The sequence below is a fragment of the Oncorhynchus kisutch genome, linkage group LG4, assembly GCF_002021735.2.
Source record: "Oncorhynchus kisutch isolate 150728-3 linkage group LG4, Okis_V2, whole genome shotgun sequence".
NCBI classification, from domain to species: domain Eukaryota; kingdom Metazoa; phylum Chordata; class Actinopteri; order Salmoniformes; family Salmonidae; genus Oncorhynchus; species Oncorhynchus kisutch.
Genome location: NC_034177.2, coordinates 31698422 through 31769440, shown reverse-complemented (window position 1 = coordinate 31769440; position 71019 = coordinate 31698422). Strand labels below are relative to the sequence as shown.

At 42.7% G+C, this 71019-nt stretch overlaps 4 protein-coding genes and 1 long non-coding RNA gene across 13 annotated transcripts; 4 read left to right on the top strand and 1 right to left on the bottom strand.

Annotated features, from left to right (window-relative positions):
• Nucleotides 1–5860: 5860 nt before the first annotated feature.
• On the top strand, nucleotides 5861–11480 carry LOC109889386 (protein TsetseEP). Of its 2 annotated transcripts, none has more exons than XM_020480793.2 (2): nucleotides 5861–6059; nucleotides 9859–11480. In XM_020480793.2, the coding sequence occupies exon 2, from the start codon at nucleotides 9866–9868 to the stop codon at nucleotides 10736–10738; it is 873 nt and encodes a 290-aa protein (XP_020336382.2). In that variant the 5' UTR covers nucleotides 5861–6059; nucleotides 9859–9865; the 3' UTR covers nucleotides 10739–11480. The 2 variants fall into 2 exon arrangements, with proteins under 2 accessions (XP_020336382.2, XP_020336384.2); XM_020480795.2 differs by lacking the exon at nucleotides 5861–6059 and adding an exon at nucleotides 6222–6359.
• A 4857-nt stretch (nucleotides 11481–16337) lies between these two features.
• On the bottom strand, nucleotides 16338–25959 carry terb1 (telomere repeat binding bouquet formation protein 1). 7 transcript variants are annotated; one of them, XM_031822796.1, is made up of 22 exons: nucleotides 24705–25959; nucleotides 24487–24597; nucleotides 24266–24394; nucleotides 24045–24176; nucleotides 23708–23768; nucleotides 23424–23542; nucleotides 23100–23228; nucleotides 22461–22613; nucleotides 21865–21996; nucleotides 21629–21754; nucleotides 21367–21509; nucleotides 20812–21159; nucleotides 19979–20463; nucleotides 19768–19838; nucleotides 19525–19620; nucleotides 19234–19440; nucleotides 19089–19172; nucleotides 18861–18983; nucleotides 18686–18727; nucleotides 17420–17499; nucleotides 16937–17139; nucleotides 16338–16801 (listed from the first exon to the last, which is right to left on the bottom strand). In XM_031822796.1, exons 1-21 carry the CDS (start codon nucleotides 24739–24741, stop codon nucleotides 16966–16968), a joined length of 2982 nt encoding a protein of 993 aa, XP_031678656.1. In that variant the 5' UTR covers nucleotides 24742–25959; the 3' UTR covers nucleotides 16338–16801; nucleotides 16937–16965. The 7 variants fall into 7 exon arrangements, 6 of the variants coding, with proteins under 6 accessions (XP_031678656.1, XP_031678659.1, XP_031678657.1 ...); XM_031822799.1 differs by having other exon boundaries at nucleotides 16937–17079; XM_031822797.1 differs by having other exon boundaries at nucleotides 19089–19145.
• Nucleotides 25960–36294: 10335 nt separating this feature from the next.
• On the top strand, nucleotides 36295–39911 carry LOC109889393 (uncharacterized). Its single transcript, XR_002255279.2, has 2 exons — nucleotides 36295–36405; nucleotides 39313–39911. It is a non-coding gene; the product is annotated as an uncharacterized LOC109889393 (long non-coding RNA).
• Nucleotides 39912–41227: 1316 nt separating this feature from the next.
• Nucleotides 41228–50033, top strand: pdp2 (putative pyruvate dehydrogenase phosphatase isoenzyme 2). Of its 2 annotated transcripts, none has more exons than XM_020480787.2 (10): nucleotides 41228–41348; nucleotides 41907–42018; nucleotides 42291–42455; nucleotides 42880–42999; nucleotides 43125–43411; nucleotides 43564–43669; nucleotides 43832–43901; nucleotides 48770–48936; nucleotides 49122–49421; nucleotides 49536–50033. In XM_020480787.2, exons 2-10 carry the CDS (start codon nucleotides 41947–41949, stop codon nucleotides 49806–49808), a joined length of 1560 nt encoding a protein of 519 aa, XP_020336376.1. In that variant the 5' UTR covers nucleotides 41228–41348; nucleotides 41907–41946; the 3' UTR covers nucleotides 49809–50033. The 2 variants fall into 2 exon arrangements, with proteins under 2 accessions (XP_020336376.1, XP_020336377.1); XM_020480788.2 differs by having other exon boundaries at nucleotides 41283–41562.
• A 5334-nt stretch (nucleotides 50034–55367) lies between these two features.
• On the top strand, nucleotides 55368–63719 carry LOC109889383 (tripartite motif-containing protein 16). The gene is made up of 6 exons (XM_020480784.2): nucleotides 55368–56009; nucleotides 56261–56347; nucleotides 58173–58406; nucleotides 58927–59086; nucleotides 61986–62045; nucleotides 62153–63719. Exons 1-6 carry the CDS (start codon nucleotides 55401–55403, stop codon nucleotides 62728–62730), a joined length of 1728 nt encoding a protein of 575 aa, XP_020336373.1. The 5' UTR covers nucleotides 55368–55400; the 3' UTR covers nucleotides 62731–63719.
• Nucleotides 63720–71019: the final 7300 nt, after the last annotated feature.

The following is a 71019-nucleotide window of genomic DNA, read 5'->3' as shown; positions in this document are numbered from 1 at the left end:
GAGATGAACGTACTGTGGTGCGAAAAGTGCAAATCAATCCCAGAACAACAGCAAAGGACCTTGTGAAGATTCTGGAGGAAACAGGTACAAAAGTATCTATATCCATAGTAAAACGAGTCCTATATCGACAAAACCTGAAAGGCCGCTCAGCGAGGATGAAGCCACTGCTCCAAAACCGCCATAAAAAAAGCCCGACAACGGTTTGCAACTGCACATGGGAACAAAGATTGTACTTTTTGGAAAAATGTCCTTTGGTCTGATGAAACAAAAAAAGAACTGTTTGACCATAATGACCATTGTTATGTTTGGAGGAAAAATGGGGAGGCTTGCAAGCCGAAGAACACCATACCAATCGTGAAGCACGGGGGTGGCAGCATCATGTTGTGGGGGTGCTTTGCTACAGCAGGGACTGGTGCACTTCACAAAATAGATGGCTTCATAAGGGAGGAAAATTATGTGGATATATTGAAGCAACAACTGAAGACAGTCAGAAAGTTAAACTTGGTTGCAAATGGGTCTTCCAAATGGACAATGAACCCAAGCATACTTCCAAAGTTGTGGCAAAATGGCTTAAGGACAACCAAGTCAAGGTAGTGGAGTGGCCATCACAAAGCCCTGACCTCATCCTATATAAAATGTGTGGGCAGAACTGAAAAAGCGTGTGTGAGTAAAGAGGCCTACACCCCTGACTCAGTTACACCAGCTCTGTCAGGAGGAATGGGCCAAGATTCACCCAACTTGTTGTGGGAAGCTTGTGGAAGTCTACCTGAAACGTTTGACCAAAGTTAAACAATTTGAAGGCAATGCTACCAAATACTAATTGAGTGTATGTAATCTTCTGACCCACTGGGAATGTGATGAAAGAAATCAAGCTGAAATAAATCATTCTCTCTACTATTATTCTGACATTTCACATTCTTAAAATAAAGTGGTGATCCTAACTGACCTAAAACAGGGAATGTTTACTAGGATTAAATGTCAGGAATTGTGAAAACTGAGTTTAAATGTATTTGGCTCAGGTGTATGTCAACTCCCGACTTCCACTGTATGTATATAAATACTCTCAAATGAAATGTGACATTCAGTACTGTCACCTCATATTAACATTTGATCTCAAATCCAATTTACTGGAGTATAGAGCTAAAATTAGAATTTTATGTGAGCTCCTGGAGTTGTTTTTCCTCTGCACTTTCACATACCTTTTCTTCTCCCATTCAGTCTCCTGTTTCATGCATGTTTAATCCACACTCACACACCCAAAGTCCTGGATTGCATAAAATTGTATCAAACTAATATCTATACCGAACAAAAATATAAACGCAACATGTAAATTGTTGGTCCCATGAAATAAAAGTTCTGCCATCCAAACGCACAAAAACAATATTTCTCTCACATGTTGTGCACCACTTTGTTTTCATCCCTCTTATTGAGCATTTCTCCTTTGCTAAGATAATCCATCCACCTGACAGGTGTGGCATATCAAGAAGCTGATTAAACAGCATGATCATTACACAGGTGCAACTTGTGCTGAGGTCAATAAAAGGCCACTCTAAAATGTGCAGTTTTGTCACACAACACAATGCCACAGATGTCTCACGTTTTGAGGGAGCATGCAATTGGCATGCTGACTGCAGGAATGTCCATGAGAACTGTTGCCAGAGAATGTAATGTTCCTTTCTCTACCATAAGCCGCCTCCAACATCGTTTTAGAGAATTTGGCAGTACTTGCAACCGGCATCACAAACGCAGACCACGTATGACCACACCAGGCCAGGACCTGTGGTATCGTCTGAGACCAGCAACCCGGACAGCTGATGAAACTGAGGAGTATTTCTGTCTGTAGTAAAGACCTTTTGTGGGGATTGGCTGGGCCAGCTCCCCAGTGGGTGGGCCTGGCTTCAAAGTCCTTCCAGGCCCAGCCCAGTCATGTGAAATCCATAGAGTGTGGCCTAATGGATTTATTTCAATTGACTGATTTCCTTATATGAACTGTAACTCAGTAAAATCATTTGAATTGGTGCATGTTGCGTTTATATTTTTGTTCAGTATACATATGGTGAGGACTGTAAGTCATGGATACTGAGTAAAAGGTGTGAGGATGAGAGCTGATGATTAACCTTACTGCAGTAACCACATTATTGCACAAGGAAATAGAAATTGCTACCAGTTTCCATGTTTTCATTCAGACATGATAACAGATCTGTATATAATAAGGTGCTCATAATAAAATGAAAAATAAACTTTTTTTTTGTCACATACACCGGATAGGTGCAGTGAAATGTATTGCTTTACTGGGTCAGCCATAGTAATATGGTAGCCCTGGAGTCTCTGCCCTAACAATGGGAGTCGTTGTCTCGGCAGGCAGCAAGCGTCGGTCTGCTTAAGCCCATAGAAACACATTGCCTTATTTTGGCAAGAGATAACCCTCTCACTTCACCTCATCCTCTCTGATAACAAGTTAACCATCTTCTAGAACCAGGAAATAGATACCAGGACAAACAGGAAGTGAGATTGTGATTGAGCGTACTTTGTATCAGGAAGGCAGGCCTCAGGGGTTCAGGGCAATCTTCTGGTACGCTCACTTAGAGGCACAGCATTAACATGGAAGTTAAAAACTTGAATCACTGGTGTCTAACATAGTGTATGTAACAAAAGTGTTTCGGTGATCCACGTCGTATGATGAGTAACCTTGTTTCAGACCTGAAGACTTGTGTTAGTGCCCCCAAGGTAATGGCGGCTTAGCTCAGTGAGCTACACAGTGTTGTGGTGCTCAGATGACCTGGATTTAAACCTGTTGGTCACATTATGCAAATGTCTCTGATAGTTAGGGCCAACCACACTGGGCCAAACTATAGTAAATACAGCACTGAAGCATTAGTGTTGTCAACTCTGTTTTGGAACAAAGCCTCCTTCACTCACGCCGCAAAACTTACCCTAGTAAAACTGACTATCCTACCGATCCTCGACTTTGGCGATGTCATCTACAAAACAGCTTCCAATACTCTACTCAGCAAACTGGATGCAGTTTATCATAGTGCCATCCGTTTTGTTACTAAAGCACCTTATACCACCCACCACTGCGACCTGTATGCTCTAGTCAGCTGGCTCTCACTACATGTTCATCGCCAGACCCACTGGCTCCAGGTCATCTACAAAGTCTATGCTACGTAAAGCTCCGCCTTATCTCAGTTCACTGGTCACGATGGCAACACCAACCCATAGCACGCGCTCCAGCAGGTGTATCTCACTGATCATCCCTAAAGCCAAAACCTCATTTGGCCGCCTTTCCTTCCAGTTGTCTGCTGCCTGCGACTGGAACGAATTGTAAAAATCTCTGAAGTTGGAGACTTTTATCTCCCTCACCAACTTTAAACATCTGCTATCTGAGCAGCTAACCGATCGCTGCAGCTGTACATCGTCCATCGGTAAATAGCCCACCCAATTTACCTACCTCATTCCCATACTGTTTTTATTTTATTTACTTTTCTGCTCTTTTGCACACCAGTATCTCTACCTGCACATGTTCATCTGATCATTTATCACTCCAGTGTTAATCTGCTAAATTGTAATTATTCACTCATTTGGCCTATTTATTGCCTACCTCATGCCTTTTGCACACAATGTATATAGATTTTATTTTTTTCTACTATGTTATTGACTTGTTTATTGTTTATTGTTTACTCCATGTGTAACTCTGTGTTGTTGTCTGTTCACACTGCTATGCTTTATCTTGGCCAGGTCGCAGTTGCAAATGAGAACTTGTTCTCAACTAGCCTACCTGGTTAAATAAAGGTGAAAAAATAAATAATAAATAAATCTCAGACCAATCATTCCAGGGTATTACAAGTCAGTCCAAATGTTAGTTTCATTCATTCCATTCGGCGTTAGAAAAATCTCCTGCAATAGCTTCACTGCTCGCCAGGAGACAGGCCAAACCAATTTATGAAACCCATGTCCTAAATGTGTGAGGAGGCTAGAGACAGAGAGCGAGAGGAGCGAGAGAGAGAGGGGCGAGCGAGAGAGAGACCTACACATAGAGGACCCACGTCGAGAGAACCTACATCCAGACCACAGCATCACCAACCACATCCACACCTCCACCCCAACCAATCAATACCCCGCAAACAAACCGTGCCCACACCTCATATAGGCACCTCATATCAGACCTATGCCCCTCCTGCCCACCACTCCCACACTTAGGCCGTGAACAGGTAAACAGGCCCAACCCCCACTCTTACACTAGCCCAAGCCAATGGCATGTTCCAGATGCTAAGCAGGCTCTGCTCACACTTACTGGTCTGAGGCCAAACCACACAACATTGGACACTTTAAGGAACACAAAGCCTTCCCTATCTCATCCTGGAATATCTAAGGTCTGAGGTCATCTGCCTTTTGCCTGAAGAGCAGGAACCTGGACTTCACCAAATAAATCAGAAATACAGACATTGTCATCCAACAAGAAACATGGTATAGAGGAGAGGGACCCACTGATTGCCCTCTAGGTTACAGAGAGCTGGTAGTCCAATTCCTTAAACTACCAGGTGTGAAACAGGGAAGGGACTCAGGGGGTATGCTAATTTGGACAAGAACCTGACACCTTCAGCACACAGGGGGAAAAACATCTACCTGGAGGGGACAGCATTTCCCTCCCCCATATGCCCCCATAGGCACAACATAACCAACAAAAATGGGTGACAATTCCTGCAGCTCTATCGCATGCTGGGTATGTACATAGTCAATGGTAGGCTTCGAGGGGACTGCTACAGTAGGTACACCTAAAGCTCATCTCTTGGCAGTAGTACTGTAGACTACTTTATCCCTGACCTCAAACCAGTCTCACGCAATGTTCAGTCAACCCTATCAGATCATAGTCTGCGCAATACTCAATCATGAGGCATCAAAGCCAAAGGAACTGAATAATATTAAGAAATGCTATAGATAGCAGGAAAGTAGTGTGGAAACCTACCAAAAAATCTATTTATAACAAATTTGTCACAGCTGTTGAAAGGAGAGGACCACGGTGCAGCGTGGTGAGTGTACATTTTATTTGAATCAAAATGACACCGCTCGACTGCTATGTGCCCTAAACATAGTCAACTTCCCACAAAGAAAGGTGGGAAAGAGCTACCTAAGTATGGTTCCCAATCAGAGACAACGATAGACAGCTGTCCCTGATTGAGAACCATAGCAGGCCAAAAACATAGAAACACCAAATCATAGAAAACTAAACATAGAATGTCCACCCCAAATCACACCCTGACCAAACCAAATAGAGACATTAAAAGGCTCTCTACTGTCAGGGCGTGACAAAATTAAATCCCTTTAGACAACTTCCTGGACAAAACGTTTCACTTTAATAGTGAAGGTGTAAACTTTGTAGTAGAAAACCTAAACAGTATATTTGACCTCTCAGCTTCCCTTTAAAATCTAAACATTTCAAGCAGACAGCCTAAGAAAATGAACAACAATGACACATTTTTTCTTGTTTATTTCACTTTTGTGTATTATCTATTTCACTTGCTATGGCAATGTAAACATATGTTTCCCATGCCAATAAAGCCCCTTAAATTGAAAAATTGAGAGAGACAAACATCCCAGTAATAGTGCCCACTCCATCACATTCATTAGGAGGAGGTTGTCTATTTGAGAGAAAAAACATATGTAGTTGTTACAATACTTTCATAATGCATCCTTCCAACAGCTCCCTGAAGAAATCACTGATCTCAAATGATTGGCCAGGTGAAAGGAAAGATTCCACTTTATAGCTTTCATACATCCAGACCAGTGGACCATTCAAGAAGGAGAGGAAGGTAGGGATGAAATAAGGAAGGAAGGAAGGAAGGATACATTTATCTGTTGGAACATGGTCACAGTCTCCGGGCGTAGGAGCGACAGTGGGCGCGCGCACAAATACACACATCCCAGACAACACGCACTAAACCTCTGTCCAAACTTTCCTCCCCTTCAGTCTGTGCGTGACTCGCCAAGTCGTGAGAGCGCAAGAAGAACTTTCCGCTCTCTAGCACGGCTTAAATTCGCGTTTTAATTCCGCTACCAAGGTTAGTAAATATCTTCTCTACACTGCACTCTATAATGACGAAAAGTCATTGTATTTATTTTGTTATTTTTAGATTAGCCTGCTGTTTTATGTGAGTGTGCTTTTCACTCGAGGCTGTTCCAGCTTGTTCAGCAATCGGCGACCCCGCCTACCTCATCAGCTCTCTTTTGTTCTTTCTCCGTTCAATTTCATCTCCCGAACACAAGGTCCGCTCATTCCCCGTTTATTAATGCTAATTTGTTGTATGATTATGCGCAGCTGTGGAGGTCTTCGTGCGGTGTTCGGGTTACTTTGGTGATGGGTGAGTTTAGAGGGCTGTCTGTGTGTAAACGATGTCGGACTGGGACCCATTTTTGTGCTGCCTAGTAAACAGCAGCTGGAGGAATGTGTGGTTTGGGTGGTAATTAGCTTAATGAGATTACCCTAATCAAAGTTATTGATTACCAATGTTTCTTAACTTAAGTGGCTTTTGTGCATGTTCAGTTTGACGAATATTTAACGATTTAAACCCCAAATCTTACTGCGCGCATTACTTGAGAATCAATTTCACTGTTTGCGCATTTGTCGTGTACTTTATTTGGAGCGTAACACAAGTGTGTGTGAATCGATTGTTTCTTCGTAGTGCATAGTTTGACTCCAACGCGTCTTCGAGGATTGTTTTAAATCGTCGCATGCACCGGCGGTGCCCATGGACATGTAGCCTACATACCACGCACGTGCGCTTGTAGCTCGGGGGACGGGGACTGGGGACGGACTGGACACTATAAGCTCCATAGAGCGGACACGTGATCCTGCACGGGATGGAACATAATGTTCCAATGCATCGAGGTCAATAGTGCCTCTTAACCTGTGTAGCACAACTTGGTTGGTGAAATTCCCCTAAGTATGATCCCAATATTTAACCATAGTAGTTGACCATTTTTGTCTCTGCAGAATTGCACCAACCATTTGTAGAATAGTGAAGTTGTTTGAGGTAAATGCACGTGGGTAATTTGTGAAGGGATTTAATAGGTTAAAGCTAGAATCCTTAATTGAAATAATAATAATGGTCACCCCACCTGTGTTTTGGTACAAACCTTAGGGATGGGCCTGGAGAAATGAAACTCACTCAAATTCACAGAATGGGCTGGGGATGTAAGGACTGATGACCATCCATGATATCAAAAGGAGAGTTTTAACCATGTTTTTAGGCTATACAGTGTTTGTTTACAAACATTGAAGTAAAACAAGCTTGTGTTTTGGGTTCTGATGGTGTATGACAGTTGAACTAACCTCACAAGGCATTTATAAGTTGTTATTTAAGAATCAGTGGGTGTGTGTGTGTATATATCTCATTCATTTTACAAGTCCAAAAATGCATGTAGAAACAGGATTCCACTACTCAGAAGTTCAGTGACATGGACAGCTCACACTAATTATACCACATACAATAGAATGATAATGCAACTGCCAGTGGTGTAAATAATTCTGATGTGGTTGTCACATTACTGGTTCATCAGGGACAAGTCTCACCATGGTTCGATGATTATAAGCCAGCTCGAAATCCACAGTTCATTGTTGGTGACAGAGCAGATAAACCACTTTGAGAAGTAGACTAAATGCTGTATCTCCTCCCACCCCTGACAGCATAAGACAAGTTGATTCAGATATTACACTCTACACCGTCCCCTCACTGGTGTAGCTTGTGGCGATGAGAGCGGTGCTCAGTTGGTAACCAAACACTTATTTCCACTAGGGATGCACAATATATCGGTGAACATTTCGGAATCGGCCAATATTAGCTAAAAGTGCCGAAGTGAAAACCTGATGTCAAAGCTGACGTGCATACCTAATATAATGTAGGTACATGCCGTAATGACATTTTGCGCTACACGTGCAAGACCACATTCTTAACCTAGCCCACAATGTCTGCTGTGGGGATCGAGCCGTCAACAAGTTGAGCAGTCATTTGAAAGGGTAAGAACATTTTCAGCGAGACAACTCAAAAGGCGAAATCCATTAAAGCCAAGATAATGGGATTCAATGCCCTTGACAATCAACTGTTCTCTGTCGTGGGTTCGCGGACTGGTCGAGCACCGGTACACACTACCAAGTGTGTTATTTTTCAGATGTTGCCCTACCAGAGTTGCATAGTAATAGCGCCACTGCTATTAGCTTCAAGACATGCATACTATGGAACACAGTTTGGGTCTTTGCATTTCAAAAAAGATACTGTAGCACTGTCAAAAGCTTTTTTTTAATGTCTGAAAACACCAGCCACAAACGATGTGTTTGCAATACCGCTTTGGTAATAAAGCATCTTTTGTTCGACTGCAACTTCCACTAGAAACTGTAGTCATTTTCATTATTCGTAGCAATGCTTTAAGAATCCTTGTGAGTAAGTATTAGCTAGGTTGCCACTTGTTGTTCGCCTATTGAATTTGAACTTCAGTTAATTACAAATAACTATCCAGCTACTTAACCCTGTTGCCCAAAGCTAACGTTATAAGCAGCCAGCTAGCTTCATCTGGCCAGTGAGGCTCGACCGGACTTGGTTGTGTTGTGAAGCTAGCCACAATAAGGATTAGGCACAATAGTGGAATTTGCGGTTTGCATTCAACATAAAAGTATGAAATTGACAGTGATGCAAATTAAAACAAATACTTTTATTTTGAAGGCTAACCGCAATGTCCACTGTTGTGGCTAGCTTCACATAGATGGGTCTGACCAACATGAATCAAATAAAAACTCTTATAAATTAAGGTTATTTTAGATAACACCTAGCGAGCTAACTATATAGCTACTGAAACAGATTGTCGTTTTGGTATGTTTTTGCGGAAGAACATTGTTTGCATCCATGGGCTAGCTAGATATTTTTTTTTTTTTTAGGACCAGTACTGTAGGTGCACGAGACAACTACCAGCATCATCGCATACATATCGTTGTGACATGAAATAAAAGTGATGGTGTAATCAATGTAATAACTACGTTAAATTATGAACGCGTTAAATTGTGACGTGCAGTCATATTCATGTCCAGACACGTCAATGTTTTCAACTTGTCTTTTTGGACACGCAAAGACCCAAACGGCATTCCGTAGCAAAGAAATGGCACAGCAAGGAAGTGAAAGAAATGGCTTGTGATTATGCTTTACTGGTAATGGGGACATGTGTTGTAAATGCCAACAAAATAACTTTTTGGTGACGCCTGATATGCAGTGCCTTAGACTGCTGCGTCCATGTGTGTTAATTAACTGTACTAGAATGCTTAAGACTTACAATTTTAAATATCGGTATCAGTTTTTTATTTATTTTTATTTTTAAAGGAAAATATTGGTATTGACAAAATGTAATATCGGTGCATCACTAATTTCCACAGTTTACTTGCTCTCACTGATGCCTATGATTTATGGCGTACTAAGTCAATAAGCACATCCAAACTGGGCACTGGTGCTGGGAAAATCAAACAAGGCACAAGGTCAGGGAAAAGTCCAGCACACACAACCTAATAGCTGTGAATGAAAGGTGAATATTTTATCCATTGTTGAGTTCATTAGCTCATGTGCAAGTCCGTGTCCAAGACGACAAACTAAATATGATTCTTTAGATAACTGATTCACCAGACCTGTTAAACCTGTAACATGCATGTAAATGGACAGGTGATGATACAGCCACCCTTAAGAAGCAGGACTTTGTCCCAGTTTATCTCGGTGCAAAGTTTGGGTGTGCAAATGGCCTTTTCCCCCTCTCCTGATCTGCTCGCTGTCGGGCCCTCTCATGGTTGAGGTGTCTCTCTCACTCTGCCGGTCTCATTGTCTCCAGGTGCACCATGGGAAACAAGATCAGCAGAAGACGGGACACTGCACCAGCCGAGCAGAAGGCTGCAGAGGAGGCAATCGACACGCAGGAAGCTGTGGTGGAGGCAGTAGCTGATGCGCCAGTGGTGGTTGCAGAGGCGACTGAACCAGTAGTAGAATCAGTGCCAGCACCGGTACAGGAGGCTGAGCCAGAGCCCCCCAAGCAGCCAGAGACGGCGCCCTCATTGGAGGAGCCGGTGAGCGTCCCACTAGTAGCCCCAGCACCGCCTGAACCCGAGCCCCTGGTGTCAGTCAGCAAACAAGTGCCAGTCGTCCCGGAGCCAAAGCCAGTCGTCCCGGAGCCAAAGCCAGTCGTCCCGGAGCCAAAGCCAGTCGTCCCGGAGCCAAAGCCAGTCGCCCCGGAGCCAAAGCCAGTCGCCCCGGAGCCAAAGCCAGTCGCCCCGGAGCCAAAGCCAGTCGCCCCGGAGCCAAAGCCAGTCGCCCCGGAGCCAAAGCCAGTCGCCCCGGAGCCAAAGCCAGTCGCCCCGGAGCCAAAGCCAGTCGTCATAGAACAGAAGGCTGTCCCAGAGCCAAACCTCTCCCAGGAGTTCCTCCTACAGCCAGTCATTCCAGAGCCCTTCCCCGCCCCTCTTCTGGACCTGGGTGTCCCTGAGCTGATCCCTGAGCCCCTCGATGCTCCCCCCTCCCACAGATCTGCCCCAGACCAGCCCACAGACCTGGGGGGTGCAGAATGCTATGACGACAACGTAAAGGGTGCCTGGAATTCTGTCTCCGTCCCAGAAGAGTCCAAAGAAACCCCGGAGAAGCCAGCAACTATGGCGGAGAAGCTTCTGTGTGATGTCATGGGCAGCGAGCTGAGCAAAGCGGATTCTTCAACCACTTAGACCTGACGACCGATGACATCATGGTCAATGATGTCATAGCAGACGACATTCCGGAAGGTGACGTGTCCACTGAGCTGATATGGGAGAAAAAAATAAAAACTAAAGAAAAAAATGGACAATGACGTTCTAAAAAAGACAGACGCAGCAGAAAAAAAATGTATAAAAAAATAACACAACTTTGATCTGAGAAGGCTAAAGGGAAAACTAAGACCGTGAAGTAGCACTCAGATAATCTGAGACCTGGGATGTATTCCCTAGGAACCAAACAGAACCAAGTGTACGCAAACGGAATTAAACTGGGTGGGACCTACGTGAATTTGTCCAATAGAAATTCTAGTTTCTGTTGCAAAACATTTTGGAATAATGATTAGACCCCAGGTAATAGACGTGCCTTTTCTTTCTTTCTGAGTGTAGGTTGACTAAAGGGATTTGGTGATGGGTGGCCAGGGCAGAAGTGTACCCATCATCGCCCTCTGAGCCATATAGACATAACACTGCATAGCAGAACACTTACAGTAACTATATGTGGTAACTATGTATGACAAGACGTTTGCCTTGGTGTGTACATCTGATGAATTGTAACAACGTTTGAAATCGGCCTACATACTATGATGTACATTCATGCTTGGACTCTCCTTCCTCTTTAACTCAAACGGAGGTGACCTTATTATATTTTCTTGGAGGAATGTATTAAAGGTGATGGTCTGGTTGTGAAAATAAAATAAGATTGTTCCACCTTGAAGATGATTCTTTGTTTTCGTTCTTTTCTAATGTGGTTTTTAGTCTTTAAAGAGGCTGAGGCCTGCAAGTGCATTGTTTCTAAGACTGATGTTTTATATTAGGGCTGTTTTCAGAGGTTTATGTGCTGCCACTAATGCTGCAGAGATATGGCTCAGCATAACCAAGAAGATCAGCAAATAAAGATTACCTTAGTGAGTCAATTTCAATCCCTAAACATCAATACAGAGATCAGGAAATCAATAGGTGACAGAACATCAGTTGTGGGCTACATTACATTTTTAACTGAACACTTGCATTTAGATGAATGAGCACTTGAGCAGCGCATCAAGTTCCTTCTATGCTCCAGTACACCCTTTCACTATGCAAAAAAAAAAAAAGATTTCTGCCCCAGAAACAACTAGATAGTGGTTTTGCTTGAATAGAGCCCTTGGTTGTTCATAACCATTTCCTTATGGCTCATGTCCCTGTAGGTATGTAGGAGGGGACTACTGCAAGCATAGAACTAGAATTGTTGGAACAAACATGTTTAGTAAAGCAACGCTAGGACAGTCTGGGAGTGGTTTGAGTGGGGAGGGAAAATGTGCTGTTGGCAAACTAATTCACTGCTTGGATATGTCACCATGGAAGGCCAAAACTCACTCCCACTTAAAACAGGCTGAAATTTCAGGTGGACTTTACAAATAGCTCTTACACTAAAAGGGCATTGTCACAATTTCACAGTATTATTCTAACTTCCATAGTGTGGAAATATATGAAACACAGGAAAATCACTTTACTGCCCTGGGCCTTTAAGATCCATGGCCAATATAGCATGTGGGAAGCATGAATGTGTTTCTGCGCTCATAGAACCCCTCTTGCCCCTCCTGATCACTGCTCAGGGAGTTCCCACTCTCCCTCAACACACACTGTCATTCCAACCCACATACACACATACATGCTGCGGAAGCACGTTCACATACATGCGCGTACACATACAGTGCAGAACATGTGTGCACATAGAGGAAGACAGAGCGCTCTCACAGAGTGAATTGGCGGTTGAATGTGGGAGTGGAGAGGGAAGGAGCGTGGAAAGGGGTGATAAAGGAAGACACAGGGAATGGAGAGGGAAGGAGTGAGGAAAGGGGTGGAAAGGGGGGTGGGAGAGAAAGGAAGACACGGAATGGAGGGAAGGGAAGGACAAAGGTTGAGAGAAGAGGGAGTGAGGGGGAGGAAGGGGGTTTCAGGGGTCTAAGTCAGTGGTCTCCAGTGTGACTGTGCTAGAGTGCAGCATGGGAAATCTGCTCATAAACTCATAGAACTTTCCTACACCCTCCCACCCCCCCACTCTGAGAAACAACTCTTCCACCATGGATGTATTCAGTGGGTTGAAATGTTCAGAATGTTTCAGATACAATATTGTATAAGTTGATTTACTACATGCTCCTCCCAGTGCTTCTATACAGTAGGCATTTGATGACCACGCTAGAAAGGTCAAAGGTGTCAAAACTGATGAGCATGCTTGTTCTGCCGTTAAGGTTTGAGTTTACTGTTCAAATTGTAGTTCAAATGTGCTATACTTCTGTCCTGTCTAGTTTGGCCACATACTGACATACCAGTCCCCTTACTCATGAACCTCAGGGAGGATGTAGTATTACTGATGGAAATGTATAGTGTAGGTGCCTCCCAAGTGGCGCAGCGGTCTAAGGCACTGCATCGCAGTGGCATCACTACAGACCCGGGTTTGATCCCAGGCTGTGTCACCACCACCCATAGGGCCAGCGTTGTCCGGGCAAGGGGAGGTTCTGGCCAGGAGGGGCTTCACTTGGCTTGTCAAGCAATAACGACTCCTTATGGCAGGCAGGGCACCTGCAGGCTGACTGCAGTCATCAGTTGAGTGGTGTTTCCTCCAACACATTGGTGAAGCTGGCTTCCAGGTTTAGCAGGCGGGTGTTAAGAAGCGCAGTTTGGCGGGTCATGTTTCGGAGGACGCTTGACTTGACCTTGGCCTGTCCCGAGTCCGTTGAGGAGTTGCAGCAATAAGACAAGATTGAAATTGGGGAGATGCATGACTTGACCTTGGTCTGTCCCGAGTCTGTTGGGGAGTTGCAGTGATAAGACAAGATTGAAATTGGGGAGAAAGAAATAAGACATGTATAGTGTAGAACCAATATAATTGTTTTTAATGTAGAATCAAGAATCTGGTCAGCTCTATTCAGTTTACTCACTGAATACACCCCACATCGCTCCCCCAGTCACTCCATTACGACAGTGTCAGTGAGGGTATTTTGGTATTTTATTAGGATCCCGATAAGCTATTGCGAAAGCAGGAGCTATTCCTCCTGGGGTCGACTCAAAACATGAAATATTACAGAACATTAATAAACAAGAACAGCTCAAGGACAGAACTTGTGGCCACACGCACACTCCCATTGGTCAGTTTTGTGTTTCATCCATGATGATTAAGGATAGGATCTGGAGAGGGTAACATCATCATAGATCTGATCCTAGATCTGCCAGACATAGCAACAGTCAGACCAGCAGCCTGTTCTTCTCCAGATGTGATTCCTATCATTCCACAGGCTCTGAACTCAATAAACAACACTTCATATATCCACTCAAGAGATGTGGTCACCATTAGGGGATGGGCTACTGGCCTATTTTAATAGGAAGACATAGTGAAAGCAGCTAGTCATATGTAGGTTCATGGTGTAGTCTGACTGGTCGTCGCTATTAGCACTTCATTATTCGTTTTCTGAAGTAAAAAAACTAATCAGGGATTCCTGATAATCAGAAATCGTAATATAAGCTAATTTAAATCATAATTGTCAAACATTTCTGAGTTTATAAAACCTCTGATATAACACAGGAGTATTGAACAGAAGTTTGACTCAACAGGTTCTTCTCACTAGCGATCAGAACCAAAGTCCAATTGCTGGTAAAACTCCATGTAAGAAAAGTATGAGCTCCTGCTGTTGTTTTTCCTCTGCACTTTCACATACCTTTTCTTCTCCCATTCAGTCTCCTATGTTTCATGCATGTTTAAACCACACTCACACACCCATAATCATGGATTGCATAAAATTGGCTCAAACTCTAATATCTATGAACAAAAATATAAACATTAAACGTTTCATGAGCTGAAATAGAAGATCCCAGAAATGTTCATATGCACAAAAATCTTATTTCTATCAAATGTTGTGCACTAACTTGTTTACATCCCTGATAGTGAGCATTCCTACTTTGCCTAGATAATCCATCCACCTTTTTTTTTCTTTTACCTTTATTTAACTAGGCAAGTCAGTTAAGAACAAATTCTTATTTTCAATGACTGCCTAGGAACAGTGGGTTAACTGCCTTGTTCAGGGGCAGAACGACAGACCTTGTCAGCTCGGGGATTCGATCTTGCAACCTTTCGGTAACTAGTCCAACGCTCTAACCACTAGGCTACCTGCCGCCTGACATATCAAGAAGCTGATTAAACAGCACGCTCATTACACAGGTGCACCTTGTGCTCGGGACAATAAAATGCCACTAAAATGTGCAGTTTTGTCACACAACACAATGATACAGTTGTCTCAAGTTGAGGGATTATGCAATTGGCATGCTGACTGCAGGAATGTTTGTCCACCAGGGCTGTTGTCAGAGAATTGAATGTTAATTTCTCTACCATAAGCCACCTCCAACTTCATTTTAGAGAATGTGGCAGTACGTCCAACTGTCCTCACAACCGCAGACCATGCTTAACCACGCCAGCCCAGAACCTCCACATCCGGCTTCTTCACCTGCGGGATGACCTGAGACGAGCCAACCGGACAGCTGGGTTTGCACAAGCGAAGAATTTCTGCACTAACTGTCAGAAACCGTCTCAGGGAAGCTCATTAGAATGCTCGTCGTCCCCACCAGGGTCTTGACCGGACTGCAGTTCGGCAGTCTTAACCAACTTCAGTGGGCAAATGATCATCTTCAATAACCACTGGCACTCTGAAGTGTGTGCTTGACGGATTAATCAGTTTCAACTATACTGGATAGATGGCAGACAGCGTGTATGGTGTCGTGTGGGCGAGCGGTTTGCTGATATAATTGTGAACAGTGCCCCATGATGGCGGTTTGGTTATGGTATGGCTAGGCATAAGCTACGGACAATTGCATTTTATCTATGGCAATTTGAATGCACAGAGACAGTGACGAGATCTTTAGGCCCATTATTGTGACATTCATCCACAGCCATCAGCTCATGTTTCAGCATGATAGTGCTGGATCTGCACACAATTGCTAGAAGTTGAAAATGTCCAAGTTCTTCCATGGCTTGCATACCCAGACACAGTCACCCATTGAGCATGTTTGGGATGCTCTGGATTTACATTACGACAGCTTGTTCCAGTTCACGCCAATATCCAGCAACTACGCATAGCCATTGAAGGAGCAGGACAACATTCAACAGGCCACAATCAACAGCCTGATCAACTCTGATCAACTCACAGGAGATGTGTTGTGCTGCATGAGGCAAATGGTGGTCACAGCAGATACTGACTGGTTTTCTGATCCACACCCCTACAGATGCACATGGTCTTCCCAGTCATGCGAAATCCATAAATTAGAGCCTAATGAATTTATTTCAATTCACTAATTTCCTTATATGAACTGTAACTCAGTAAAATATTTTAAATTGTTGCATGTTCCATTTATATTTTTGTTCAGTGTAACAACAAGCTGTAGAAAGCCCTTCTCCTTGAGGGACAAACATGATCAACTCTCTAGAAGTAGAGAAAGCAGTTCTTAAACTCAAGTCAGTAAATAAAAATCATTGTTGTTCATTCCCTGACGCCTCTAGGGTCCCTGAATGAAAAGGCATGGTGTGAGAGTAGCAATGAGACATTGCTGCATATAGGACACCCTTCTGTTTAATTCAACAGAAACAACTTCAGGAGATGACAAGTGAACAACCATCTCAGTCTCAAGACATACATGAACAGTGAACAAAATTATGAAAAATGTCAAGTGAGTTACATTAATCATTTCCATTTTTCTATTCAACTACTTCACATAGGCACCACAATACTGCTGCGTAAAAAACAAGGTTGAGGAATACAGAACAGATCGGTCGTTAATCCTCAATGAGTATTAAATTAACGCATTTCAAATACATCTTCATGTGGTTTACTTACAGTAGTACAAAATAGAAGTTAACAATTTCAAACTAGGGATTAAATGTAAGTACTTCAAAACTATTACTCAATATTAAATTAGAGTATTTCAAATATATTACTGTGATGTACAATAGACAAATCAGTGTGTTCTTCTCAGATCTCAGGGAGAGGTTGAATCCATACCCTAGAATTTAGCCTGTGGGAGAGAAAGAGAAAATGAGAGGGAACAAGACAGAACGGGACAGAGAGACAGCAGGCTCAGTCGAATACTCACCAACTGAAATTGAAGTCAATGACAAACATTTGTAAAACCATTGTTGATGCCTGTTACCTGCAGGTGTTTGTATGTCTTGGCCAGATCTACATTGGTGCGCCCCGGCTGGAAGGGATAGGACCACAGGATGGTGTTCCAGGATAGACCAAACCTCGACACAGGTAACGCTCCTCGTCACGGCTGAATTTCCTCCTCTCCCTCTGTACATGAAGAGAGGGAGGGAGAGAGAAATAAAGAGGGCAGGGCTTAAATTGGAAAGACTGAATGTACGAGAATGCAGAGAACAGAAAGAGACAGGAAGAGGACATGAGACAAAACACAATCAGTCATCATCCTCCTTTCCTTGGTTTTGCGACAGACAAACTTCCCTACTGAAACGGGAAGGAGCCACCATCACACAAACACATACTGGCATAGTTGTCTCTGCTGTCACATTGCCTGGTAACTAGAACACTAGCCATCCTATACAGTCCATCCACTATAGATTAACCTCCATTCAATACACGTCTACAGAGACAGAGCTGGTCTCTCTCTCCTTACAGTCAGAGAGGGTTTTCCCATGAACAGAGTCTCCTGCTGGTCATCAATGGCACCATCTTCCCCATGATCTGTTCTCCTGTCTGTGTGTCAACGAGAGAGAGAACATTATTCTGTGTGTGTGTGTGTCAGTCAGAGAAAGAGGGTGAGAGACAGAAAGCAAAGAACCGATGTCACGCCTCATTGAGAGCAGAGACCAACAGTTGTCAGAGCGTATTGAACTAAACACAGACAATCTAATAAAGACTAAATACCATCTCTCCCTCCCTTCTCCAATGGAGTGACATTACGTCACTCGTCACACCTAATACAGCTGCCTGCAACCAGAACAATAGTACACAAGGGAGAGATTCAATGGCCAGAGAGGGAGAGAGACTGAGCAAGAGAGAGGGGCAGAGAAAACAGAGAAAAGCGATAAAGACAGAAAGAAGAGGAGGGGGGGGGGTAGAGACTCTAGAGCACACGAGAGGGCGACAGAGGGACAGACGGAGAAAGAGAATGTAGTATTTCAGACAAAAAAAGTGGATGACGAGGAAGCATGTGTTCAAAAAGAGAGGGCAAGAGTAAATCTGAATGAAGAGTGAAACACAAAAGACTAGAAGTGGACACTGCTACATGACATTGGGGAGGGGGGGGGCTAAACTAGCTAGCGTCGTACAGCTGTAGAGCTCAGTAACAGAGTGATGACTACTGTAGCTAGGAGCTAGTGTTGAACAACTAAGGCCGCTCTGGCCTGTGAGAACATTGGCAGTGGTTCAACATTCCTCTGTGCTGCCAGGAATATACTGGACACCAGGAATCTCACGAGAAACACACACAACCACAAATGCGCACACACACAGGCATGTGTATACACACAGGCATTCAAGTCGCATATTGGTTATAACCTCAAAGCAGCCCGTCACCACCGTCTAACTTATCCCATAACTCAACTATCTCCAATCATCAACTTATCCCATAACTATCCAATCTCCAACACCCATTTCGAATTTAGCCCAAATCTCAGCCTCTTTCTAACCCCATTCTGTATCCTGAGCACAAGACTGACCCTAACCTCTGACCCCTTGCAATGATCGAGTGAGATACCCCCAATCATACCAGTGTAATTGTTGCACAATACCATAATGCATGATTATATAACCCTGACAGCTAGGAGGCATGATCAGAACAACTTCCAGAAGTAATATTTAAACACAAACACTTCCATCCAAAAAGAAATCGAAACAAAACATACAGTATCACATTTCAACAAAAGCTTCATTTCCTTACCTTCAGAGGGCCGAGCCTTCTTCAAGGGAGTGAGACTAACATCTGTGTGTGTGAGTGAGTGAGTGAGAGAGAGAGGACACATTAGAAGCAATAAGGCTCTCATTATGAGTCGGGTTAAATGAAGGCTAAAGTGCCAATGTGCTGCAGTGTGTTATGTTGTCTGAACATCCTGTACCTCCTCTCTCCTGCCCCCTGCTGGTGACAGAGGAGACGCTCCTCATCAGACCACCTCTACGCACAGGAGTCAGGGTGATATCTCCATATGGACTACGCTTCTTTAGAGGGGTGAGACTCACATCTGACAGAAATGGGGGGGGAGCGCGATAGAGAATAATATAATAGGTTGTCGTTTTCCAACCCAAAGACAGAGGATAGAACTTTTTGGTGAGATGGTGAATCTTACGGTTGTGGTCATTTCTGTATTGTCCTCTGTGGGTTGAGAAGCTCTTCAGCAGGGTTCCTTTATGGATAGGAGTTAGACTGGCATCTGTTACAACAGGACACACATCACGTCAGATCGTGTGTGTTCAGCACTTCAGAATTCTTACCTCTGCAGTTATCTGAGACGCTCTGCATCCCTCCCTCTCTCTGCTTGGTCGTGTGTGCATCTCTCCTCCTGCATATTTCTCGGAGGCACTTTGTGTAGCTGTGTGTGGCCTGCTGCAGCACCATGTGCAGGTCACAGCTGTGAGGACAGGACCTCTGGAGGACAGGGAATGACCGGCTGGTCACCTCACTGAACCGCAACCCACAGCCTGGGGAGATGGAAACAGCTGGGTTAACAAACAAACACACACTATACTGTATACATACTCACACACACACACACACACACACACCTGAGCACCTATAGGTGGGTTTATATGTGGTGGCTGGAGTCTCCATTATTTTACGGATCTCACTGTCCAGCAGCTCAGAACACACAGAGAGGACATCTAAGAAAGTGCAGGGGGGGGAGAGAGAGGCAAGAACTATATTACTGTTGGGATTTGGTAAGAGACTGTTCAGCTTTCTTTCAGAACTGTCGATGAAGCGATAAACACAGTTTTGCATTGTCACTTTATCCCATTGACATTTTGTACCTTCATTGTCCAACTGTTTCTTCTGCCTGCCCAAACCTGACTTCCCTGGAGCTGGGCACTTGAACACTTGGCTAAACCCCGAACCACGAGGGAGAAACAAACAGGTATATACAGAATTCCAATTAATTTCTTACATAACATTAAGATGAAACACTTCACAAGAATCATGTTTCAATAAATATAGCATTTGCATATTGTGCAGTGTACTGACCTGTGTGTGTGTGTCTGGGAGTGTCCCTCTAGTGACCTGGAGGAAGAGGAGGTGACCAGTGTTCCCGTCCCCAGACATACAGAACACCGCTCATCCTCTCCACCACTGGGCTGCCCCGCGACACCAGCTGTACCAAGTCCAGCATGGCCCGCGGCTGACACAGTCTGCAGTCTCCTCCCAGGGTGCTCGTCTCGGCAGTTCTCGGTCTGTGTGGTTTTGCCTTTCTCTGCCAGTGTGTTCGTGTAGAGAGGATAAGTGTTTCTCATAGCTGCCGAGCCCCTGTCCCTTTTCTTCTCTCTTTGTGTGTTTCCAAGTGTGTGCAGCGTGGTGCATCTTTCCTGTTCTGCCGCTGTGTTTCTGTATGCTGCCCTGTCGCTCTCCCTCTCTTGATGTGTGAGAGGGTGTGTGCGGGTCCTCTTCTCTCGCTCTCTGCTGCTGCGGCTGTGTTTCTGCGGCTCCTCACTGGCTTGGAATCTCCTTACACGCTAGTGGTCAAAACAACCACAACTTTTGACAACATATCATACGACATAGTGGAGCTACAATATTGCTTGTTATACCTATCCAATCCTTTCAGGTGAACATGAAGTGCCTAGAGCAGACCTGGGCAACTCCAGTCCTCAGGGGCCTGATTGGTTACACTCCCAGCATTTTTAACTGAAGATCATGATTAGTTGATTATTGGAGTCAGCTGTGTTAGCTGGGGCAAAAGCGTGACACCAATCAGGCCCCCAAGGACTGGAATTGTCCAGGCCTGGCCTAGAGGGTAGGGGCCAAAGGTCTGTACAGAACAATTGTGTGGGGAGTGGACTGGAACCTAGTTAGAACCTCACCATTAGGTCATGCCCTCTGTTTGTGGGTTGATTCTCCTCTCTCTGGTCTCGCTTCACTCTCTCTCCATCTCTACCCACCCTCGCTAGGACAGGGGTCTCTCTCTCGCCATCCATTGCCCTCTCCTCTCCTTTCTCTCCTCCACTTCCATATCTTCTCTGTTGGCCCCTCCACTCTACTCCTCTCCAACTCTTATCTCCTCCTCCTCTCCTCTCCTGGTATGGTAAGGAGATGTGGTCGGGGGTTGGGGGGAGGGGTATGGGTGAGAGGAGCTCCTTCCTCGCCAATCCTGCAGGGTTCTGTTGGTCTGGGGGGTTCGGTGTGTCCTCCTCCCACTCTTCCTCAGCTCCCTGGGCAACAACCCCAACACCGCACACACACACATGAGATAAGAGGAAGACTTGTGTGTCTATATAAAAGCTTGGGGTTTGAGGAGTGTGCACGTGGATGAGGGACTGAGTGTATATGCCTGTGTGTGGGGGAGAAGACTGATGTTTGTAGTGCCTTTGTAAAGATTGCTGTGTGTGTGTGTGTGTGTGTGTGTATATTTAGTACACCTGAGCCTGTTGTCTCTCCAGCTGGTTGATCCTGTGCAGCATGTCTCGTGCTGACCTCCAGTACCCCTCCATGTCCACAGGGGGCTCCAGCTCCCCAGTCTGACCCAGGGACACCCCCTGGACTGCACCACGCAGAGACACAGCTGGGAAGAGAGAAGGATGATAGGAGAGTGCCATGGACATCAAATGGCTAGACTCACTTTAACTGACTCGCTGACCTTTGAACACAGGTCTTTGTGTGTGTGTGTATGTGTACACTCACTAGCCTGTTTGCAGGTCTGCAGTATGAACGTAGCAGCCTTCCTGAGCTCTTCGCTGGTAGACTCAGTCAGTAGAGTGATGATGAGGGACAGACCTCCACACTGTAACAACTGAGACTGGTGCTCCTCTGGAGGGGGGGGGGGTTAAATACTCTAGTAGTTATTCCAGTTATTACTGTGCTGTTATCATTGATGTAATGTGGTCATTATTTGTTTCCAATTAAGCTGTGCTAGTTACCAGAGGCCTCAGTACAGTGTCCCAGGGTGAGTATGATAATTAGCCTGCCTTGGGGATCCAGGATGGGGCTGGACAGCAGGGAGATGAGGGGGGGAACCAAACCATAACCTGCCAGACCTGACACCAACACAGCTACGCACAGAGGACAGAATGGACTGGTTACCTGAGGAGCGCTGGTTTACATGGCTGTATGAGAGTGAATGAGTTCTATACAAGTGCCTAGGCCTATAGCAGGGATAGGCAACAGGCCAAAATCTTCCTGTGAGCAATTTATTTTTTGCCCCCCCCAAAGTTTCTAGTAAAAGCAAAGATTTTTTGTGTGTTTTTGGCAACACAAAGTCTGTATAATCATCAGGAATTCAGCAAAAAATGATTTAGGATGTGTGATTGTGTCTCAATGTAATCAAGGTATGAAAACTGTTCTTTTCAAATACCATCTCCTTTTGGGTTTAGTTGTGGTCAATTTTCAGTATACAAATTCTTATAATTATGTTCCAGCTCCCCGACCCTCCGCTCTGACAAAAATCATCCCGCCGATGAATCTAGTTGCCTAGGGGGTAGGGGTTGATTTGCGATTCAGGGAGTGATTCACTCACGGTTGTCAGTGATGCAGGCTGACACAGTTTTGGTCATGATGACAGACAGCTGACAGGCCAATGGGCTGTGGGAGGCATCAGAGGCAAAGTGAATCAGAGTTTGGGTCAGAGTTCCGAGCCCGCCAACTCTGGAAAAACTCTCCTGAGCACAATCTGATAGAGAGAGAGGGATCCAGAGGGAGAGATAGATAGTGAGACACAGAGAAAGGAGTGAAATACAAGATAATGTTAGTTCAAAAGATAAACCAAAACTGTTCTCTACACTGTAGTATCTACAGACTAAAAGCATCCATCCATGACACGAGAGAGAGACCTTCATTTGAACAGTTAGTGAAAGGTTGTCTAAACCAAAACACTCCAAGATACTGTAACCTCTACATACTGAAGGTCTGCATCAATCCTTCAGATCTTTGTCAGGCCATCATGGAAATAGAACCAACAACACTACACTTATAAAACTAGTCGGATTACAATTACAAATCAACCATTGCAAGAGCAACCTAGGTATTCTGTGTGTGACAGACAACTTAAGCAAATCTTTGAAAAAGGCTAACCGACCATTTTAAATCACAAGATATGGATACATATGCAAGTAACGGACTCCAAACAGTGTCAGTGCATCATCCCGGTCTTACTCACGGTTGTTGGCGACTGTCATGGCTATGAAGGAGCAGATGGGCTGAACCATCTCTGCCTGGGGGTGAGAGAGCTGCTGCAGCCAGGACTTGACCAGGGGGAAGGCTGACACACAGATACGCTGGCTCTCCTCTAGGGAAAGAAAGGGTTAAGACATGAGACAAAAAAAGGTTTTCTTCCTTCGATTTCCCTTCTGTTCCATCTCTCTAAAACATTAACCTACTGCAAGATACACACATGCATGTATAACCACAGTGGTTTATTTTATGTTCAGCTGCATAGAACACTGTACAAGGACACAAACATACACACGGACACAGGTGTTACCATTCTGGGGGTTGTTGACACAGCCACAGAGAGCACTGGACACAGAGGTCCAGAGTTGGAACAGCTGAGTGATGTTCGCAGGTTTCACTGTGGCCTTGCCAGAGAGAGGGAAACTAGTCCTGTGAAGTGAAAAATCAATCAACCTGAATTGGTGTTGTCCTATTTAGTTTCAGTGCTATTTGTATCTACTGCTCACCTCGACCATCCCGGTCTTCTGTAAAAGTAAATTAGTTGTCCATTTGGAAACTTCTGCCTGAAAACCAGTGGTGCTTTTCAGTGTTTACCTGAACAAGTCTAGCAGGATGTCCAGACAGCCAGAGGTCTGAGCGAAAATCTGTCCAGACCCTAAAGCAGCACACACAATCACATTTAATGTGCAATATACAGTGATTTTCACATAAACATCCCAAAGTGCCTTACAGTAACATGGCCTAGACCCCAAAGATCAAACAGTACCACAGTGGCAAGGAAAAACTTCATGGAAGGAAGTAACCTTGAGAAGCACCAGACAGGGGAGCCCAAGAAGGGGCGGTCCATCCTCCTCTGGCTATACCAGCTGAACACATGCCTGTCATGACAATCACTCCCTGTCCAAAATCAATTCTCAACCGCAGCGCTTACTGTTGTTGGCGACGAGGACAGAGATCAGGTAGACAGCTACTCTCTTCTGGGTCAGTGGGCTGTCCTGCTGCATCAGACCATCTGTCAGATCACTGAACAGCTCCCTCCTACACAAGGCCTGCTTACAGTACACTACACACACACACACACACAGCCTATTTACAATTCACATACAGCATCAGAGAACCTGCTTAAAGTACACTACCAGTACACACACACACCATTAGCCTCTGCCAGCGTTCCCAGTATGAAGAGAGAGGTCTCCCTGACCTCTGCGTGAGCACTAGATTTGGAGAGGTTGTACACAAACACCACCCCTCCAATCTCTCTGAAGAAGTTCACATTCTCCTCTGAGAAAGAGAGAGAGAAAATCAGTGCCATTGCATAACTGTTAGATTTATAGACAAATATATCTTTAGGGGATTTGCTGTGTGTGTGTGACCTCTCTGTTGACAGATAGAATAGATGGTCAGAAGAGCTTGTTTCTGTGAATCAGGACATCTCATCTGGTACTTCAGACACTCCAGCAACAAACTCAGATCTGTCTTCGTGGCTGTAAAGTACAAATAAACTCATGGAGATACAGACAAAACTAACAAATAAACCGTCAAGTACTGTAGTGTAACTTATAGAAGTCCATCAACTACGACCAACACTCACCATTATGTTTGCTTACGCTGGAAACATCCTTTTCCATCTTCAATGGATATGCTTCATGAAATAAGGACGCTAGCTAGCTAGAACAGATGTTCCAAAGATATGAATCTGTGCAGTTGCCGTAACAGCTAGCATGAAAGCAGTCAGATTGCCGGCGTTGTCACCCAGCGAACTCTCCTCATGAGCGACCGCACTGAAATCACTTATCTAACGTTAGCTAGCTAGCGACTTGCCAATTCATAATTTCACTTCATTAATTACAATTCAAAAGTATAATCTTTTACATTGTCATTTGTCCTTTGCTGGACACTAAACAGATGTTAAGGTGCTGCTGTGTTGCTGGATGGTTAAAATGACAATGGATGGAAGTTGATTATAAATTGCCGCTACGATACCATCGTTTCTGATTGGCCACAGTAAAGGCGTGCTTGATTTGTAGGGGAAGGCGGAACGAAGCAAGGTAGTTAATTAGCTAACAACGCCCGCGTTAAAACCGAGTCAATGGTTAAACATGAGCTAAATACCACACAGATACGAAGGCAGTTTGAGACGTGGCACCGTTTTCTGCGAGAGGAATAGGTAGGATTAGAGCGCTGAGGGGAGAAGCGGGGGACATGAGTCGAGCGGTTACGGGGAGGACGAACAGAGTGATGCCGGCATCTGTCAACTAAACTGGGAATAGGGTTACCACAGTCACAAAGTTATAAATCCCGCCTTTTATACAATTTATCTTTGGGGATTCCGGATGGACATTGAGAAGGTTATTTTTTTGTTCCCGGAAATGGAATGGAATCTAGCGACTTTTTCTGGTGTTAATGGAGACTCTGACGTGAAGCACGTGTCCCTGGAGCAGTGTTGCCAATTTAGCGACTTATCGCTATATTTAGCGAGCATTCAGACTCCTCTAGCGACACATTTTCAAAAAAGCACTTTTTCAGGTGCTTTTGGAGACTCTGACGTGAAAGCACGTATCGTTCTTACTCTTCTCAGCTAGCAGCGGGTGCTGCAGTGGTTCTCGTCCCAAAACACTCACAGGCGGCCCAGTCGTGGCGCTGCAGTCAGAGCAGGAGACATTCATCCTTCCTCGTCCAGACTGCAAATGAATCGCACATGCGGGAAGCCGCTGGCTGATCCCGCCCTGGTCTACATTCAAGGCGTGATGTAAATGTAAAATGTTCTTTGTATATTTGTCTAAATAAATCACTGCATTTGACTCACACAGCCTGTCACTTACTCACCTTGTCCACTGTGTGTTTGCGCCTCTCTGTGACATAAGCTAAACATCTAGCTGGCTAGCTCATCATGTCTCAGTCTAAACTGTACAGTCGTGGCCAAAAGTTTTCAGGATGACACAAATATTAATTTTCACAAAGTCTACTGCCTCAGTTTGTATGATGGCAATTTACTCCAGAATGTTATGAAGAGTGATCAGATGAATTAATTGCAAAGTCCCTCTTTGCCATGCAAATGAACTTAATCCCCCAAAAAACATTTCCAAAAAAGAACGTCCAGCAAGCTCCAGGACCGTCTCCTAAAGTTGATTCAGCTGCGGGATCGGGGCACTATCAGTGCAGAGCTTGTTCAGGAATGGCAGCAGGCAGGTGTGAGTGCATCTGCACGCACAGTGAGATGAAGACGTTTGGAGGATGGCCTGGTGTCAAGAAGGGCAGCAAAGAAGCCACTTCTCTCCAGGAAAAACATCAGGGACAGGCTGATATTCTGCAAAAGGTACAGGGATTGGACTGCTGAGGACTGGGGTAAAGTCACTTTCTCTGATGAATCCCCTTTCCGATTGTTTGGGGCATCCAGATAAAAGCTTGTCCGGAGAAGACAAGGTGAGCACTACCATCAGCCTTGTGTCATGCCAACAGTAAAGCATCCTGAGACCATTCATGTGTGGGGTTGCTTCTCAGCCAAGGTAGTGGGCTCACTCACAATTTTGCCTAAGAACACAGCCATGAATAAAGAATTGTACCAACACATCCTCCGAGAGCAACTTCTCCCAACCATCCAAGAACAGTTTGGTGATGAACAATGCCTTTTCCATCATGATGGAGCACCTTGCCATAAGGCAAAAGTGATAACTAAGTGACTCGGGGAACAAAACATCGATATTTTGTGTCCATGGCCAGGAAACTCCCCGGACCTTAATCCCATTGAGAACTTGTGGTCAATCCTCAAGAGGCAGGTGGACAATAAAGTGCTGAAGGAGGAGTATGGCCTCAAATATCTGGTTCTTATTTGCTGCGTGTGCCACTCTCTGCAGCTTGCTATAAGTAATGCTTCCAAATACACCATCCCCGTAGTGTGGAGTACTTGGTACGAGATACTTATAACTAGTTTTCAGTGTCTCCAAAGCGCAGGGAGGCCTACAAGGCCATATATGATACCATCAACTGTGGTGGGAAACCTTTACAGATAGCCAAGGTGTGTGCCACATGTTGGCTCTCCATTGAACCCGCGGTTTCACACATTTGGACCAGTGGGGGGAGCTTAGGCTGCATTTTGCAGTCCCCAAGTCCAGTGAACACTGCTACATGGCTGAGGTTTTATACTCCATGTACAGTGATCCTCAAAACATATTGTATCTGACTTTTTTGAAGTCAGTACTGGGTGAGGTACAGTTGGCCATCAAGGTTTTTAAGGGAGAGCAAGTAGATCCTCTTAAGCTACTTGACAGTTTGGTTAGCCTGATCAAGTCTGTGAGCAGCAGGGTGCTGAATCCACTGGCAAATGTTGATGTACTCAAAGGGCCAATAGATGGATACATCAGTCCCAAACCGTACCTTGGTTACCTTTTTGAGTCAAAGGCAGCTGAGCTCCACCTAGCGCCTGAGGATGAAAACAATGTCCGAAAGGGGTGTGTAGCCTTTACCATCTCCCTCACTAATGAGTCGAGGGTGAGACTGCTGGACACATCGAAGAATTGCAGTACATGTCAGTCTTCAATGTGGAGGACTCTAAAGCACAATAAGAGCCTTGGAGAAATAGAAAAAAATAGCCAAGCTCCTTGGCTACTCACCTGCAGAGATAGACAAGATTGTCCAGCAATGGCGTGGCATCCATCTTGGTAAATGGAATGAGACAAAAAACACACTGGGCTTCTGGAGTGAGATTTGGAAGTTCAGGGATGCAGCTGATATCAACCCGTTTCAAGAACTTGCCATGGCTGCTGTGTCTGTGTTGTCCTTGCCACACTCGAATGCTGAAGTCGAGAGAGTATTCAGCCAGATGAGTGTGTAAAAAACAACCTTAGAAATCGGATGTCCTTGCAGACCCTTAACTCCATTCTGTACATTCAATATGGACTGAAGCTGTCTGGTGAGGCTTGCTATGAGCACCAGCTGCCTGATAATGTTTTGCAGCTTTTTGGCACATCAGCTGCTTACTCATTTAAGTCAGCTCCCTTTACCAAAATGACTATGACCCACTCTTTCTGTGAGCCAGCACATCTTGTGTGTGTGTGGAGGGGGTTCTGAAAATGTAAAAAAATAACCAAATTAGGGCTAGACTAGTTACCATAACATACCACATTGACAGTTTTTTCTATTGTTTCTTTTTGGTCCATTTGGATTGTTAATTTAGATTGTATACAAAAAAAAAAAAATGTTATGGTTAAAAATGTTCATGTTTTACTGTGACTTGTTGTGGACCACAAGGTTAAAAACCAAACCAAATTAAGAAAACTAAACTAAAAAACAAAAACCAATCAAATAAAAATTAAATTAAAAACTAAGTAACTCCGCCAGAGTGTCTCTTTTAGGTCACTTTTGCAGGTCCCAAGCCTGGATAAAGGAGGAGGGTTGGAATTGTGACATGAAAAAAAAAAAGAATCGACAGAAGAAAGTTCATTTGTAGTTCTAAACATATTAGGGTGTTTTTTACTAAATTTTTGTCTCTCCCACGATGTTATTCCTCTCTCCTACAGCGTCCATCACAATTACATGCACATGGCTAATTATGCAAATTAGGTGATGATGTATTTTAGCGACTTTTAGGACAGCCAATAGCTACTTTCCTTATTGAGGAGTTGGCAACACTGCCCTGGAGAAGGCGGGAAGGAGATGGCGGTCAGGCGTAGTGCAGTATTATCATGAGGAGACGTATACGTTGAAAACAGAGGAGGAATGGAGGGAAATGGAGAGGGAGAAAAGGTATAAGAGAGAGGGAAGAAGGTCTAAGATTGAGAGGGAAGAAGGTCTAAGAGAGAGAGGGAAGAAGAGGGTGAGCTTGAGTCAGATAAGAATGGTTGAAAAAAGGGAGATGGTTTGTTAAAGAAGAAGGGAAGAAAGTGAAGGGAAGAAAGTGTAAGCAGAGGGAGGTAAAGACAGGAGGAGAAATGGAAGTGAATGAGGGTGAAGTATGCACTGAGGATCAGGATAAAGAAGAGTCTGTGACAGTAGGAGCGAGGTTTATGGAAAAAGGGGACTCTTGCCTTATGGCTGATCCATTTGTGGTTTCACAGTGGGTGAAAAAAAGAGTTGGGTCATGTGGAATCGGTGAGGGTAACCAGAAGTGATCTAGTGATAATTGTTTGTGATTCTGTTGGGCAGAGTAAGAATGCGCTCGAGGGAAACTAAAAAAGTTAATTGTTTCATTCTCAAGAAAAGTGATAACTGGGGTAGCAGTAGATGTAAAAGTTGACCAGCTGAGGGCAAAGATTCCCAGGGGATGTGAGGCTCGTCAATTGATGCGACGCAGACAGGGTGGAGAGAGTCGGGAAACAGAAGAGTCATTGTCTGTTCTTTTGAGTTTTGAAGTTGAGTCTTTGCCTGACAAAGTGAAGTTAGAATATATAAGTTATCCTGTACGAGCGTATGTGCCGAATACATTACGATGTTACAGGTGTCAAGCTTATGGGCATGTGGCAGCAGTGTGTAGGAGGCAGGGTCCAAGGTGTGAGAAATGTGCAGAAGGGCATGAGACAAAGGGATGTTTAGTATTGAGGAAAGTAGTGGAATGTGTTAATTGTAGGGATGCCCGTGGAGCTGGGGATCAGAAATGTCTGGTGCGAGAGAGGCAGGTTGAGGTTTCCAGGGTTAGAGTAGAGCAGAAGTTGTCATATGCTGATGCAGTAAAGAAAGTAGAGGAAGATGGGTTAAAGGGGAGGAGTAGTAGAGCTGTACCATTACAGAGGGATAGGCCAAAAAGTGAAATAAGTTTCAGTAAGATTGGATTTTTAGCATTTATAGCAATGCTTATCAATTGTACTGCAGGGATGGATCGGAAGTCTCAGAAAAGTGAGGTTGTGGTGGTATTTGGGTGTGCGAGACTTGACATCAGAAGAGTTACAGGGTGTGTTAAGTGGTGATGTCCCATCCTTTCAGGATGATGGCATGAGGTAGGAATAAATACATTTAATTAGTGGAATAGGATGGTGTTAAATTCTGTATATCATTTTGAAAATAGTGAGTGTAGTGTTAGATGGTAGGGTATTTATTTAGTACATTTTTATTATTTTTTCAAGCAAAGTATAAGGGAGTTGTACTCCAGTCTAGTAGGTGTTGGTAATGCAACAAATTGGATACCAACCACTGTTAAACCTCATAGAAGATGAAGAAGACTATTTATCTTTTGATAAATGTGATAAATGTGATTTTCACACTGCTAACCTTATGTCTAACCCTTACCATTAATTATGATCAAAAATCCCATTTTTGTTGTCATTCACTTTTGCAATAAACAATGAGGACTTTGTGGCTATGGTAACTAGTGGAAATCTAGGATCAGGGAGGTGGAAGTTGGATAATGATGCTGCATTCCTCCATACTATGCTTTCCTGTAAAACTTCAGGACCACGATGGAGAGAGTCGGGGAGAAACTATAAGGACACAGTTGATGCTTAGATCGACTAGCAAAAACCTAACGCTAACCATTACCTTAACCTAACCTTGTCACGAACCAGGCCCGACAACATTGTGATTTTGGAGGTATGGCAACACGAGACTACCCAAACCCTAACCTAATGTGGATACATTCTGAAATGAAATAGTTTGGGCGTCAGGCTTCTGTGTCCTTATAGCCTTTTCCTCAGGACCCCGAGCTGCTCTCAGGTGCGTGGTTTGAGACCGGGGCTAAATTAGTTTTATACTGGATATTTGGTTCTCTCGCCATAGCTATTGTATTGAACGAAGCATGCCATGACTATGAAAATGATATATTCTGAATCAGGTGAGGATGGGAGATGCATCCAGCTACAGCCCTGCAGCAGCAAACTAGCCTGCAGGCCGGTCCTGGCCGTTCTGCTGCTCTAGAGGAGACCAAAACATAGCTGCCCCCTGCAAAACTAGAATAGTCCCAGTAAGCAAAATTACGTTGAAAATATGTCTAAAATACATATTTTCCAGACATTGAAGTTTAGTTCAATTTATGTTTTGAATGAAAGGTGAAAATAAGTTTTTTCCGGTTGTTTAAAATGCGTATATTTCCAACGTTGAAAAGGCATTTTTGGTTTGGATTTGGCTTGACTCCTATCACATCGCTTCAAGAGAAATGCACAATTGACAGAAACAACCTCAATTGTTGCATCTCGTTGTGTTGTTTCCCTCCGGTGGCTAGCTAGCAAAAATGGTCCCATTCTTCAATTAGCCATAGATGGAGATAGGGATTTGGACTTGTGGTTTTACTTAATTCCCCATACTGGCCAATGATTATAACCGCAATTCTGATCCAACCATAAATTCATACACATTGTGCCCCTGGACTGAGTCGATGGAAGTTCAATATGTAGCTAGATGTAGGAGGCTAATGTTGCACATGAAAGGAAGTTATGCTAGCAAGCAAGCATTTTAGCCAGGTAGCCTATAAGACAATAAAAAATAAAGGGTGTACTGTATGACAGAGTATAGACTTTTTTGTCAACATGAAAAAGAGGATGATGGCATTGGCGTTTCTGTACAAGTAGGGTGAGTCGACATGTTTTTCTACTTACATGCACACAGAAATCAGAACCATAGACCTTCACATCCTATTTAGGTTACGTTGACCGAACTAAATATTTTTGGGTAATTTTTTGGTTGTCACTGTATTAGACTAAGCATAACTACAGTATCACCCTCAGGCACTTAAGGAAATCATGCATGTCATTGACATATTGGAATTAGTGGATATATGGAGGCTTAAATACCCTGACCTAGTTAGATAAACATGGCGGAGGCTTAATCAAGCTAGTCGTCTTGATTACTTTCTTATGTCATTCTCTCTGGCACCAAAATTTTAAAAGTGTTGATAGGGGACAGAATGCAGTCGGATCATCACATAATTGGCATATATATATTACTCTTACAGAATTTACATGTAGGCGAGGATATTGGAAATTTGATCAAAGCCTACTGGGTGATAACTTGTTTTTAACTGACGTTTTCCGACATAACATAAGAGATCCCCTTATTGTATGGGCCACTTTTAAATGTGCGGAACTTATTCAAGAAAGATCCAGTGTAATATATATTTTTAAATAAAGCAAACTGGATTGAATATTGGGGAAAACGCACCAAATTATTTTCAATCTTCAACATAGAAATGCTACCAACATTTTTTTTACAGAAATTTGTTACAAATGATGGAGTCACTCATGATTCACCAAACAATATTTTGAAAGAGGAAGTAAAGTACTTTAAGCATATGTTTTCGTGTCAGTCTCCTCCATCTCCACTAACCGAAGGTAATTGTATAACCCCCCCCCCCCCCCCCCCCCCCTGTATTAATAATGTAAAATTAACATCTGTACAGAAAGACTCATGGGACGGCCAAATTACAGAGAAGGAATTTCTTGATGCAATTAAAGCCTTTAAATCTGGGAAAACTCCAGGGCTGGATGGCAGACCAGTGGAGGTATACCAAACTTTTTTTTATATACTCAGAGGACCGTTATTAGCATGTTCTAACCACTCCTATAAAAATGGTAGATTATTGTACACTCAACAAGAAGGTCTGATTTCATTATTACTGAAACAGGATCCAAGTGGTACAAATAAAGATCCAGTCCATAAAAAAAATTGGAGGCCTCTTACACCTCAGTGTTGTGATGCAAAATTTACAGCTAAATACTTAGCGCATAGAATTAAAAAGATTTTGTCAGATATTATTCCTCCTAATCAGACATTTTTTTTTTTACATGGACGATACATTGGAGATAATATAAGACAAGTACTGGAAACAATAGAACACTGTGAAATGTCTGGGAAACCAGGCATGATTTTCATAGCTGTCTTTGAAAAGGCTTTTGATAAAGTACGACTGGAGTTTATATATAAATGCCTGTAATATTTCAATTTTGGAGAATCTCTTATAAAATGGGTTAAAGTTACGTATAGTAACCCTACACGCAAAATAGTAAATAATGGCTGCATCTAGGGTTGCAAAGGGTCGGAATTTTTCCGGACCTTTCCATGGGAAGTTAAGCCCTGGAATTTGGGGAATTTTGCTTAAAATCATCAAAGAACTTAGCTTATAACAGTGACCCTTTTTTTGTGGGATACACAAGGCAATTAATTCTAGGTCTTTTGGCATATTTTGGTTAAAGTATCCCCAATTCAATGGAATTGCAACCCTCTGCATGTACAGTACAGTACATTCTCCCTTCACATGTGCTCTTCCATCACATGTACAGCTGATTCAAGATCTTGCACATTAATGAGATGCTATTGAGCACACACTACTATACTGTCTGAGCCAAGGACTACATGCTTTCTGGTAAGTTTTGATGACAATACTGGGTGGGAATATTTTATATGAAATACATTATTTTTTGTTAAATAGTAGCCTACAGCAAAGTGTGTTTAAACCATTTTCTAACTTGTTAATTTCTGCTAGTTAGTTTTTGCTACAATGTGGGTTTTAGCTTGCTTGAGCCTGCTAACTGAGGAGTGTTAATTCACCTGTTTCCATACATGTTTCATTTTAAAACATTTATTTTACAGAGGAGTTGTTTAATCTAACCGCTTAACTATTTATCTGTACATGGAATGGTATTTGTTTTGTTTAAAAAAAACACAAATCTTAACAGGAAAATGCAATTGGCACTATATGTGTGGAGACATTTCACTGCAGCCAATGTAGAAGGAAATGCTGTGTACATTTGCAAATACTGTGCCAAATCATGTGAAGAATGCAACAAAGATGCAAAGTCATCTGGCCAAGTGCATAAAGTTCCCTCAGCACTCACAACAAGCAACCACTGACACAATATATTTTCAATTTAAGGTAAGTTTTGTCCCTTGTATGGTCTAAATTGATATTGTTTTATGATGATAGCATCTATTGTTTCATATTTGTGAAAATCTTTCTAAAACAGAAAATGGACACAATTCGATAGAAAACAGAGGTAAGACTATGTAGGCTATAAGAATATGTTGAAGGCTAGCTGTATTGGGTGCAGACTTTTTTTAAACATTCAAATAGCTCCTTGGTCATGTAACCTCAACCAAGGTTCAGAATGTCCACTGACTACCCTTCTATATTGCACACCCTTTTGACACGTCATCTCAGGTGATTTTACATACATTTTACATTTCAATATCTCCTTGGTTATGTGACCTACTGACCTCAAACAAGGTTCAGAATGTACATTCAGTGGGTCTACATATTGCCCACCCTTTACTTTGTCCATTTTCATCTCACACGATTTTACATTTATTTTTCAAACTAGAATTTCAATAGCTTCTTGGTCGTGTCAATTAGACACAGAAGTGTGCAGTGGATATATATACCCATACTGCATAACCTCTAGTTTTGTATCCTCTATATTGTTGTACGTTAATAGTTTGACAATTAGGGGCTTCAATCCAGTTGTATTTACCCTTTTCTTTCATATTTATCTGTAATAAATTGGTAGTTTTGAGTAGTTTTATTTTCCCTTTCCTTAAGTCTTTATTTTGCCACAGTATTTAAGAGTGGTACACAATAGGACAGAAAGAGAATATCTCCCTTCATCGTTAATATCAACCATAAAGGAAAAGGGCAAAGTATGAGAGTCATGTTATTAATTGTCCAAAGCAGGGATGGAGAGTGAACTGCACAGCCAGTAAGGTAGGCTGTAGTGGGTTCAGGCAATACATATATTGAACATGTAACCACAATAATGGTGGCCAAATAATCAATTAATTAAAATGGAATATTTAATATTTTCCAAAATGTCAGACTTTACGTCAAATAAGTACAAAACATTTGTGTTAACTTCCTCTTTATCCCTGGTTGATGTACATTTCAGAGCCTCTTCAGTGTGGATGGGGTATAGCATACATTTTAAACAAAGACATCACTTCCAGTTTGTGTTCTTCACACCAATTGAACTCATTTGTATTCATCCCTAGGTACAGCACATGGAACCACCATTGGCATGCAAAACATTCAATCTAAAACAGAACAAAGCGTAACACGTTACAAATCATATCAAATGTCAATGCAGTATGACAAATTAGCCATCCATTGTGTTATCATAAATTGTCTTACATGCTGTCTGTTATGAAAAGATTATAAACATGTTAAATAAAGTTACTAACCCAGTCAGTCTTTGGGCAACAGCCAGGTACTTTATCAATGGCACACATGGAGCAGTCGTTGCCTTTGTTGAACTCTGAAATCATAGGCATGAACTACATAAAAATAATTTACATTTACTTTGAATTAAATTTCATTACATACCAGGCATTTTTAGTATATCCTCAGCCATTTCTTTTCACAGCTGCTCTGTGTTTTTGTGAAGGTTCTATATCCATTTGGGAAGTTCTGTGCAACTTCCTTGGCCATCTACACCAAAAAAGAAAATAGTTTGATCTAAATTGTCACATAACAGCTAACCATTCATTATTGAAAATATAACAGCTAACCATTCATTATTGAAAATATAACAGCTAACCATTCATTATTGAAAATATAACAGCTAACCATTCATTATTGAAAATATAACAGCTAACCATTCATTATTGAAAATATAACAGCTAACCTGCATTACAAAGACCCCGCAGCTGAAGTTGTCCTGTTGCATGGTGGGAGTTATTTCCCCTCCTTTCCACTTTATGTCCACCCAATCTTGTCCATGGCAGGATCTTCATTTTGAAGTATTTTCTTTATGTAAACATAATGGAATTCTGATTAGTTATAGGCAAATGAATACACAGGCCAAAACTGTATGCTCTTTTCCTTATCAGCATAATCTAGTAGTGGTCATTTCCTTTAATCCCCATTCTACACAGCCTAAATTAGAGGCACTGAACCATTTACAGGATGACAATAAAATTAACATTTAGGATCCAACGCTATCACAGAGTGAATAAATGTAGGGTGTTTGTAGACTAAGAAAAAAATATTAAGTGACAGTTATCAGAACGTGCTTAAAGTCATATCACAAAGACCACAGATGACAGTGCCCACCAAGTCCATGACAATAGAGAATTCATTGTAAGCACCAATGTGTTTTGTCAAAATATGATCTGAAAATGTTAGTTGTTACAGATACAAGTATTCTGTGTGTATCCTGGGTGTATTTCTTTTCTCTCCCTCTCCCCCTACTCACAGATGGCAATCATTCCCCAATCAGTCGCTAATCAGAAGACACCTGCTTTTTTTCTCCTACCCAATCACAGTTCCTTTCCCTTGGTTTAAAAAACCCTGTCAGTTGTTCTCTCTGGAGCAATCTCTGTAAATGCCATATGTTTGTAGAGCTCTTGTGTGGTTTAGGATACATGTCACTTTGCCCCCACGTGTGAGTATTGTTTTTGGTTATGGTGTTTGATTGATGGTGGGAAAAGGGGGTAACCAGACAGGTCGCCCATTGGCATACACTACCCGTAGGTAAACTTTGTTAAACACACTAGTTAGAACTGGGCGGACCACCCACTATTTTTGGTTAGCTGTGGTTGAAATAGGCTAGTCTAGCTTAGGGGTGTTTTTGAATGCTTATTGTTTCTTTCCTTGGGTCCAGCTCAGCCCATTTTCCTGCCCCCCCCATATATTACTGTGTTTATTAATAAACCCTGAGTTTGACGGAAGATTAAAGTTGTGGTTATTGTTCTCACTGTTACGTTTTGACTTATTTGCGTGAGTTGTTACCACCCCCCCAGACTGTCTGGCCAAAGGGATTCGTAACAGTTGTTAAACAATACTTCTATTTGCCATAGCAATTTGTTTTATGCAGTTGATGAATATTCCATGTACCAACTCATGTAGGATGGACATAAGACATTCCCACATACAGTTTACACATACAAATACACTTCAGCTACAGTTGAAGTCGGAAGTTTACATACACTTAGGTTGGAGTCATTCTCGTTTTTCAACCACTCAACATTTCTTGTTAACAAACTATAGTTTTGGCAAGTCTACTTTGCATGACAAGTCATTTTTCCAACAATTGTTTAGAGATTATTTCACTTAATTCACTGTATGACATTTCCAGTGGGTCAGAAGTTTACATACACTAAGTTCACTGCCTTTAAACAGCATGGACATTTTCAGAATTGTCATGGCTTTAGAAGCTTCTAATAGGTTAGTTGACATTTGAGTCAATTGGAGGTGTACCTGTGGATGTATTTCAAGGCCTACCTTCAAACGCAATGCCTCTTTGCTTGACATCATGGGAAAATCAAGAAATCTGCCAAGACCTCAAATTGTAGACCTCCACAAGTCTGGTTCATCCTTGGGATCAATTTTCAAATGCCTGAAGGTACCACGTCCATCTGTACACAGCAGTCATACCGCTCAGGAAGTAGATGTTATGTCACCTAGAGATGAATAATTTTGTGCGAAAAGTGCAAATCTTATCACAGGACAGCAAAGGACCTTGAAGCTGGAGGAAACAGGTACAAAAGTATCCATAGTAAAACGAGTCCTATATCGACAACCTGAAAGGCCGCTCAGCAAGGAAAAAGACACTGCCCCAAAACAGCCATAAAAAAGCCAGACTACGGTTTGCAACTGCACATGGGGACGAAGACTGTACTTTTTCTAGAAATGTCCTCTGGTCTGATGAAGCAAAAATAGAACTGTTTGGCCATAATGACCATCGTTATGTGGAGGGAAAAGGGAGAGGCTTGCAAGCCGAACATCATCCCAACCGTGAAGCACGGTGGTGGCAGCAACATGTTGTGGGGGTGCTTTGCTACAAGAGGGACTGGTGCACTTCACAAAATAGATGGCATCATGAGAATGGAAAACAATGTGGCTATATTGAAGCAACATCAAGACATCAGTCAGGAAGTTAAAGCTTGGTCGTAAATTAGTCTTCTAAAGGGACAATGACACCAAGCATACTTCCAAAGTCGTGGCAACAAAGTCAAGGTATTGGAGTGGCCATCACAAAATGTGGGAAGAACTGAAAACGTGTTCGAACAAGGAGGCTTACAAACCTGACTCACAAACCTGGGCCAAAATTCACCCAACTTATTGTAGGAAGCTTGTGGAAGGCTACCAGAAACATTTGACCCGAGTTAAACAATTTAAAGGCAACGCTACCAAATACTAATTGAGTGCATGTAAACTTCTGACCCACTGGGAATGTGATGAAAGAAATTACTATTACTCTGACATGTCACATTCTTAAAATGAAGGGGTGATCCTAAATTTCCTAAGACGGGGAATTTTTACTAGGATTAAAATGTCAGGAATTGTGAAAACTGGATCCAAGGAAAGAAACCAATATCCAAAAACACCCCTAAGCTAGACTAGCCTACTACTATACAGCGAACTAACCAAAAATAGTGGGTGGTCCGCCCAGTTCAGTGTTTTTAGACAAAGTAGTCCTACGGGTACTGTGGGCGACTTGTCTTAGTACCCCCTTTTCCCACCATCAAACATAACAACAAAAACACTACTCACAGGTGGTGTCATGTCATTGCACTACCAAGAGGTTGCACTCTGAAGCAAACAGACAGGGTTTTTAAACCAAGGGAAAGGGAATGTGATAGGGTAATGGAAACAGGAGGTGTGTCTTCTGATTAGCGACTGATTGATGACTGATTGGGGAATGATGATTGCCACCTGTGAGGAGGAGAGAAAAGAAAAGCACACACAGGATACACACACACAAGATACCTGTATCCGTAACAGTATATTCCCCCCCCCCCCCCCCAATTGTGTATATATAAGGAGAGAAAGTAAAACCACAAATGCTTTGAATGTGTGGAACATTATGCAGATAATTAAGCATAAACTAAAATATATAGACATTTCAGAGAATATTGGTTAGTTAGAAGGATTGTTTATATATATATATTTATACATTTTTATTTTTTATTTTTCTAATATATTCTGTCTACATGCAACTGAATGGGTCATTGTCACATATTAGGGAGATTATGTATCATAAATAAGGTGTTGCTGACAATACTGTGTTTACATCTTCACCATTTACTTTAAAGTGACAGAACAAGGGCCAGAATTATTAGTGTGTGTCATCAGAAACATTCAACTCCAATTCCAGTTAACTCCATGATAATATTGAATATTCTTAGACTTGGTTAGGTGCACATCTAATGTACTTCTATGTTCATCCTTCATACTGTATGACATTTATTTTTGCATGATATGTTTAGTATTGTGATTGAAAAATGCTTATTGTCATGTTATGTCTAGTATTTATTACCTCACCCACAAACCATTTGTTGGGTTGCAGGGTGCGACTACTTCCCGGAGGAGAACAAGAGACAAGACGACTGGATACGGGACCCCTTTAGAGTGGAGATGGGAAGCGTCACGTTGCCAAGCAACAAAGAAAATCTGATGGTGGAGCTGTCATTTGATCGCGGACTGAGCATGCACTTCCCGGAAATGACACCACCAAAGTTCTGGTGCAGCGTAATGGGATAGTATCCTGTTCTCGCCTGTCATGAAATCAGAATCATGCTACCGTTCAGCACTACCTATCTGTGTTAAAGTGGCTGAAAACTAAAGTTATGATTCACTATTTTAATTATTATTGTTAATTCATTCTGACATGCATATGACATTTTATTGAACTGGTTAAAAACTTACACCTTTAAAAAACATGTAAGGTTGTGAAACTATTGACATTGTAATTGATGATTAAGAATTTCTGCTGATTGCTGTTTTTTATATTTTAAACACTGGTATGTGTTACTGTTCATTAACATTATTGGACTGGTTATGATGTCATGTTCTGAGTCTGATGATTTCTTACACCCACTCCTGAACTGGTCACCTAATTAAATGGCCTATTCTCTTCAACTGATAATAAAAGTTTGCTCAGTTAATATGGCTGTGTAATGACTTTCTTTAATACCATAATTGAGACAGTCTATTTTGCAAGTGAAGCCTTCCCAAGAAGGTAGTTGCAACACAACATTATAAAATGTAATCATCGACAGTCCATAATGTTGGGTCGCGACTCAATTGTCATTGTCAAATTTGGGTCCCTAGGCAAAACCAGTTGAGATCCACTGCTGTAGATGACATAATAGGCAGGACAAGGAGTGGGTGTGGCCTTGTATGCTGATGATGTGGCTGTATGGAAGAGAGGTGGGAATGTGAAATATGTGATGAGGAAGATGCAATAAGCTGTGTGAATTAATGAGGGCCGAACAGGCAACTGCTCAGTATCTGACCGAAAGGCGCTACAGAGGGTAGTGTGTATGGCCCAGTACATCACTGTGGCCAAGCTTCCTGACATCCAGGACCTATATACTTGGCGGTGTCATAGACTGTTCTCCCTGCTACCGCATGGCAAGCGGTACCGGAGTGCTAAGTCTAGGACCAAAAGGCTCCTTAATAACAGCTTCTACCCCCAAGCCATAAGACTGCTGAACAATTAATCAAATGGCCATCCGGACTATTTACACCTCTGCTACTCGTTGTTTATTATCTATGCAGAGTCACATTACAAATGATCCCGACCTTTAACCTGTACCCCCGCACATTGACTCGGTACCGGTACCCCCTGTATATAGCCTTGTTATTGTTATGTACCTTTCTTGTGTTACTTTAAGATTTTTTTTATTTAGTAAATATTTTCTTAACTCTATTTCTTGAACTGCATTGTTGGTTAAGGGCTTGTAAGTACACATTTCACGGTAAGGTCTACAACCTGTTCTATTCGGCGCTTGTGACAAATATAATTTGATTTGATTTGAGATATTCAGGTCCTGTTGGGCGGTAGGGAAGTCAAGTCCTTGATCCGGGCAAAAGGGCTCATTCTTTGGTAAAGGTAGTGGGATTCTAGTAGTAAGGGAAGGCAATTTTATCATGTGCACCGGTCAGTTGAGGAAGAGGTGGGGAGTATGGGCTGTAGGAGAGAGGATGTTGTGTGGAGCAGACCAGGGTATGGGCATACAGGTTTGAATGCCACATTGTGGATGATAGAGCGACATGAAACAGGTCTGTGTGATGAGTGTTCAGTGGAGGAAATGGTGGAACATGTGTTGATATTTTGTGAACTGTATGGTTTAGAAGTGGTATCTAGGGCTCTATTTCACTTTCTTAGAGGAACAGGACTGAAGATAATTAAATGTAGGTATGACTTGACTGGCCTCACACTCCAGTACAGTAGTTGGCAGTGTATGCACCTTTAAAATTGGATGCGAGCCGTCAACCCCCAATCTCAAAGAAGAAGGTGTCGATGACAGGCAAGCAGTAGCTTACCTGTCTTGTTCTTTTGGGCAGCTGACACACACCGCAGCAGTCGATCTGAGAATGGTTTGATTTACACTTCTTCACTCGTTAGATACCTGATTCATTATTATACGTCCGATAAATATCGCTATCTAAGTATCGCTTGCAAAGCATTCAGTGGACAACTTCGCTAGCTATTCTGCGTACATCAGTGGTGGCTAGCTAACACCGGCAGTCTGTTTGGTCGTATTCATCAAAGCACACCGTAGCATTAACTGTTAAAGTTAACCTAAACGGTGTAAGTAACGTTAGCTAGCTACGTTGCATAACGTTGCTACAGTGTGTGCACTAATGAGCACGATCTGATGTAGGCTAGCAGGTTACGTTACTGTATTCTGTTTATATTTTAGCTAGCTAGCTAACGTTACCTGAATTTGTTTCCACATTAAATCTACATATATAGCCAACTTAGCGCTAGCTGCACCAAACACGTGCTATAACGTTAGTGCTTGCATCTTGTGTCCGCGCTCTACTTGAACGACAAACGTTACAGTAGCTAGCTATTTCCACTCCCAAATCTGATAAGCTTAGTCAGGTGTGCAGGTGATAATTGCAGACGATTGATTAGCCGCTGTTTTCTAGGTCTGAGGCACAGCAGAGCCTCTCATCCTCAAGCCTTCGGATGTCTAGCCATGTGTGTGGCCGCATCTTTCTGCGAGCTGCAAGCAGCACCCTCAGCCCTCTTTCTCCCCAGGTAGGTGCTGTCTGAGAGATCAGAAACACCAAAGCGTTCAATCAGTGACTGGTTTAGGGCAATTGTCTGCGAAACCAGGTGTTTGCACTCAGCAAGTAGACTAAATAACATGAATGGATGACTTGGATTGCAGCCCTTGGAGGGAGCGAACGCTTGCACTATCAATGTAAATGCTGGCCTGTCATTATATCTATCCATTCCTTTTCCTGTCTTTCTCTTTTGGCCATCATGCCCTCTATTCCTCCATACTCTCCTGCCCCTCCCCCTCTCAGTGGCCCAGTCTGACCCAGCGAGCCTGCCTCTCCTCCTGGGGGTGCTCTGTGTCTGGTGCTAGGTGTAGGTCTGGGGCCACCATGCGCTTCCTCTCCACCCATCAGGACCTGGACTTTCAGCTGAGCCGTGTCCAGATCAGCAGCATCCTGCGAGCCAACGAGCAGGTAGCACTTATTATAATAATCACTATGTAATCATATAAAGCAGGGGTGTTCATTTCCCATCTGTTAGTGGGCCACTTCAGGATGCACATTTTTGTTCCACCCCAACAATATTGCACTTGTTTTAACCTATCATTAATGCCCTTGGGTAGTTGAATCAGGTGTGATGGCATTGGGCTGGGCTTTCTCAGGACTGAAAACCCTTGATATAAGCCATCAAGCAGGAGAATGCCTTTGTCTAATGAAGGTTGTTGATCTAGTTATCTAGTACAGTCTAGTATTTTTCCATGGAGTGATTTTTGTATATGGTCTGCATTCACACCCTGTCTGCACCAGGGTGCATGGCTCACCACCCCTAACCAACATGTTTTAGGCATCATTTATTCTCCAGTTATTTAAATACACCCTATTGTTCTGTCTAACCCAGGCAGTGAGCATCCCTGAGTTTGATGGCCGGGGTCTCAGTGCTGTGAGGAAGTTTGAAAGCAACCAGCTGGCAGCTAACACCCCCAACGAGGACCGCCGCAGCGCAGCCACCTGCCTACAGGTGTGTGTGTTGCTAGTTACAAACAAGCAGGAGAATGTATAACATGCTCCCCCAGTTCCTCCCTCTTTCTCTCCCCCAGACTAAGGGAATGTTATCCAGGATGATTGATAGTCTCTGTTCCCCAGACTAAGGGCATGCTGTTTGGGGTATTTGATGGTCATGGTGGCTGGGCGTGTGCCCAGGCGGTCAGTGAGCGTCTGCTGTACTACGTGGCGGTGGCCATGATGTCCCAGAGAGAACTGGAGGAGCTGGAACACTGCATGGAGCAGAGCAGGCCTGTCCCTCCCATCCTACAGTGGTACAAAAACCACGGAGACTACAACTACAGAGAGTCTGCCTCGCTCTACGTAGAACACCTCCGGGTCTTCTGGCAGGAGCTTCTGGACAGCGAGGAGCACGGCAACGGAATGAGGTGGGGCTGTGTGTGGATGTTGTGAGACAATGAGCATGGCATGAGGTGTGGGCCTGACTCATCTCTCTGATTAGTATTGTTAACCAAATGTTTTTGTCTTCTGGTTCTTATACGTCTATCCAACCGTCTATCCGCATTGCCTCGCCGCCCAGTCCGCCTGATGCTCTGTATTATGCCTTTAAGCGTCTGGACACAGACATCTCTCTGGAGGCCCAGGTCCCACACTCTAGCGACCTGATAAGGAGTACTGCCATACAGGTGTGAGTGTGTGCCGTCCACCTCATTCAAGATTAATCAAGGATTTCAGATTGTCTCACCTAAATCAGCAATGCTATTGCCTGGGTCTTTAACTTATTGTGGCAATGGATTGGTGGCAATTCTCCCCTGACTTTCTCTGTTGTGTTTAACACATCCAACTAGGTGGCGTTTGCTGGCTCCACAGCCTGTGTTGCCCACGTGGGCACTGATGGGATCCATGTGGCGAATGCAGGTAGGGTGGGATATACGCTGAGTGTACAAAACATTTAAGAACACATCTTTCCATGACATGGACTGACCAGGTGAAAGCTATGATCCCTTATTCAAATCAAATCAAATGTTATTTGTCACATACACATGGTTAGCAGATGTTAATGTGAGTGTAGCGAAATGCTTGTGCTTCTAGTTCCGACAATGCAGTAATAACCGAGTAATCTAACCTAACAATTCCAAAACTACTACCTTAATACACACAAGTGTAAAGGGATAAAGAATATGTACATAAAGATATATGAATGAGTGATGGTACAGAACGGCATAGGCAAGATGCAGTAGATGGTATAGAGTACAGTATGTACATATGAGATGAGTAATGTACGGTATATAAATATAAAGTGGCATAATTTTAAAATGGCTAGTGATACATGTATTACATAAAGATGGCAAGATGCAGTAGATGATATAGAGTAGGGTGTATATACCCTACATTACTCATCTCATATGTATATGTATCTACTCTATCATCTACTGCATATTGCCATCTTTATGTAATACATGTATCACTAGCCATTTTAAACTATGCCACTTTATATTTATATACCCTACATTACTCATCTCATATGTATATGTATGTAAACATTATATTAAGTGGCATTGTTTAAAGTGGCTAGTGATACATTTTTACATCAATTTCCATTATTAAAGTGGCTAGAGATTTGAGTCAGTATGTTGGCAGCAGCCACTCAATGTTAGTGGTGGCTGTTATACAGTCTGATGGCCTTGAGATCGAAGCTGTTTTTCAGTCTCTCGGTCCCAGCTTTGATGCACCTGTACTGACCTCGCCTTCTGGATGATAGCGGGGTGAACAGGCAGTGGCTCGGGTGGTTGTTGTCCTTGATGATCTTTATGGCCTTCCTGTGACATCGGGGTGTGTAGGTGTCCTGGAGGGCAGGTAGTTTGCCCCCGGTGATGCATTGTGCAGACCTCACTACCTTCTGGAGAGCCTTACGGTTGTGGGCGGAGCAGTTGCCGTACCAGGCGGTGATACAGCCCGACAGGATGCTCTCGATTGTGCATCTATAGAAGTTTGTGAGTGCTTTTGGTGACCAGCCAAATTTCTTCAGCCTCCTGAGGTTGAAGAGGCGCTGTCTGTGATGTGTACGCCGAGGAACTTAACTTACTACCCTCTCCACTACTGTCCCATTGATGTGGATGGGGGGGTGCTCCCTCTGCTGTTTCCTGAAGTCCACAATCATCTCCTTTGTTTTGTTGTGTGAGGTTATTTTCCTGACACCACACTCCGAGGGCCCTCACCTCCTCCCTGTAGGCCGTCTCGTCGTTGTTGGTAATCAAGCCTACCACTGTAGTGTCGTCCACAAACTTGATGATTGAGTTGGAGGCGTACATGGACACGCAGTCGTGGATGAACAGGGAGTACAGGAGAGGGCTCAGAACGCACCCTTGTTTGAGTTTATTTAATTTTTACAGGGACAGTGCACATTAATCAACGTTTCAGTAAAAGTGCCGGTTTTAGCCAGCCGGCTAATTTTCAACCGCAGTCCCTGGGCAGGTTATTAAAAACAATTACAATATAGACAATGGCAACATAGGACAAGCAAGATGTAGCATACAGACAGAGCAACATAGAACAAAAAGCAGCAAGACACAATTCATAAAAGCAACAAAGTGTTTCCACACCTCACAAGTTAGACAACAGACATGGAAAGCGGCAACACACAGCTAGGGACCATGTTCACATCTGATTGACCTTTAGCCATGTCTTGAAGAATTTTGTGAAAGTGTGATATGTGGTGCAGTTATGTGTGTCTGATGGCAGTGTATTCCAGACATGGGAAGCTCACACAGAGAAAACGGACTTACTAAAGGTGCTTTTCCTTAAGGGAACTATACTGTCACCTCTCATGGCAGACCTTGTGGATCTGCTGCTGTATATTTGGGTTTTCTGTTTAACAAAAGTACTGAGTGGAGGGGGAGCCAGGCCATTTAGGATCTTGAATACAAGACCTGCATCGGTGTATTGCACAAGATTTTCCCAACTCAGGAGCTCATGCTTTCTGAGGATGTAACAGAGGAAGCCCAATAGCCATCAATCAAGCACTTTGAGAGCCTGTTTGTAGACAGACTGAATAGGTCTTAATGTTGTACAGCAAGCTTGGGCCCAACTAGTCAAGCAGTATGTTAAGTGGGGGAGTATCATAGATTTAAAGTACAGTTTTGCTACCTCTGTAGTAAAACAATTTCGTATAAATCGGAAATTAGCTAGGTTGAATTTGGTTATTGGAATTACCCTCTTCACATGCTTTTTAAAAGAGAGGTTGGAATCAAGTATGGGGCCCCAGTGTTGAGGATCAGCGGGGTGGAGATGTTATTACCGACCCTCACCACCTGGGGGGGGGGGGGCAGGAAGTGCAGTACCCAGTTGCACAGGGTGGGGTTTGAGACCCCTAGGGTCTCGAGCTTGATGACAAGTTTGGAGGGTACTATGGTGTTAAATGCTGAGGTGTAATCGATGAACAGCATTCTCACATACAGTGGGGCAAAAAAGTATTTAGTCAGCCACCAATTGTGTAAGTTCTCCCACTTAAAAAGATGAGAGGCCTGTAATTTTCATCATAGGTACATTTCAACTATGACAGACAAAATGAGAAGAAAAAAAATCCAGAAAATCACATTGTAGGATTTTTAATGAATTTATTTGCAAATTATGGTGGAAAATAAGTATTTGGTCACCTACAAACAAGCAAGATTTCTGGCTCTCACAGACCTGTAACTTCTTCTTTAAGAGGCTCCTCTGTCCTCCACTCGTTACCTGTTTGAACTTGTTATCAATATAAAAGACACTTGTCCACAACCTCAAACAGTCACACTCCAAACTCCACTATGGCCAAGACCAAAGAGCTGTCAAAGGACACCAGAAACTAAATTGTAGACCTGCACCAGGCTGGGAAGACTGAATCTGCAATAGGTAGGCAGCTTGGTTTGAAGAAATCAACTGTGGGAGCAATTATTAGGAAATGGAAGACCTACAAGACCACTGATAATCTCCCTCGATCTGGGGATCCACGCAAGATCTCACCCCGTGGGGTCAAAATGATCACAAGAACGGTGAGCAAAAATCCCAGAACCACACGGGGGGACCTAGTGAATGACCTGCAGAGAGCTGGGACCAAAGTAACAAAGCCTACCATCAGTAACACACTACGCCGCCAGGGACTCAAATCCTGCAGTGCCAGACGTGTCCCCCTGCTTAAGCCTGAAGTTTGCTAGAGAGCATTTGGATGATCCAGAAGAAGATTGGGAGAATGTCATATGGTCAGATGAAACCAAAATATAACTTTTTGGTAAAAACTCAACTCGTTTTATTTGGAGGACAAAGAATGCCGAGTTGCATCCAAAGAACTCCATACCTACTGTGAAGCATGGGGGTGGAAACATCATGCTTTGGGGCTGTTTTTCTGCAAAGGGACCAGGATGACTGATCCGTGTAAAGGAAAGAATGAATGGGGCCATGTATCGTGAGATTTTGAGTGAAAACCTCCTTCCATCAGCAAGGCCATTGAAGATGAAACGTGGCTGGGTCTTTCAGCATGACAATGATCCCAAACACACCGCCCGGGCAACGAAAGAGTGGCTTCGTAAGAAGTATTTCAAGGTCCTGGAGTGGCCTAGCCAGTCTCCAGATCTCAACCCCATAGAAAGTCTTTGGAGGGAGTTGAAAGTCCGTGTTGCCCAGCAACAGCCCCAAAACATCACTGCTTTAGAGGAGATCTGCATGGAGGAATGGGCCAAAATACCAGCAACAGTGTGTGAAAACCTTGTGAAGACTTACAGAAAACGTTTGACCTCTGTCGTTGCCAACAAAGGGTATATAACAAAGTATTGAGAAACTTTTGTTATTGACCAAATACTTATTTTCCACCATAATTTGCAAATAAATGCATTAAAAATCCTACAATGTGATTTTCTGGATTTTCTTTTTCTCATTTTGTCTGTCATAGTTGAAGTGTACCTAATGATGAAAATTACAGGCCTCTCATCTTTTTAAGTTGGAGAACTTGCACAATTGGTGGCTGACTAAATACTTTTTTGCCCCACTCTAGGTATTTCTCTTGTCCAGATGGGTTAGGGCAGTGTGGTTGCGATTGCATCGTCTGTGGAATTATTGGGGCGGTAAGCAAATTGGAGGTGATATGGTCCTTGACTAGTCTCTCAAAGCACTTCATGATGACTGAAGTGAGTGGTAGTCGTTTAGCTCAGTTACCGTAGCTTTCTTGGGAACAAGAACATTCTTATTGATGTCACCTGTTAAATACATTTCAGTTAGTGTAGATGAAGGGGAGGAGACAGGTTAAAGAAGGATAAGCCTAGAGACATGGATTGTGTGTATCATTGAGGGTGAATGGGCAAGAGTAAAGATTTGTGCTTTTGAACAGGGTATGCTAGTAGGTGCCCGGCGCACCTTTTTGAGGGTGTCAAGATCTGCAACTCTGCTGGGTTTATCACAATACACACGGGAAACTGTTGAGCAAGAATGGTCCACCACCCAAAGGACATACAGCCAACTTGACAAAACTGTGGGAAGCTTTGGAGTCAACATGGGCCAGCATCCCTGTGGAACGCTTTCGACAGCTTATAGAGTCCATGCCCTGACCAATTCTGGCTGTTCTGAGGGCAAAGGGGAGTGCAACTCAATATTAGGAAGGTGTTCTTAATGTTTTGTAAGCTATCTATAATGGGATTGTATCATGATAACTCTGACAATGACACTCTTAAATTACAGTTCGCAACAAATGGACATTAAAATACAATTATTTTCTTCTTTGAACACAAGTTATTTTCTATTGTGTGGCGTAAACGTAGGTGACTGCCGTGCAGTGCTGGGGGTGCAGGAGGAGGACGGGTCGTGGAGCGCCTTACCTCTGTCCCAGGACCACAACGCACAAAACCAGGCTGAGCTGGAGAGGCTCCGAGCCCAGCACCCCCCCTCGGAGAGGGACACTGTGATCACTGACAACAGGCTGCTGGGGGTCAGAACACACCACCACTATCACATAATAGTTGTTCGATCAAATACTGTAGATTTATTTGTATATCATAAGAAAGACCAGGCTGAGCTGGAGAGAGAAACGGTGGTCACTGGTGACAGACTCATACAGTATAGTTACCTCTGCATGTATTCTGTGTGACTAATTCTCCATCTCGTGATCTCTAGATCCTGATGCCTCTGCGTTCGTTTGGAGACGTAAGGTTCAAGTGGAGCCTTGAGCTGCAGCAGAGTGTTCTAGAAAGCCTGGAGTCTGGAATAGAACTGGACTTCCTTAACCTCTACCAGTACACTCCGCCCAACTACCTGAGCCCGCCCTACCTGGACGTGGCGCCGCAGCTGACCTATCACAGCCTCCGACCGCAGGACCGCTTCCTGATCCTGGGCTCTGACGGGCTGTGGGACGAGATGAGCTCTGAGGAGGCGGTTCGGCTGGTGGGCGAACACCTGAGTGGGATTCATCTACAGGTAAGGATGAGAGGGTGTGTGTGAGGGCTTTAGGGAGAAACTTCTTACAGGTGTTTTTTGTCCAGGTGCATATCCAATTATCAGTTCTATTGTCGTAAACCGTCATCCCTCTAGGCTCCAGTCTCCCCCACTGAGAGACAGTTGAACCTGGGCCAGATGCAAGAGCTGCTGTGGAAACGCCGTGCCCTTGCCATGCCCACCCTGGACCCCAATGCTGCCACACACCTCATCAGACATGCCCTGGGCACCGGGCAGTATGGAGAGCTCTGCCAGGAGAAACTGGCATCTATGTTGGCTCTGCCTGAGGACCTGGCACGCATGTACAGAGACGATATCACAGCTACTGTGGTTTATCTGAACTCTGATCTGGTCAGACAACACAGGTAATGCAGATGGGGACACAAACGTTTTTACAATACAGATGGTATACTTCAACTCATGCCTGGTCACATAACACACACACATTTCTTGACAGTTGTTTACTTTACCCTACGGTGAAAACATTTGCTGCGTACCTAGGCCTAATGCTCAAATACTGCTCGCAGAGAACTGAGTGGCATTGTATTAGTGTTTTTCAGATGGTTAAATAAACTCAGCAACAAAAAAAACGTCTTCACTGTCAACTGCGTTTATTTTCAGCAAAGTTAACGTGTAAATATTCGTATGAACATAACAAGATTAAACAACTGAGAGACAAACTGAACAAGTGACTAACAGAAATGGAATAATGGGTCACTGAACAAAGGGGGGTCAAAATCAAAAGTAACAGTCAGTATCTGGTGTGGCCACCAGCTACATTAAGTACTGCAGTGCATCTCCTCATGGACTGCACCACATTTGCCAGTTCTTGCTGTGAGATGATATCTCGCTCTTCCACCAAGGCACCTGCAAGTTCCCTGGACATTTCTGGGGGGAATGGCCCTAGCCCTCACCCTCTGATCCAACAGGTCCCAGACGTGCTCAGTGGGATTTAGATCCGGGCTCTTCGCTGGCCGTGGCAGAACACTGACATTCCTGTCTTGCAGGAAATCACGCACAGAACAAGCAGTATGGCTGGTGACATTGTCATGCTGGAGGATCATGTCAGGATGAGCCTGCAGGAAGGGTACCACGATGGAGGAGGATGTCTTCCCTGTAACGCACAGCGTTGAGATTGCCTACAAGCTCTGTCCGATGATGCTGTGACACACCACCCCAGACCATGATGGACCCTCCACCTCGATCCCGCTCCAGAGTACAGGCCTCGGTGTAACGCTCATTCCTTCGACAATAAACGCGAATCCGACCATCACTCCTGGTGAGACAAAACCGCGACTCGTCAGTGAAGAGCACTATTTGCCAGTCCTGTCTGGTCCAGTGACGGTGGGTTTGTACCCATAGACGACGTTGTTGCCGGTGATGTCTGGTGAGGACCTGCCTTACAACAGGCCTACAAGCCCTCGGTCCAGCCTCTCTCAGCCTATTATGGACAGTCTGAGCACTGATGGAGGGATTGTGCGTTCCTGGTGTAACTCAGACAGTTGTTGTTGCCATCCTGTCCCGCAGGTGTGATGTTCAGATGTACCAATCCTGTGCAGGTGTTGTTACACGTAGTCTGCCACTGTGAGGACGATCAGCTGTCCGTCCTGTCTCCCTGTAGCGCTGTCTTGGGCATCTCACTGTACGGACATTGCAATTTATTGCCCTGGCCACATCTGCAGTCCTCGTGCCGCCTTGCAGCATGTCTAAGGCACGTTCACACAGATGAGCAAGGACCCTGGGCATCTTTCTTTTGGTGATTTTCAGAGTCCTTAGAACGGCCTCTTTAGTGTCCTAAGTTTTCATAACTGTGACCCTAATTGCCTACCGTCTGTTAGTGTCTTAATGACCGTTCCACAGGTGGGAAACTGTTTTTAACCCTTTACAGTGGTCTGTGAAGTACATTTGGATTTTTAAGAATTCTTTGGAAGACGTGGTCCTCAAAAAAGGACGTTTCTTTTTTTGCTGAGTATACATGAAGTTCTTTTTAGCTTAACTCCTACATTTAGGTGAATAACCATGATGTTTTATGTGTGTATGTATGCTGATAAAACTGTAATTATTTACTGCATAGTCATCATAGTCCCAAAGCACAATCGGAGCTAAGTGTTTTACAAGACTTGACTGGGGTACCACGTCATACTTGGCCATAGTTTTAAATAAATCCTATTTTCTTATGAACTCTCTGGTGCACTTTCCCACTTTTTACTGAGTCAGATAAAATCTTAAATATATTTTCAGAACTATGTTTTGTATTTGTTACCTGGTGTTAGTTTGGTAAACCTGCTAAGTGTCATATTTTGACTATTTGCTGACAATCTACAGTCCCCAAACTGAATGCTTCATTGTTATTGGCATATGCAAATTGTACTCGTAATGCCAAGTTAAGAGTCGTCCAATCATGGGATGAAATGACATTTTTCATTGTTTGCTGTAAAATGTTTTTTTCAAATCATGATTTGAACTTTAAATCACTTCCTGAATGAAAATGTGTTAATGTTAACCAAAACCATTAAACTCTGTTAGTTGTTTGCCTGCCTGTGTTGAGTTTTCTCCATCTACTGTAATGTGTCTGCAAGTTACTCGTCCTCTGCTCTCTCAAATCCTGTTTTCCTCTTAGGATTTAAAAAAATGTATTATGCTTGACTCTCCCACAGGGATTCTTTAGTGCAATTAACACTGGAGCAGAGGCTGGACGAAGTGTACTTTTTAGTCAGTCACATGTCTGTATTGTCAGTATTTTAGGTCACAATGTACCATCTTCTGTTTCAATAAAGGACATTTTGGTTAAATTAATGCAATTCCCTTCAAAATGGGAAATTAAGGCCTTGTTTTCAGTTCTCATTTGATCTTCAAACATTTCAATCTTCCTGTGCCACCACCACTACTTTATCTTGGGTAATTGTTTCATGTACAAAATGAACTAATTTAAAATAGTCAATTTTTTTCTGTTCTCTATTGACAATGAAGCTCTTCAAATTTGGAGAACTGTATAAACTGGAAGTGTTTTGTCAAGATCTGATAACATCGTGTAGGGTGTGCCAGATAAAGCCAATTTGGGGCGGCAAGTAGCCTAGTGGTTAGTGTTGGGCCAGTAACCGAAAAGTTGCTGGATCGAATCCCCGAGCTGACAAGGTTACAATCTGTCGTTCTGTCCCAGAACAAGACGGTTAACCCACTGTTCCCTGGTAGGCCACCATTGTAAATGAATAAATCTGAATTTGTTATTAGCGGACTTGCCTAGTTAAATGATAAAAATTACTTTTAAATGACCTTTTAAATGTTTACTCTTAAAATTCATGTAAGATGTAAGTCATACAGTAGTCTGTCAGTGTAACTGTCATTATGACTCAACTCCTTTATAAACATTCTGAGGAAGCAGCTGGGCAATTAAACTGTAGGACTCCCCTAACTCCAGATAATTAATGTTTTGTTCTTCTTGAATGTTGTGAAATGAAAAAAAAGGAATTAGGAATTAGTGTCCTACTGTTACCCAGCTGCTATACCTTAAGTGTATTTATGAAGGAGTTGAGTCGTAATAAAGAACTAATAAACAAGAGCACAGAAAACGACAGGGTTGTTTGAGGATGGTTATAAGGAAGTCTGTTAGTTTCACTTCTACATTCGACTAAGTGCCTTCAGAAAGTATCCATACCCCTTGACTTATTCCACATTTTGTGTTGGAGCCTGAATCTAAAATGGATTAGATTTTTTTGTTGTTGCTCACCCATCTACACACACTACCTCATAACAAAGTGAAACATGTTTATAGAAATGTTAGCAAATGTACTAAATACAGAAATCTCATTTACAAAAGTATTCATGCCCCTGAGTCAATACATATTAGAATCATATTTAGCAGCGTTTACAGCTGTGAGTCTTTCTGCGTAAATCTAAAAGCTTTGCACACCAGAATTGTACAATACTTTATTAAATTATTCTTCAAGCTGTCAATTTGGTTGTTGATCATTGCTAATCCTTTTTCAAGTCTTGCCATCAATTTTTCAAGATAATTTAAGTCAACTGTAACTCGGCCACTCAGGAACATTCAATGTTGTCTTGGTAAGCAACTCCAGTGTATATTTGGTCATGTGTTTTAGGTTATTGTCCTGCTGAAAGGTGAATTTGTCTCCCAGTGTCTGTTGGAAAGCAGACTGAACCAGGTTTTTCTCTAGGATTTTGCCTATGTATAGCTCTATTCTATTTATTTTTAGCCAAAATTACTCCCTAGTCCTTGCCGGTGACAAACATACCCATAACGTGATGCAGCCACCACCATGCTTGAAAATAGGAGTGGTACTCAGTGATATGTTGTTTGCCCCAAACATAACACTGTATTCAGGACATAAAGTACATTTCTTAGCCACATTTTGATACACCATCCAATGTGTAATTAGTAACTTCACCATGCTCAAACATAACAATGGTCATTATGGCCAAACAGTTCTATTTTGTTTCATCAGACCAGAGGACATTTCTCCAAAAATAACGATCTTTGTTCCCATGTGCAGTTGTAAACCGTAGTCTGGCTTTTTATGGTGGTTTTGGAGTAGTGGCTTCTTCCTTGCTGAGCAGCCTTTCAGATTATGTCGATATAGGACTCATTTTACTATGGATATAGATACTTTTGTACCTGTTTCCTCCATCTTCACAAGGTCCTTTGCTGTTGTTCTGGGATTGATTTGCACTTTTCGCACCAAAGTACGTTCATCTCTAGGAGACAGAACGCTTCTCCTTCCTGAGCGGTATGATGGCTGCGTGGTCCCATGGTGTTTATACTTATGTACTATTGTTTGTACACATGAACGTGGTACCTTCAGGCATTTGGAAATTGCTCTCAAGGAAGAACCAGACTTGTGGAGGTCTACAATTTTTGGCTGGTTCCTTTTGATTTTCTCATGATGTCAAGCAAAGAGGCACTGAGTTTGAAGGTAGGTCTTGAAACACATCCACAGGTACACCTCCAATTGACTCAAATGATATCAATTAGCCTACCAGAAGCTTCTAAAGCCATGACATAATTTTCTGGAATTTTCCATGCTGTTTAAAAGCACAGTCAATTTAGTGTATGTAAAGTTCTGACCCACTGGAATTGTGATACAGTGAAATAATCTGTCTGTCAACAATTGTTGGAAAATGACTTGTATCATGCACAAAGTAGATGTCCTAACCGACTTGCCAAAACTAGTTTGTTAACAAGAAATTTGTGGAGTGGTTGAAAAACAAGTTTTAATCTCCAACCTAAGTGTATGTAAACTTCAACTTTAAGTAGAGCGCCATGACATAATTTTCCAGAGATAATTAGCCAGAGAGAGAGAGAACTTTCTTTGAGGCATTGTAATTGAGATTGTCACCTGTAGAATTACATTTACTAGAACAGCCATGCCCATTCAAGTCAACATTCCAGGACAGTTGGACCAGCAACCATCAACTAAACTGACATTACATGTGCCACATCAGATTGCCACACCAGCTCTGTCAGGAGGAATGGGCTAAAATTCACCCAATTTATTGTGGGAAGCTTGTGGAAGGCTACCCGAAACATTTGACCCAAGTTAAGCAATTTAAAGGCAATGCTACCGAATACTAATTGAGTGTATGTAAACTTCTGACCCACTGGGAATGTGATGAAAGAAATCAAATCTGAAATAAATAATTCTCTCTACTATTATTCTGCCATTTCAGATTCTTAAAATAAAGTGGTGATCCTAACTGACCTAAAGCAGGGAATGTTTGCTAGGATTAAATGTCAGGAATTGTGAAAAACTGTGTTTAAATGTATTTGTCTAAGGTGTATGTAAACTTCAGACTTCAACTGTATGTGCTGGCCATAACTGGTATCTGAGATGTGAGTTCACAGATCCAGGAAGTGAAATGTTATAGGTCCGTGAAAGCCACTCCTACTCTGCAAACAAGAAACTAAACGTATCTCTGACGCTCAGTCTTTTTACGTGTTTCAAAATGGCAGAAGCCATGGACTCGGTCAGTTGTTCGATCTGTTTGGAGATACTAAAAGATCCAGTGACTATTCCCTGTGGACACAGCTACTGTATTGGCTGTATTAAAGGCTACTGGGATCAGGAAGATCAGAAGCTTGTCTGCAGCTGCCCCCAGTGCAGACAGACCTTCAACCCAAGGCCTTTTCTGAACAGAAACACAGTTATGGCTGAAATGGTGAAGACACTGACAGAAACAAATACTAAAAAGAAGAAGAAGAAGAAGAAGACAAAACTCCAAACTGCTCCTCCTGCTCACTGTTATGCTGGACCTGGAGATGTTGAGTGTGACGTCTGCACTGGGACAAAATTAAAAGCTGTCAAGTTCTGTCTGGTGTGTCTGGCCTCTTACTGTGAGACACACCTCCAGCCTCACTATGAATCTCCTGCCTTTAAGAAGCACAAGATGGTCAAGGCCTCCACTCAACTCCAGGAGAAGATCTGCTCTCATCATGACAAACTACTGGAGGTTTACTGCCGGACAGATCAGCAATGTATCTGTCATCTGTGTATGTTGGATCAACATAAAGGTCATGATATAGTCTCTGCTGCAGCCGAAATAGCTGAAAAACAAGTAAGAACCTTAATTCACTTGCTTAAATATTAAGAATTACAAAATAAAACAACGGATGGTCCCTATGTACCTTATTTGCATCTGAACAAGGACGAATTCCATTTATGAACTTGCAAAACAGGAAAAAATACACAGAACACTACATAACCCTTTTCCTTCGATAAGACATGGACATTGACATGCCATAAAGTCTGACTATCATTCATTAGAATAGAAAAATAATGAATGAAATGACATTTGTTTCTCTACAGAGGCAGTTGGGGGAGAAATCTAAGCAGAGAATCAAGGAGAGAGAGAAGGAGATGCTGGAGGTGAGACAGGCTGTGAAGTCATTCAAGGTGAGTTTTGACCATTTGTGACCAAGCGCCTCGATTCGGTCTTATGTAGCAAAACATTTTTGTACCAACATTTGAAATTGTGTTTTTTACATTAGATAAAAGTAGAGACACAGAGATAGAAAATGGTATATCATACACTGCAGTTAACGGACAATGGGAAAGTAATTCTGCTTTGAAATTTGATTAACTTGTAACCCCACTTTTGAGAAAATGTCCTTTTGAATGTTTTGGTACATACTGGAGAGCTCTTCTTTGTCTACGCCCATTCAGCATCGTTCACACCCTCTTAAGCATTAGCCCCACCCATCTCTTTAAGGATTCACATGTGAGGCCATGTGGTAAACTCACGCTAAAATCTAAGTATATTTGTCACATGCATAGGATACAGGTGTAAACAGTATAGTGAAGTGGTTAGTTGCATAGTAGCAATATCAAAAACAGAAAATATCCTGATAAAATATTTTATCATTAGTAGATGATGCTTACCTGACACACGTGTCTAAATTGATTGGTCATGTGAAGGAAATGCTATAATCCTCCCACGGCCACATCTACTAAGTGGGTCACTATTGTCTAGACATGTACACATATTCAGGAAATATAGTGGTTGGCCGTATTCATCCCCAGACACACCTGGCTAATTTGATGGGTCATGTAATAATCAGGGACCTTTGTTTAGACATGTAGCTAGCTAGATAAACAATGAACTAGCATAATCCCAACTCATACTACTAGCAATACAAACATTGTCATAGATGTAGTATGAATCTGCAGGTAGCTAAAGCTAACAAACTAGGTTCAGCGTTAGCTAGCTAACATTAGCTATAACTAGCAATGCAAATTAATTTTCTGATTCAAATAATATTACCTCACAGATCATACATTTAACATGAGCAACATTTGCTAACTAACAGTATGCTTTAACTTGCAATAAAAAATGATTTTCTGACTAAATTAGAAACATATCTGAAAATGTAGCAAGACTCTTACCCATATACATGGATGATCACTTCACGGCAGAGTGGAACCATTTAACTCAGTTTGTTTGTAGCTGGCGTTACATCTTGTTTGGACAGCGTTGTGTCTAGTCACTCCGGTTCACACTGACCGTGGCCTGTGCAGAAATGAACCCATCACTTTTTACAACTGATCTGTCGATAGTGCATGTTAAATTCAGGGCGTCAATGTTGTTGAGAAAAGTACTTCTCAATGGCTAATGTTATATGTTTTAAAAACAGCACGGTAGAAAGGACTGTCAACACATATTGAGCAGCTCACGTATAAACAGATGTGTGCTACATGGCAGACCAATCCAAACTCATCTCCCGGCATTTCCAGCCCATCCATTATCTCAGCCAATCATGGCCAGCGGGTAGGCTCTTGTCTTTTTCTGTGGCAAAACGAACTAGGCTCGTAATTTAACAATTGTATTCGTATTGTTGGATGGAATACAAGTTTGTTATTAAGGCAAATGAAAGTTCACATGTTCCAGAAGGCATTTCTGCCAAAAAACACATTTTGATAAAAAATAAATGTTTATGTTCGAATGCCACTCCTGTGAAGTAGTGATGTGCGACATGCTCCTAGTTTCCTGAAACAAGTCACATTTACATGCTTTCACTTAGCAGATTGTCCTTTCTAAGTGACTTACTATTCTTAAACTAAAGTCCAGCAAAACTAGAGCCAGTTAGGAATCCATGGAGGGCCACATTCCCATCCCACTGAACCTCACTGTGGGGAACAGGCTGTCTGGAGTTCTGGTGAGAGCTGAGTGAATGGGGTGATTAAAATGCCCCCCACCTCTCCTCTTTGTGTGTCCTAACAGCACTCTACACAGGCAGCAGTTGAGAGTAGTGAGAAGATCTTTAATGAACTGATCCGCTCCATTGAGGGAAGGCGCACAGAGGTGAAGGAGCTTATCAGAGCCCAGGAGAAGGCTAATGTGAGTCGGGCTGAAGGACTCCTGAAGCAGCTGGAGCAGGAGGTGGCTGAGCTGAAGAGGAGAGAGGCTGAGCTGGATCAGCTTTCACACACAGAGGATCAAATCCATTTCCTCCAGGTGACGTCACTGTCCATTGCAACAGGTGTCTCTAATTAAAGGGAAATCTTTAATTAAATTATTTGAATTGTGCCTTCCTGTGTTATACTTATGCCTAAATGTTTATTCTGTTCTATTGAGCCATTAATTTTATGTTCGTATTCTTATATTTTCTTATTTCTTAGAACACTCGCAGACCCCACAAGGCAGGGGGCATACACAACAAAAAACATAGCACCAGATAGGATATGAACATGTCATAAGCATTTATTTATTTATGACAGAAAATTGGCTTTAAAACTGCAAAACAAAGTTCTCAGCCTCATGGAAAAATGTGTAGAATAGCAGTAAATTAGTTCTAAAACAGCAGTTTATTGGAGGTGGGAATACTGCGCTAAGCCTCTGGTCTACCTGCAAGTAAGCATTTTGTTGGATGGTGTATACCATGTGTATCACATACGACTAAATAAAATAAAATTTTAAACTAATTTGTGTTTCTCAATAATCATATTTTCCTTTTTTCCTTGTCTTTTGAATCTAGAGTTTCCAGTCTCTCTGTGTCCCTCCTGGGTCTGAGGCCTTACCCAGCATCACTATCAACCATCACGTCTCCTTTGAGGATGTTATGAACTCTGTCTCTGAGCTGAGAAACCGACTTGAAGATATCTGCGCTGGAGAGATAATTATGTTGTCTGTACAAAGTAAGGACACATCTTCTTAGACCACATTAAAATATGGGATTCAATCAATTGCCGATGGTTACGTTCCTGATAGGGCATTTGATTTACACTGCAGTGTGTCCTAAATGGATGGAGTTGACTCTTAATTTAGAATCTGGTAGTGCCATGGGAAATTAAGCCATGGAATTTTGCTTAAATTCATTTTAAAAAGTTAGCTTATAACAGTGAACCTTTTTTGTGGGATACACAAGGCAATTCTAGGTCTTTCTAGGGCATATTTTGGTTAAACTATCCCCAATTCATTAGCAACCCTCTGCATGCACTCTTCCATCACATGTACAGCTGATTCTCAAGATCTTGCACACTAATGAGATGCTGTTGAGGTAAGTTTTGATTACAATACTGGGTGGGGTGAATATATTTTATATGACGTACATTATTTTTTGTTAACTAGTAAATAGTAGCCTACAGCAAAGTGGGTTTAAATCATTTCTAACTTGATAACAATTTCTGCTAGTTAGTTTTTTTCTACGATGTGGGTTTTAGCTTGCTTGAGCCTTTTAACTGAGAAGTGTTAATTCACCTGTTTCCATACATGTTTCATTTTAAAAGATGTATCTTACAAAGGAGTTGTTTAATCTAACTGCTTAACTATTTATCTGTACATCGAATTGTAATAGAGATCTTTTCTAATCTCTCCAGGAATATGCCATGGGCACTATCTGATGACATTTCACTGAAACTAATGTAGAATGAAAAGCTGTATACATTTGCAGATACTGTGCCAAATCATATGTGAAGAATGCAACAAAGATGCAGAATAATCTGGCCAAGTGCATAAAGTCCCCTCAGCGCTCACAACAAGCAACCTCTGACAAAAGTCCCTCGGATAGAAGTAGAGGTGAAAATGATGAATCAGAAACCTTATCAATAGCAACAACTCATGGTCTTCCTGGGATCAGAAGTTTTTTTTGACTCAATGGAAGAACGTAGTCAGAGAAATGCTGATGAGTGTCTTGCTCGAGCTGTGTATGGAACTGATTCACCTCTGATGCTCACAGGCAATGTGTATTGGAAGAGATTTCTGAAAAGATTTCAAGCAAATCATAGAGAAAACATGCTGTATTGCAATCATCTCTGATGGTTGGTCGAATGTTCGTGGGCAAGGAATAATTAACTACATCATCTCCACCCCTCAACCAGTATTCTACAAGAGCTCAGACACAAGGGACAACAGACACACCGGCCTCTACATTGCAGTTGAGCTGAAGGCAGTCATTAATGACCTTGGACCACAGAAGGTATTTGTACTGGTGACAGACAATGCTGCAAACATGAAGGCTGCTTGGTCTAAAGTGGAGGAGTCCTACCCTCACATCTCACCCATTGGCTGTACTGCTCATGCATTGAATCTGCTCCTCAAGGACATCATGGCACTGAAAATAATGGATACACTCTACAAGAGAACCAATGAAATGGTTAGGTATGTGAAGGTTCAAGTTATAGCAGCAATTTACCTCACCAAGCAAAGTGAGAAAAATAAGAGCACCACATTGGAGCTGCCCAACAACACCCTTTGGGGTGGTGTTGTCATCATGTTTGACATTCTCCTGGAGGGGAAGGGGTCTCTCCAAGAAATGGCCATATCACAGTCTGCCGATATGGACAGCCCCATCAAGAGGATCCTCCTGGATGATGTATTTTGGGAGAGAGTGGTAAGCAGCCTGAAACTCCTGAAACCTGTAGCAGTAGCCATTGCACGGATTGAGGGAGACAATGCCATCCTGTCTGATGTTCAGACTCTGCTTGCAGATGTAAGAGAATAAATCCGTACTGCCCTGCACACTTCACTGTTGCTCCAAGCAGAGGAAACTACAGTTCTGAATTACATCAAAAAGCGTGAAGACTTCTGCCTGAAGCCCATACACGCCACAGCGTACATCTTGGACCCCAAGAATGCTGGCAAGAGCATCCTGTCTGGTGCAGAGATCAACAAGGCCTATTGTGTCATCACTACCATGTCTCGCCACCTTGGCCTGGATGAGGGCAAGATTTTTGGCAGTCTGGCAAAGTACACTTCCAAGCAAGGGCTTTGGGATGGAGATGCAATATGACAGTCGTGCCAACATATCTCATCAGCCACTTGGTGGAAGGGACTTTGTGGATCTGAGGATCTTCCCCCTGTTGCCTCCATCATCCTCCAAATCCCACCAACATCAGCCACCTCAGAGTGCAACTGGTCCTTGTTTGGGAACACACATCAAAGCACGCAACAGGTTGACCAATACAAGGGTTGAAAATTGGTGGCCATCCGGGCAAATTTGAGGCTTTTTGAGCCTGACAACGAGCCATCCTCAACAGGGTTGGAAAGTGACAGTGAAGATGAGGCCTCAGAGTTTGATGTTCAAGAGGTGGACATTGAGGAGGTCCAGGGAGAAGACATGGAAGCCTGAGAGGAAGACAACCAAGCTTTAGTTTCTAGACTATCATTTTACAGACGTATGTTGAAAAAGTTTTTGGGAGATGCGATGGATCATTGGGGTCATTCAAAATTCCCTTTCTATTGTTGTTCAGTGAAATCATCCCATGTGAAGATTCCTTCAATTAAAGTTGTCAACTCATTTAATTACATTTCAATTCATAACTAAAAACTTTTTTACATTTCTATTGGAAGGATTTAATCATTTGCAATTATGTCTACTTATGATGAGGTAAAAGGTTTATGTTTCTGTCTCCATATGATATAGTAAATATATCCAATGCAAAACATCTGTATAATTAGCATATATTTTTGTTAATTCCCATATATTCCCATTAATTCCCGCGGAAAGTTTCCACCTCTGAATATTCCTCAATGTGCAACCCTAGGCGTGATCAGTCTGGAAGGACCAGTCATGTTTGATTCTCTCTGTTTTCATAGTGTCAGGACTTCACATTGTCCCACCTCCTGTGCCCAGGACCAGAGAAGAGTTCTTGAAATGTGAGTTAAACACACACACACACAAAAACATACTTTTTTTTATTCAACAATACCCACTGACATCTTGAGTTCATCTTCACCACAGCTTTTCTCTCATATATTCACAGATTATTGCCAGCTGACTTTGGATCCCAACACACCAACTCAACGTTTGTATCTGTCTGAAGAGAACACAAAGGTGGCATACAGTCGTGAGCGCCAGATCATACGTCCTCACAATCCAGAAAGATTTCAGGTGTGGCACCAGGTGCTGTGTAAAGAGGGTCTGTCTGGGGCCTGCTACTGGGAGGTAGAGTGGAGTGGGATGGTTTCTATAGCGGTCTCATATAAAGGGATCAAGAGGCACGGTGGAACAGAGTGTTGGTTTGGGAACAATGATAAGTCCTGGTGTTTGGTATGTTATTCAGGTGGCTGCTCTATCAGGCACAATATGGCACCATTTGTGTCATGTTTGGGATTTAAAAGGGACTTTGATAAGGACTTTACAAAAGAGATTCAAATCCCTGTCGCGCCCTCCTCCAGAGTAGGAGTGTACCTGGACCACAGTGCAGGAACTCTGTCCTTCTACAGCGTCTCTGACACAATGACCCTCCTTCACAGATTCCAGACCACATTTACTGAACCCCTTTATCCTGGGTTCTATTGTAATTGTGATTCATCCGTGAAGATAATTCCTTTGCCTTAACACTACATGTGTCCAATCTTCACATACTAAAAAAAAAAAATCATAATTTACTGTAAATCTGATTACAGAAATTAGTGTTATCAACAGGAATCAAATTTGATAACTCATTTTTATGTAAATGTAAAACTTTAAAAGGAAAATGACAATGAGTAACATTTTCTGATCTGAAATGCAAAAAGCAACTGTGTTACTTACAGTAACAGCATGATGTATCTCCACTTGAGATGAGATGGTGGAGATCATTTATGCAGACCTAAAGTAAAGTCAACCATGCACGGAATTAAATGATGTATTGTGTTGTTGAATTTTGTGGATTATTAACGGTTTGAAATGTTATGACTTTTTGGTAAAACTCCCTTATAACCTTTGAGGGCTGGTTAGTGGACAGAAAAGGTAGTCGTCACCTTTAGAGAAGAACAAATTGCTTTATCAAACCAGGAGAGGACAGCAGGGAGTCAGAAAGCTGAATTTATTGGCTGTCTCTAAAAATGTTACTAGCTGTCTCAAATCTCATTGGAGGAGAAGGTCAGAGAGAATAACCTCCTGGATCCTCTCTTCCAATGTGCTTTGAGAGGAATTTAGAAAACCAGGATAGAGGAAGCAAGGGTATGACAACTAGTAACATTTTCAGACACATCCATTGCATCTAATATCTTTATTTTTCAAGCAGCAAACAAACTTGATTTTATGAGGCAAATCATGCTGGATTTGTTTTGCTGGATCGCTCTCTCTTTCTGAAAGCTGCCTATTCCTGTCTTTCACTCAGTGCTCTCGGGCTTTTTAATTATTTGAACTAAACCCCCACCAGTGCTTAGGCTTTGATTGCAAAGCTTTATATTTGACTAAATTAAAAAAAGTGGGGGAAACACTGTCTAGGCAAGAGTGTGTTTTAAGTAGAAACACGCAGAATACCGTGTGTGTAAAGCTCTCATTGAGCAATCACCACCAGGAGATTGAACTGCACAGCAAATAAAAAATCCTCAATCTTGTCTGTTTTTCCTTCTGGTTCCAAAACGTTGCTGATTTTCAGTGTAATGTTCTGATGCTGTAGTTCTTCACCAAGAGAGCAGGATAGCAACACAGCAGAGTGGCACATTGACTCATCTCAATATTACACCACTTTTGACATCAGAAAAACTTTTTTGATTGAACTATCCCTATTAGTGTTTTCTATTTTTACTAATGATCTCCCACTAGCCTTACACCAGGCCTGTGTGTCTATGTATGCTGAAGATTCGACCTCATACACGTCAGCGGCCACAGCTAGTGAAATCACTAAACAAAGAGTTGCAGTCAGTTTCAAAATGGGTGGCTAGTAATGAACTAGTCCTGAATATGTTGAAGACTAAGAGCATAGTATTTGGTACAAATCACTCCATAAATGTTAAACCTCAGCTGAATCTGGTAATGAAGGATGGCTGTTGAGTGGCTGTTGAGCAAGTTGAGCAGACTTAACATGTTGGACTGTAATTTGTCATAGTCAAGGCATATTAATTAAATTGTTGTAAAGATGGTGAGAGGTCTGTCTGTGATAAAGAGATGCTCAGCATTCTTAGCACCACACTCGACCAAACAAGTACTGCAGGCTCCCGTTTTATTTTGACTTCTGCCCGAATATATGGTCAGGTCTTGCAGTGAAAAACCTTGGAAAGCTGCAGCTGGTCCAGAACAGAGCTGTGTCTTGCTCTTCACTGTAATCAGAGGGCTAATGTCAACAATATGCCTTTCAAACTTTCTTGGCTCGAAATATAGAAGAGATTGACTAAGTTAAAACACTTCTCATTTTTGTAAATATTAATGTGTTAAAAATTCCATACGGTCTATTCATTCAGCTGACAAACATACAGTTGAAGTTGTAAGTTTACATACACCTTAGCCAAATACATTTAAACTCAGTTTTTCACAATTCCTGACATTTAATTATAGTAACAATTCCCTGTCTTAGGTCAGTTTGGATCACCACTTTATTTTAAGAATGTGAAATGTCAGAATAATTGTAGAGAGGATGATTTATTTCAGCTTTTATTTATTTATTCACATTCCAAGTGGGTCAGAAGTTTACATGCACTCAATTAGTATTTGGTAGCATTGCCTTTAAATTGTTTAATTTGGGTTAAACCTTTCGGGTAGCCTTCCACAAGCTTCCCACAATAAGTTGGGTGAATTTTGGCCCATTCCTTCTGACAGAGCTGGTGCAACTGAGTCAGGTTTGTAGGCCTCCTTGCTCGCACACGCTTTTTCAGTTCTGCCCACAAAGTTTATATGGGATTTAGGTCAGGGCTTTTTGATGGCCACTCCAATACCTTGACTTTGTTGTCCTTAAGCCATTTTGCCACAACTTTGGAAGTATGCTTGGGGTCATTGTCCATTTGGAAGACACATTTGCAACCAAGCTTTCATTTCCTGACTGATGTCTTGAGATGTTGCTTCAATATACAGTGCCTTGCGAAAGTATTCGGCCCCCTTGAACTTTGCGAACTTTTGCCACATTTCAGGCTTCAAACATAAAGATATAAAACTGTATTTTATGTGAAGAATCAACAACAAGTGGGACACAATCATGAAGTGGAACGACATTTATTGGATATTTCAAACTTTTTTAACAAATCAAAAACTGAAAAATTGGGCGTGCAAAATTATACAGCCCCCCCTTAAGTTAATACTTTGTAGCGCCACCTTTTGCTGCGATTACAGCTGAAAGTCGCTTGGGGTATGTCTCTATCAGTTTTGCACACATTCCTCCTTGCAAAACAGCTCGAGCTCAGTGAGGTTGGATGGAGAGCATTTGTGAACAGCAGTTTTCAGTTCTTTCCACAGATTCTCGATTGGATTCAGGTCTGGACTTTGACTTGGCCATTCTAACACCTGGATATGTTTATTTTTGAACCATTCCATTGTAGATTTTGCTTTATGTTTTGGATCATTGTCTTGTTGGAAGACAAATCTCTGTCCCAGTCTCAGGTCTTTTGCAGACTCCATCAGGTTTTCTTCCAGAATGGTCCTGTATTTGGCTCCATCCATCTTCCCATCAATTTTAACCATCTTCCCTGTCCCTGCTGAAGAAAAGCAGGCCCAAACCATGATGCTTCCACCACCATGTTTGACAGTGGGGATGGTATGTTCAGGGTGATGAGCTGTGTTGCTTTTACGCCAAACAACGTTTTGCATTGTTGCCAAAAAGTTCAATTTTGGTTTCATCTGACCAGAGCACCTTCTTCCACATGTTTGGTGTGTCTCCCAGGTGGCTTGTGGCAAACTTTAAACAACACTTTTTATGGATATCTTTAAGAAATGGCTTTCTTCTTGCCACTCTTCCATAAAGGCCAGATTTGTGCAATATACGACTGATTGTTGTCCTATGGACAGAGTCTCCCACCTCAGCTGTAGATATCTGCAGTTCATCCAGAGTGATCATGGGCCTCTTGGCTGCATCTCTGATCAGTCTTCTCCTTGTATGAGCTGAAAGTTTAGAGGGACGGCCAGGTCTTGGTAGATTTGCAGTGGTCTGATACTCCTTCCATTTCAATATTATCGCTTGCACAGTGCTCCTTGGGATGTTTAAAGCTTGGGAAATCTTTTTGTATCCAAATCCGGCTTTAAACTTCTTCACAACAGTATCTCGGACCTGCCTGGTGTGTTCCTTGTTCTTCATGATGCTCTCTGCGCTTTTAACGGACCTCTGAGACTATCACAGTGCAGGTGCATTTATACGGAGACTTGATTACACACAGGTGGATTGTATTTATCATCATTAGTCATTTAGGTCAACATTGGATCATTCAGAGATCCTCACTGAACTTCTGGAGAGAGTTTGCTGTACTGAAAGTAAAGGGGCTGAATAATTTTGCACGCCCAATTTTTCAGTTTTTGGTTTGTTAAAAAAGTTTGAAATATCCAATAAATGTCGTTCCACTTCATGATTGTGTCCCACTTGTTGTTGATTCTTCACAAAAAAATACAGTTTTATATCTTTATGTTTGAAGCCTGAAATGTGGCAAAAGGTCGCAAAGTTCAAGGGGGCCGAATACTTTCGCAAGGCACTGTATACACATACATTTCCTGCCTCATGATGCTATCTATTTTGTGAAGTGCACCAGTCCGTCCTGCATCAAAGCACCTCCACAACATGATGCTGTCACCCCCGTGCCTCCCGGTTGTGATGGTGTTCTTCGGCTTCAAGCCTCCCCCTTTTTCCTCCAAACATAGCGATGGTCATTATGGCCAAACAGTTCCATTTTTGTTTCATCAGACCAGATGACTTTTCTCCAGAAAGTACGATATTTGTCCCCATGTGCAGTTGCAAACCGTAGTCTGGCTTTTTTATGGCAGTTTTGGAGTAGTGGCTTCTTCCTTGCTAAGCGGCCTTTCAGATTATGTCGATATAGGACTCGTTTTACTGTGGATATAGATACTTTTGTACCTGTTTCCTCCAGCATCTTCACAAGGTCCTTTGCTGTTGTTCTGGGATTGATTTGCACTTTTCGCACCAAAGTACGTTCATCTCTAGGAGACAGAACGCGTCTCCTTCCTGAGAGGTATGACGGCTGTGTGGTCCCTGGTGTTTATACTTGCGTACTATTGTTTGTACAGATGAATGTGGTACCTTCAGGCGTTTGGAAATTGCTCCCAAGCATGAACCAGACTTGCGGAGGTCTACAAAAACAATTTGAGGTCTTGGCTGATTTCTTTTGATTTTCCCATGATGTCAAGCAAAGAGGCACTGAGTTTGAAGGTAGGTCTTGAAATACATCCACAGGTACACTTCCAATTGACTCAAATGATGTGAATTAGCCTATCAGAAGCTTCTAAAGCCATGAATTTTCCAAGCTGTTTAAAGTCGCAGTCAACTTAGTGTATGTAAACTTCTGACCCACTGGAATTGTGATACAATGAATTATAAGTGAAATAATCTGTCTGTAAACAATTGTTGGAAAATTACTTGTGTCATGCACAAAGTAGATGTCCTAACCGACTTGCCGAAACTATAGTTTGTTAACAAGAAATGTGTGGAGTGGTTGAAAAACAAGTTTTAATGATTCCAACATAAGTGTATGTAATCTTCCGACTTCAACTGTACTTATCCCTCCAGGCATGCTACCAGGGGTCTATTCACAGTCCCAAAATTCAAATGAAGTTAAAGCAACACACAGGATTTATAGAGCCATGGGCAAATGGAGATCCCTGCCATCTCAAATCATTAAAGCAAACAGCTAAATGAACTTTTTTTTAAACAGCCCCTCACAACACAACGCCTCTACACTTATTGACCTAAATAACTTGTAAACCTAAGCATATGTACTGCTGTATGAATGTGGTGTAGGAAAAATAATATGTAAATTGTTGAGGTGGAAACCATTACGTTTTGAGTGGGAACCCTTTCCACCTTTTTGCTTGTCTGGAAACTATTAGGTTGAAACTTTAGTGGGAGGAAACTACACGAATCAAGGTTGCTGAGCTCAAAATTTGGGGGAAATAGCGGGAGTGATACTTCGGTGCAACTCCATATGCAAGAGATTACATGTTACCCCAGGATACCCATGTCAGGCAGGAACTGTAGATGACAAGGTAGCTATATTCACGTCAGGGGAATTTAGTGAAACAAGGTAGCTATATTCATGTCAGGGGAATTTAGTGAAACAAGGTAGATATATTCACGTCAGGGGAATTTAGTGAAACAAGGTAGCTATATTCATGTCAGGGGAATTTAGTGAAACAAGGTAGCTATATTCATGTCAGGGGAATTTAGTGAAACAAGGTAGCTATATTCATGTCAGGGGAATTTAGTGAAACAAGGTAGCTATATTCACGTCAGGGGAATTTAGTGAAACAAGGTAGATATATTCACGTCAGGGGAATTTAGTGAAACAAGGTAGCTATAATGAAACATGGTGAAGCCCCAAAATTGCCCTCGCTAGAAGCATGTGTTTCAGACATAAGGAAGTGGATGGCTGCAAACTTTCTACTATTAAACTCGGACAAAACAGAGATGCTTGTTCTAGGTCCTAAGAAACAAAGAGATCTTCTGTTGAATCTGACAATTAATCTTAATGGTTGTACAGTCGTCTCAAATAAAACTGTGAAGGACCTCGGCGTTACTCTGGACTCTGATCTCTCTTTTGAAGAACATATCAAGACCATTTCGAGGACAGCTTTTTTCCATCTACGTAACAATGCAAAAATCAGAAACTTTCTGTCCAAAAATGATGCAGAAAAATTAATCCATGCTTTTGTCACTTCTAGGTTAGACTACTGCAATGCTCTATTTTCCGGCTACCCGGATAAAGCACTAAATAAACTTCAGTTAGTGCTAAATACGGCTGCTAGAATCCTGACTAGAACCAAAAAATTTGATCATATTACTCCAGTGCTAGCCTCTCTACACTGGCTTCCTGTCAAAGCAAGGGCTGATTTCAAGGTTTTACTGCTAACCTACAAAGCATTACATGGGCTTGCTCCTACCTATCTCTCTGATTTGGTCCTGCCGTACATACCTACACGTACGCTACGGTCACAAGACGCAGGCCTCCTAATTGTCCCTAGAATTTCTAAGCAAACAGCTGGAGGCAGGGCTTTCTCCTATAGAGCTCCATTTTTATGGAACGGTCTGCCTACCCATGTCAGAGACGCAAACTCGGTCTCAACCTTTAAGTCTTTACTGAAGACTCATCTCTTCAGTGGGTCATATGATTGAGTGTAGTCTGGCCCAGGAGTGGGAAGGTGAACGGAAAAGCTCTGGAGCAACGAACCGCCCTTGCTGTCTCTGCCTGGCCGGTTCCCCTCTTTCCACTGGGATTCTCTGCCTCTAACCCTATTACAGGGGCTGAGTCACTGGCTTGCTGGGGCTCTCTCATGCCGTCCCTGGAGGGGGTGCGTCACCTGAGTGGGTTGATTCACTGTTGTGGTCATCCTGTCTGGGTTGGCGCCCCCCCCCCCCCCTTGGGTTGTGCCGTGGCGGAGATCTTTGTGGGCTATACTCAGCCTTGTCTCAGGATGGTAAGTTGGTGGTTGAAGATATCCCTCTAGTGGTGTGGGGGCTGTGCTTTGGCAAAGTGGGTGGGGTTATATCCTTCCTGTTTGGCCCTGTCCGGGGGTGTCCTCGGATGGGGCCACAGTGTCTCCTGACCCCTCCTGTCTCAGCCTCCAGTATTTATGCTGCAGTAGTTTATGTGTCGGGGGGCTGGGGTCAGTTTGTTATATCTGGAGTACTTCTCCTGTCCTATTCGGTGTCCTGTGTGAATCTAAGTGTGCGTTCTCTAATTCTCTCCTTCTCTCTTTCTTTCTCTCTCTCGGAGGACCTGAGCCCTAGGACCATGCCCCAGGACTACCTGACATGATGACTCCTTGCTGTCCCCAGTCCACCTGGCCATGCTGCTGTTCCAGTTTCAACTGACCTGAGCCCTAGGACCATGCCCCAGGACTACCTGACATGATGACTCCTTGCTGTCCCCAGTCCACCTGGCCATGCTGCTGCTCCAGTTTCAACTTCCACCTGACTGTGCTGCTGCTCCAGTTTCAACTGTTCTGCCTTATTATTATTCGACCATGCTGGTCATTTATGAACATTTGAACATCTTGGCCATGTTCTGTTATAATCTCCACCCGGCACAGCCAGAAGAGGACTGGCCACCCCACATAGCCTGGTTCCTCTCTAGGTTTCTTCCTAGGTATTGGCCTTTCTAGGGAGTTTTTCCTAGCCACCGTGCTTCTACACCTGCATTGCTTGCTGTTTGGGGTTTTAGGCTGGGTTTCTGTACAGCACTTTGAGATATCAGCTGATGTACGAAGGGCTATATAAATAAATTAGATTTGATTTGATTTGATATTCATGTCAGGGGAATTTAGTGAAACAAGGTAGCTATATTCATGTCAGGGGAATTTAGTGAAACAAGGTAGCTATATTCATGTCAGGGGAAATTAGTGAAACAAGGTAGCTATATTCATGTCAGGGGAATTTAGTGAAACAAGGTAGCTATATTCATGTCAGGGGAATTTAGTGAAACATTGTAGCTAATGTCAAGTGGAAGAACAAAGGACACGGATGATTCCTGATGTTGTGAGATTCTCTCCGCTGTTTACAGAACAACTGGTGCTGTGAGAATATCAGGATATCAAGACCTGCTTATCCTGCTGAAAAAAACAGCATAGACCAGCCTTCATTGTGTTTTTACTGGTGACCAGCCTTTGCTTTGTTTTTGCTGGGTAAAAGCCTTCGTTGTGTTTTTGCTGGGTAACAGCCTTCGTTGTGTTTTTGCTGGTGACCAGAACTCGTTGTGTTTTTGCTGGTGACCA

Coding starts and splice junctions, on each gene's coding strand:
- LOC109889386 (XM_020480793.2), top strand. CDS start 9,866: ATGGGAAACAAGATCAGCAGAAGACGGGACACTGCACCAGCCGAGCAG.
- terb1 (XM_031822796.1), bottom strand. CDS start 24,741: ATGGAAAAGGATGTTTCCAGCGTAAGCAAACATAATG. Junction 23,769..24,044: donor TGTCCTCGTCGCCAACAACA/GTAAGCGCTGCG, acceptor GTGCTGCTTTAG/GGTCTGGACAGATTTTCGCT. Junction 21,510..21,628: donor GCAGACCTGCAAACAGGCTA/GTGAGTGTACAC, acceptor CTCTCTTCCCAG/CTGTGTCTCTGCGTGGTGCA.
- pdp2 (XM_020480787.2), top strand. CDS start 41,947: ATGTCTAGCCATGTGTGTGGCCGCATCTTTCTGCGAGCTGCAAGCAGC. Junction 42,019..42,290: donor TCAGCCCTCTTTCTCCCCAG/GTAGGTGCTGTC, acceptor TCCCCCTCTCAG/TGGCCCAGTCTGACCCAGCG. Junction 43,670..43,831: donor TAAGGAGTACTGCCATACAG/GTGTGAGTGTGT, acceptor ACATCCAACTAG/GTGGCGTTTGCTGGCTCCAC.
- LOC109889383 (XM_020480784.2), top strand. CDS start 55,401: ATGGCAGAAGCCATGGACTCGGTCAGTTGTTCGATCTGTTTGGAGATA. Junction 56,010..56,260: donor CCGAAATAGCTGAAAAACAA/GTAAGAACCTTA, acceptor GTTTCTCTACAG/AGGCAGTTGGGGGAGAAATC. Junction 58,407..58,926: donor ATCAAATCCATTTCCTCCAG/GTGACGTCACTG, acceptor TTTTGAATCTAG/AGTTTCCAGTCTCTCTGTGT.